Source organism: Engystomops pustulosus, chromosome 2 (genome assembly GCF_040894005.1).
Source record: "Engystomops pustulosus chromosome 2, aEngPut4.maternal, whole genome shotgun sequence".
Taxonomy (NCBI): Eukaryota; Metazoa; Chordata; class Amphibia; order Anura; family Leptodactylidae; genus Engystomops; species Engystomops pustulosus.
Genome location: NC_092412.1, coordinates 252,425,926 through 252,494,114, shown reverse-complemented (window position 1 = coordinate 252,494,114; position 68,189 = coordinate 252,425,926). Strand labels below are relative to the sequence as shown.

The 68,189-nt window shown below is 45.7% G+C and overlaps 4 long non-coding RNA genes across 4 annotated transcripts in view; 3 read left to right on the top strand and 1 right to left on the bottom strand.

The window, feature by feature from the left end:
- LOC140119633 (uncharacterized) overlaps positions 1 to 3,765 on the bottom strand; it is a 149,918-nt gene extending 146,153 nt beyond the window's left edge. Inside the window, exons 1-2 of the long non-coding RNA XR_011853406.1 lie at positions 3,617 to 3,765; positions 677 to 757 (exon numbers count right to left, since the gene is read on the bottom strand). This is a non-coding gene — a long non-coding RNA (uncharacterized lncRNA). The remainder of the gene's footprint in view (positions 1 to 676; positions 758 to 3,616) is intronic.
- Positions 3,766 to 4,420: 655 nt separating this feature from the next.
- LOC140119635 (uncharacterized) lies at positions 4,421 to 13,779 on the top strand. The gene is made up of 3 exons (XR_011853408.1): positions 4,421 to 4,920; positions 9,083 to 9,309; positions 13,078 to 13,779. It is a non-coding gene; the product is annotated as an uncharacterized lncRNA (long non-coding RNA).
- A 13,386-nt stretch (positions 13,780 to 27,165) lies between these two features.
- LOC140119634 (uncharacterized) lies at positions 27,166 to 30,673 on the top strand. The gene is made up of 3 exons (XR_011853407.1): positions 27,166 to 27,261; positions 28,297 to 28,377; positions 30,520 to 30,673. It is a non-coding gene; the product is annotated as an uncharacterized lncRNA (long non-coding RNA).
- Positions 30,674 to 54,401: 23,728 nt separating this feature from the next.
- Positions 54,402 to 61,847, top strand: LOC140116809 (uncharacterized). Its single transcript, XR_011852975.1, has 3 exons — positions 54,402 to 54,507; positions 60,041 to 60,121; positions 61,585 to 61,847. It is a non-coding gene; the product is annotated as an uncharacterized lncRNA (long non-coding RNA).
- Positions 61,848 to 68,189: the final 6,342 nt, after the last annotated feature.

The window sequence follows — 68,189 nt, the reverse complement described above, 5'->3', positions numbered from 1 at the left end:
ATTCAAGTGCAGAGTGTGAACACCGCCTGAGGCCGTATTTTGGGGATGTGGCTGCATTTCAAATGCATCAAGGATCATGCATCCAACACGTATATGTTATGTAAGTAACAACAGGTTTTATCTTTTATCAATAATAATGAAAACGAACCATGTCACACACCGCACGCAAGGGAAACGCATTGGGGCAGATTTACTTACCCGGTCTCGTCATGATCCAGCGGCATGTTCTCCGTCGAGGATTCGGGTTTTCCGGCAATTCACTAAGGTAGTGCGCTGGATGTCCACCAGGTGTCGCTGCTGCGCGGAGTTCACCAACCTATGCTGGGTGCAGGTAAGCCCGTTTCAAGCGACAGTTGTTTTTTTTAAATATGGCGGTTTTATCCAAATCCGTTGGGTTTTCCGACTGCCACGTCCCCCAAAAATGTGTTGCATGCCGGTGCCGATCCACCAGAATCCGAACGTGTGCACCAGTTTATGCCTGAAGCAGTTTATGAATCTAATCCTAGCAGTGGATGATTGGAGAAACTCCTTCTGGGTCCACTCTCCTAGAGTAACATGCTGGGGGTTATGGGCAGAGGCAGTATCCTCATGGCACCAATTGGGGGCGCAAGCACTGAGAGCGCCTAGGAAATCATCAACACTCATTACAGCCCAGTACACATATACAGATACTCACTCATCATCACAGACGGAAAGGGAGACCAATCCAAGGAAAAGTACCAGGAAAAGGGATTTCTTCAGGAAAGTCATGTCTGATCTGTCAGAAATATTAACATGGGTAAGTCATCAAATATTAATTGCTCCTGCTTATAAGATTTTACTCTGTTCTTTCTTTGAAGAATGAATTAATGAATTCTTCATCCTTTTTTAACTGTTTTAATGTGAGTGGAAGATAAAGAATGAAATAAACCCCAGGAATATCCGGGGCTTTTATTCTTTCCTCTTTCCTCCTCCTCTGCTCCAGTGTGGCTCCTCCCATCAGCTCCGGTCCAGAGCAGCTCCTCCCATCAGCTCTGATCCAGTGTGGCTCCTCCTATCAGCTCTGATCCAGTGTGGCTCCTCCCATCAGCTCTGGTCCGGTACTGCACTTTCCACATGACGCCATTGCTGCAGTCTCTGTACATTAACAAAGACCAATGGTGATGGGAGGAGGCGCTGGACCAGAGGGGAGGAAAGAGGAGAATTTTCATATATTATATATACAGATTGATGTCTATCTTTATATAATATATACATTTTTTTCTCTTTGATATGATATAACAGCCTTTGGCAATAAGGATAAGTCTAAAACATATACTGAACATCCTTGAGTATAAACCAAGCACAAAGAATGTGCTGAAAAAAACTAAACTCGGCTCATAATTGAGTCTATAAAAACAATAAAACCTAATACTCACCTTTCTGATGCCCCCCGCAGGTCCTCCTCTTCATTACTGTCAGTGGCCAGTCACAGTTACTTGCACTTTGACCATCGCCCACACTACAACGTCAGCCACTGACTGACATGACTATTTGTGCCTGACAATGACATGTTCCGGCGTGATGGCGGGAGCAGCTGATGTCATAGTGTGTGCGCAGTCAGCGTGCAAGGGCCAGTAACCAGCCACCATCAGCAGTGAAGAAGACCTCCGGCGGGGTGGCAGAAAGGTGATTATTGAGGATTTTGTTTTTGTTTACTAGGCATACTGGGGGCAGGTGCTAGCTATATACTGGGAGCAGGGGGCAAATACATATGCTGGCAGGCTATATACTGGGGTACACGTGCTGGCTATATACTGGGGGGGGGGGCATGAGTAGACTATATGCTGGGGAATGGGCTGGCAGGATTTATACTGGGGGGACTGCCTGGCAGGCTATATACTGGGGGAATGGACTGGCAGACTATATACTGGGGACATAGGCTAGTAGGGTATATACTGGGGGCATGGGCTGGCAGGCTATATACTGGGGAAGCATTGGCAGGCAGGTTATATACTGAGCTCATGGGTTTACTGGCTATATACTAGGGGGCACAGGGCTGTTTTACTTTATTCTTAGGTCATGGGTTGGCTATAAACTGGGGACAGGTGCTGACTGCCTATATATAGCCATATATATATATATATATATATATATATATATATATATATATATATATATTGGGGAACAAAACCTGGCTATATACTGGGGAAATGGGCTGGCAGGCTATATACTGGCGGGCTTGGGCTTGTATTCTATATGCTGGGGGCAGGGGCTGGAGGGCTATATACTTGGGTCCTGTGCTGACTGGCTACATATTAGGGGGCACAGGGCGGGTTAGCTATATACCAAGGGCATGAGCTAGCTATATACTGGGAGCAGGAGCTGGCAGGATATTTACTGGGGGCATGTGCTGGCAGGCGATATATTGGGGCAAGGGGCTGGCAGGCTATATACTGGGGGAAAGGGTTGTCTATACTGGGAGCAGGAACTGGCAGGCTATATACTGGGGGCATGGGCTGGCAGGTTATATTCCAAGGTCATGGGTTGAATGGCTATATACTAGGGGAAACAGGGCTGGTTGCCTATATGCTTGGGCCATGGGTTGGCTATAAACTGGGGGCAGGTGCTGACCGGTTATTTACTGGGGGGCATGTGCTTGCCAGATATATTCTGGGGGGCATGTGCTGGCAGGATATATATATTGGGAAGCAAAAGCTGGCTTTATACTGGAGGAATGGGCTGGCAGGCTGTATACTGGGGGAATGGGCTGCCAGGCTACATACCGGGTACATGGGCTTGTAGTCTATATGCTGGGGGCATTGGCTGGATGGCTATATACTCTGGGGCAGAGTTAGCTGGCTGTATACTGAGGACATGGGCTAGCAGGGTATATACGGGGGGCATGGGCTGGCAGGCTTTATACTTGTGGGCAGGGGCTGGAAAGCTATATACTTGGGTCCTGTGGTGACTGAATACATATTAGGGGGCAGGGTGCTGGTTGGCTATATACTGGGGGCATGAGCTGGCTATATACTGGGAGCTGGAGTGGGCAGGATATTTACTGGGGGCATGTGCTGGCAGGCGATATATTGTGGCATGAGCTGGCTATATACTGGGAGCAGGAACTGGCAGGCTATATACTGGGGGCATAGGTTAGCAGGATATATACTGGAGGCATGGGGTGGCAGGCTATATACAGGGGAAGGGGCTGGCAGGCTATATACTGGAGGCATGGCCTGGCAAAATATAAACTGGAGGCATGGGCTGGCATACTATATACTGGGGCATGGGCTGACAGGCTTTATACTTGGGGGATGGGCCTGCAGGTTATATACTGGGGCAAGGGCTGATATGCTATATACTTGGGACATGGGCTGGCAGGCTATATACTTGGGGGATGGGCTGGCAGGCTATATGCTGGAGTCATGGCTGCCTGGCTATATACTGAGGGCAGGGGGCTGAATAGCTATATACTGGATCAAAACTGTGATCAACACATTTACCACTTATACTCAATTCAATAGCTTTACCCAGTTTTTTGTGCTAAAATTAGGAATTTAGGCTTATACATGAGTATATACGGTAAGTCTAAAAGAAGTGACATCACTTAAAGTACAAGATACATAATAGTAATATAATAAGATACAATTCCCACCTTGTGATAGAGAAAGTGCAGCACACAGGAGGACAGGACACCTCAGTACAGATCACTTCTTGGGATGGGGGTTATTATACCAGTAACTTGGGGGCGGGGCTCAGCTTGGGGGAGGAGCTTCATAAGTCATCATCAGAGACTAATCACCAGACCTGATCCTTGTGATCTCCGCTCTCATGTACATAGATGGTTTGTGCGTCTCATGATGTGCAATTACCTGCAGATTGTAGGAGCTGAGGACATACAAATATTGCTTCGTGTTGATGTTTCCAAATCTCATGACATTTATTAAGTTGATTCATCTATCATAAGATAACTGCTCCTCAGCCAAATCCCACGTTTACCCTCCATCACCTTTCCATCGTTTCACTGCATCCAAATTTATTCTCCCTCTAATCTCCAAGTGTCACCTACCGACCCCCAGACCGTGCCACATGTATTGACCACTTTACCACCGGCTTCTTCACTTTCTCTCCTCAAACATCTGGACATCCCCAAACTGTTTGAGACTCTGCTGTATCCTCATTCTAGGAGTCAGAAATGGCTGCCACCACAATTCCATATGACACCCCCCTTCCATCAGCCCGGTAGCCCTCCTCACACTGAGGACAAGTCAACCGGCCACCCCACCACACAAAATATATGAGACAAAGTGCCAGAAATAATTGATGCCATACAAGCAGAGGGTCTACACCTAGAAATCTGCTTCTACCTCTGCAAACAGGATTATCTTAGTGACGTCTTCTCTATTCTGCCCCCAACCACTTCTCTATCTCTGAGCCTCACACTTCAAAATCAGAATAGATGACATCATGAAAATGCTCAACCATCAATCCCTGCGACCGCTCATCATATCCAATGACAATCTTGCTTAACTAACGTCTCACCCATCCTAAGGAAACCACCTCCAGATCCATCCTCTCTGCTGAACTTTCCGCCTTTCTCACTGATTCCATTTGCTTTTGCTACATCCCCCTCTGGAGCCTGATCTTTTGGGCTTGGGGGCAGCTGGATTCCCCTGGTACCTAAGCACTCAATTGCATCACAGACGCTTGGTACAGGTGGAGCAGACCTCTTCACACCGGACAGGTGGATTATGACAAAGGAGGGAGATGCTGCAGATGGATGGAAACAGTTCTCCCAGGGGCTTTCCCTATGCACATATGTATGAGGATCCCCGGGTACATGGTAGAGGGGAGGCACGTGATGTTAAGCAGCTGCCAGGGATCGCACTGACACAAGGGATGTGAAATATAAACTCATGGTTCCTTTGTTCCAGAACATCAACTTAACAACAGGCCAAGGTAAGAGTCTAACTGGTCCGGGTCCCAGGTCACTGGTTGGATTGTGCAGAGCATAGGGTGCCCACACCCTGGTATATAGGTAGCTTCAGGCTGGAGCGATGATGAGGCTATAGCAGTGCTCCGAGGCAGGCTGTGGGATGTCTCAGAGCTGCTGCCGTCCTGATCTGCAGGCCGTGTGTCTGGACAGCAGGTATCATACACACTCTCATCAGGAAACGCTCAATGGACCGGCCTAGAACTTTTCATCCCTTGTGAGGGGGAAAGTTCCATTATCCACCCAGGGATCTTCTTACAAATATATATACATGACATCCTATTGCTCATAATGTAAACATTTCCTTCCCAGGCAGATGTAATGCAGCTGCAGTACTAGATATGGACAGTAGATGGCGCACAAAGGTGATCACCTGCAATCTAATAGGAGCAGTATTTTGTGATGGCTGCATTGAACAGGCTTTTACACTTTGATACCTCTGGACAGGGCGGGATTAAGGTTGGTGGGGACCCTGGGCGCAAAATCTGGTGGGGTCCCATTAAATGTAGTCCAGACAGGGAGCAGAAATTGCTATACACTGCTCCTCAGCAATAACTATATACAGCCTCCCCAGTAATTACTATATACAACTCCCAAAATTTAATATATACAGCCCCAAGTAATCAATATATACAGCTGCCAGAAATCACTATATACAGCCCCCAGAAAACACTAGATACAGCCCCCAGTAATCACTATATACAGCTCCCAGCAATCACTCTATACTTCTCCCCAGTAATCACTATATACAGCCCCCAGTAATAACTATACACATCCCCCAGTAATCACTATATACAGCTCCCAGGAATCACTATATACAGCCCCCAGAAATCACTATATACAGCTCCCAGGAATCACTATATACAGCCCCCAGAAATCACTATATAAAGCCCCCAGTAATCATTATATACAGCTCCCAGGAATCACTATATACAGCCCCCAGAAATCACTATATACAGCCCCCAGTAAACAATGTATACAGATCCCCAGCAGTAGCTATATACAGCTCCCCTGGCAATCACTATATACAGCCCCACCAGCAATCACTATATACAGCCTCCCAGCAATAGCTATATACTGCTCCCCCAGCAATCACTATATACAGCCGCCAGAAATCACTATATAAAGCCACCAGAAATCACTAGATACAGCCCCCAGTAATCACTATATACAGCTCCCAGCAGCCACTCTATACTTCTCCCCAGTAATCACTATGTACAGCCCCCAGTAATAACTATACACATCCCCCAGTAATCACTATATACAGCACCCAGGAATCACTATATACAGCCCCCAGCAATCACTATATACAGCCCCCAGTAATAACTGTATACAGCCCCCCAGCAATCATTGTATACAGCTCCCCCAGCAATTACTATATACAGCCCCACCAGCAATAGCTATATACAGCTTCCCCAGCAATCACTATATACAGCCCCCCAGCAATAGCTATATACAGCTCCCCCGGCAATCACTATATACAGCCCCCCAGCAATAGCTATATACAGCTCCCCCAGCAATCACTATATACAGCCCCCCAGCAATAGCTATATAAAGCTCCCCCAGCAATTACTGTATACAGCTCCCCCAGCAATCACTATATACAGCCCCCCAGCAATAGCTATATACAGCTCCCCAGCAATCACTATATTCAGCCCCCAGAAATCACTAGATACAGCCCCCAGTAATCACTAGATACAGCTCCCAGCAATCACTATACACATCCCCTAGCAATCACTATATACAGCTCCCAGTAATCACTATATACAGCTTCCCCAGCAATCATTGTATACAGTCCCCCCCCCAGCAATCACTGTATACAGCTCCCCCAAAATCACTATATACAGCCCCTAGCAATCACTATATACAGCTCCCAGTAATCACTATATACAGCTCCCCCAGCAGTAACTATATACAGCCCCCCAGAAATCACGATATATAGCCCCCCAGCATTAACTATATATTGCCCTCCAACATTACATTTATACAGTCCCATAGCATTAACTATGTAAAGCTCTCTATAATAACTATATACAGCCTTCCTATAACTATATACAGCCTCCCTATAATAACTATGTACAGTCCCCCTGTAACTATATATAGCCTCCCATTATAACTATCTACAGCCCCCAATAACTATAAAAAGTCCCCCAATAACTATATACAGCCCCACTATAACTATATACAGCCTCCCATAATGACTATATACAGCCCCCTTATAACTATATACAGCCCCTATAATAACTATATACAGCCCCCAATAATACCTATATACAGGCCCCAGTAATAACTATATACACCCCCTATAATAAATATATACAATCCCCCTTATAACTATATACAGCCTTTCATTATAAATATATGCAGCCCCCAATAAGAACTATATACAGGCCCCTTTATTAACTATATACAGCCTCCCTATGACTATATACAGCCCCCTGTAATAAATATATACAGCCCCCTATAATAACTATACAGAGCCCCATGTAATAACTATATACAGCCCCCTGTACTAACTATATACAGCCCCCTATAATAACTATATGCAGCCTCCCTATAACTATATAAAGCCTTCCTTTAATAACTAACTATATACAGTCCCCTATAACAACTATATACAGCCTCCCCTACTATACACAGACTCCTATTATAACTATATACCCCCTATAAAATATATATACAATCCCCTATAATAACTATATACAGCCTCCCTATAATAACCAACCATATACATTGACCCTATAACAACTATTTACAGCCCCCTATAACTATATACAATCCTCCATTATAACTATATACAACCCCCTATAATAACTATATATAGCCCCCTGTAATAACAATATACAGCCTTACCATAAATATTTATAGCTTCCCAATAAGAACTATATACAACCCTATGTAATATCTTTATACAGCCCCCTTTAATAACTATATATAGCCCCCTCTAATAACTATATACAAACTGCATATAACTATATACATCCTCCCTTTAATAAGTAACTTTATACAGTCATGTATAACAAATATATACAGCCCCCTATAATTATATACAGACTCCTCTTATAGGTCTATACTCTTCCCATAGTAACTATTTACAACTATTTCCAGCCTCCATAACTATGTACAGTCCCTCTATAAAACTATATACAGCCCCCTTATAACTATATACATACTCCTATTTTAACTATATACAGTCCCCTATAACAACTATATACAGCCTCCCTTATAACTATACACTGACTCCTATTATAACCATATGCACCCCCCATAAAAACTATATACAATCCCCCTATAATAGCTTTATACAGCCTCCCATTATAACTATATACAGCCCCGTATAATAACTATATACATCCCCCTGCAATAACTATATACAACCCCCTGTAATAAATATAAACAGCCATCTTTAATAACTATATACAGCCCCCAATAATAACTGTACATTGGCCTCTGTGATAACCATATAACCCCCTATAATAAATATACATCTCCCTGTAATAACTATATACAGTCTCCTGTAATTACTATATACAGCTGCCTGTAATAACTATATACAGCCTTCCTATAACTATATACAGCCCCTTGTAATAATTATATATAGCCTTACCATAACTATATACAACTTCCCTATAATAACTATGTACAACCCCCCTATAATAACTGTATACAGACCCTTGTAATAACTATATACAGCTCCCTGTAATAACAATATACAGCCCTCTATAATAACTATACTATGTTTTGGGAAAATTTAAATATTTGTATTGTAACATTAAAGGGTTGTCAACTTTAGGCACATGTCAGCAAATAATTGATATTGTTTGTATAATGAAAAGTTATTTAATTTTCCAATAGCTTCCTGTTGTATTAAAGCAGGAAGAGATGTGGGACACTGTGAAGAATTGATACAGAAAATATATTGGAAAATTATACAAACAATAACAATTATGAAATCTGCTTAAAGTGGACAACCCCTTTAATAGAAAATGCAATAAAGATGAAGTTAAAGATGGAAAGGTGAGGGAGGATTTGGCTGAAATGGAAGCAATCTAATAAAGGATGAACTAACTTAATAAATGTCATAAGATTTGGAAATTTCACCTTGAAACAATATTTGTATGTCCTCAGCTCCTACAATCTGCAGGTAATTACACATCATGAGACGCACAAACCATCTATGTACATGAGAGCGGAGATCACAAGGATCAGGTCTGGTGATTAGTCTCTGGTGATGACTCATGAAGCTCCTCCCCCCAAGCTGAGCCCCACCCACTGGTATAATAACCCCCATCCCAAGAAGTGATCTGTACTGAGGTGTCCTGTCCTCCTGTGTTCTGCACTTTCTCTATCACAAGGTGGGAATTGTTACTTATTATTCTACTATAATGTATTTGATAATTATAATTCCTATATATATATAGCGCACACTGATTATTCAGCGCTACACAGAGCTTGCTGAGACTGTGTTATACTTATCCTCTCCTCCTCCTCCTCTCTTCCGGTCCAATGCCTCCTTTCCTTCAGTCCAGCGCCTCCTCTCTTCCGGTCCAGAGCCTCCTCCCCTCCGGTCCAGCGCCTCCTCTCCTCTGGTCCAGTGCCTCCTCTCCTCCGGTCCAGTGCCTCCTCTCCTCCGGTCCAGCACCTTTTCTCATTCGGTCCAGCGCCTCCTCTCCTCTGGTCCAGTGCCTCCTCTCCTCCGGTCCAGCACCTTTTCTCATTCGGTCCAGCGCCTCCTCTCCTCCGGTCCAGTGCCTCCTCTCCTCTGGTCCAGCACCTTTTCTCATTCGGTCCAGCGCCTCCTCTCCTCTGGTCCAGTGCCTCCTCACCTCCGGTCCAGCACCTTTTCTCATTCGGTCCAGCGCCTCCTCTCCTCCGGTCCAGCGCCTCCTCTCCTCCGGTCCAGCGCCTCCTCTCCTCCGGTCCAGCGCCTCCTCTCCTCCGGTCCAGCGCCTCCTCTCCTCCGGTCCAGCACCTTTTCTCATTCGGTCCAGCGCCTCCTCTCCTCCGGTCCAGTGCCTCCTCTCCTCTGGTCCAGCACCTTTTCTCATTCGGTCCAGCGCCTCCTCTCCTCTGGTCCAGTGCCTCCTCTCCTCCGGTCCAGCGCCTCCTCTCCTCCGGTCCAGCGCCTCCTCTCCTCCGGTCCAGCGCCTCCTCTCCTCCGGTCCAGCGCCTCCTCTCCTCCGGTCCAGCGCCTCCTCTCCTCTGGTCCACCGCCTCCCGTCACCATTGGTCTTTGTGGATACACAGAGACGGCAGCGATGGCGTCATGTGGAAAGTGCACCGCCTGTAGTGTAATAATGAAGGTCCTGAGCGCTGAGTCCTATCACTCCCAGTATTAGGCTGCAGCGGGCAGGCGCTGGGGATGTGTCCTGACTGCTGCAGACTCTGTATAACAACAGGGACCGGGGCTGATGGGAGGAGCCACACTGGACCAGAGATGATGGGAGGAGCCGCACTGGACCAGAGATGATGGGAGGAGCCACACTGGACCAGAGATGATGGGAGGAGCCAAACTGGACCGGAGCTAACGGGAGGAGCCAAACTGAACCGGAGCTGACGGGAGGAGCCCCACTGGACCGGAGCTGACGGGAGGAGCTGCACTGGAGCAGAGCTGATGGGAGGAGCCACACTGGAGCAGAGGAGGAGGAGAGAAGGAAGAATAAGGATAATCCTGGTGTTTTTTTACATTCTTCATCTTCCACTCACATTAAAACAGTAAAAACAAGGATGAAAAATTCATGAAAAGTAAAATATTATAAGCAGGAGCAACTTATATTTGATGGCTTACCAATATTAATATTTCTGACAGATCAAATGATCAAATCTTCATTTACACTGAAACGCTTGCGACCAGTAACAAGCACCACGTTTTTGAACGTGCACATGTGATCAGCATAATCTATTCACCACTGCTTTAGTTGATATAAAAATATAAAAATATTTTAAGTAAGTACGTCAAAAGATACAAAAAGGGCCCAGTGTTGAGTATTGAGTATAGAGTTGTGAGCTAATGTGAATACGGTAAGTCACACACGTCATCTTTGATCGGAGGAATGTGTCAGCTTCTTCCAGCCAGACCTTGCCTCTGAAGATTTGGCAGCACAAAAAAGTTAGTCAATTCTCACACCTGCCACACGTAGCCTCTGGTTACATCAACTGACCCAAATAGCCACGAGTCATAGCGCCAAAGTAACCACTAGTCACAGCAGCTGCCACCATAGTAGCTGATTGTCACAGTGCTTGCCTCCAGAGGCCAATAGTCACAGACACAGTTCCTGGACTTAGTAGTCACAGCGTCTGCCCGCAGCAGCCAGTGCTGCCCAAGGTATCCACAGAGTTGCCCTCAGTAGTCACAATGCTGTCCCAGTAGCAAGTTCTGTCCCAAGTAAGCAGTGCTCCTACAGTAGTCACAGTAATGCCGCAGTATCCAGTGCCTTCCCTAGTAGTCTTGCCCTTGGTAACCGAAGTTTCCCCACATTGCTTATACCTAGCCGTATACCTAAACTCTCGCTGCTACCCCCAACCTGCATATTACACGTGAGAAAGTACATATATGCTACACAGAACTATAGGTCCAGGAAGTAAGAGTTCTCATTATGGAAACATTGCCAATTAAGGTTTTTTGTAGACATGTGGAGACTTATAGGCATTAACACTCCACTAGGGGATTCTGGGAAAATATCCAGATAAGTTTTTCAGGATGGGATATGGAAAACCGTACCTCTTTTAGCAGCTCTCTTGATATCAAGCATAAGTTTCAAGAAGCCTTATGATGCGGGATTAAAACCAAACTAGTACATCTATTTCAGAAGGAACAGACTGCCAACTGTACACAGTGCTGCTTTGATGAGGTTGTATCTCTTCAGAACAGTGAAGAGAACTGACTTACATATACACACAGCAGCATAATCATGTACCATATGTACTGTTGAGCAGAAGCCTCCCCTCACTAATAAAATGTCCAGCAATCTCCACTCTGTAATTAAATACCCATAATCCTACCCTCAGTGATGAAATACCCAGCATCCTCCCCTCAGTAATGAAATACCCATATTACTCCCCTCAGTAATGAAATAACTTGCACCCTCCTTCAGTAATGAAAAACCCAGCAGCCTCTCCTCAGTAAGGAAATACCCAGCAGTCTCCCCTCAGTAATGAAATACCCATCACCCTCCCCTAATTAATAATATACCCATAATCCTCCCCTTTGTAATGAAATACCCAGCAGTCTCTCCTCAGTAATGAAATACCCAGCAGCCTCTTCTCTGTAATGAAATACCCATAATCCTACCCTCAGTAATGAAATACCCAGCAGCCTCTTCTCTGTAATGAAATACCCAGCAGTCTCCCCTCAGTAATGAAATACCCATCACCCTCCCCTCATTAATAATATACCCATAAACCTCCCCTCAGTAACAAAATACCCAGCAGCCTCTTCTCTGAAATGAAATACCCAGCAGTCTCCCCTCAGTAATGAAATACCCATCACCCTCCCCTCATTAAAAATATAGCCATAATCCTCTCCTCAGTAATGAAATACACATCAGGCTCTCCTAGGTAATGAAATACCCATCACCCTCCCCTCATTAATAATATACCCATAATCCTCTCCTCAGTAATGAAATATCCAGCTGTCTCCGCTTAGTAACAAAATACTCATAAGCCTCCACTCTGTAATTAAAATCCCCAAAAGCCTCTCCTCAGTATTTAACTGTCTCCTCAGTAATTAACATGTCAGCAGCCTCCCCTCTCTAATCAAATATCCCCACAGTGCAACTAGTCCTATTATAACAAAAAGTAAACTCAATTCTCACCTCCAGCGATTCCCTCGACTTCCGAGAGCAGCACAGTAAGAGACAGGTCCATGTGCTCTGTCCACGCACACCACAGACGGCAATGGCGGCCCGGCGGCGGTACGGTGATACACACCTCTGAATGCTCTGTCTCTCCCCATGTGTGTGGCCGTGTGGCACTGTTTTCTATGGAGAGTGGAGGGGTGAGCAGCACTTATTCCTTCCTCCTCTCTATTCCATAGACGAACGGGCATGCATCTGTGTGAATGTATCCTTAGTGAGAAACATTAGTATAATGTGTCATTAACTTTATATTATCTTGTATCACAGCAAAAGAGAGGAAGAAGAAGACAAAGATGAAGGAAATGAGGAAATGGAGACAAGAGAGAATTGAGCCCGGAAAGAATTGAAGTGTCTAAGAGATGTACTTATAGTGCTAAAAGAAATACACCAATAGATTTTAAAAAAATATATGGATTACTTAGTCGATGCCCACCACATGATGTGATTACGGGAAGACTTTGGCCCAAATTCAAAGTTCAGTCTCCTTGAAAACCAGGAACTCTAGGACCCTCACACATGTTGTGACATTGAGACATTAAAGAAAGCCTACCATTTGATGTGATGCATTATGAAGCAAACATACCTTGAGACTGCTGTAGCTACACTGATGCAGGATCATACCTTGGTTAATCCCTGAGCTGAGTGGTTTTGATGATATAACAGATATAACATTATGATAATGAAGCTCTGTCCCTTCTGTGGCTCCTTCTCTTAGCCTGTGAGTTTTTCTCTGCAGGAGAGGATGATGCAATCACTGTTCTCCCTGCCAGACAGAATAATCAATTGCTGCACCATCCCCCAGCTGTTGTGTATGAGTGATCCAGCTCAGGTTTATTAGTCATGCTTGACTAACCGCCATTTATAATTACAAGCTCACTGTCTAATGTGTTGATCTAGGCATCCAGCCTGACCCAGCTTTCCCAAGATCCTGAATGTTAGAATTGTTTTTTTCAGCAAAACCACTTAGCACAGGGATTAACCAAGTTATGATCCTGCATCAGTGTAGCTCCAGCATTCTCAAGGTATGCTTGCTTCATACTGCATCACATCACATGGTAGGTTTCCTTTAAAGCAATTGTTTAAGACCACCATCTCCCTGATTACTGAGCACCAGACAAGTCCGAAATGTCCTTGTAACTACGGATGAGCAATTTGTAAAGATGTTCTATAAAAATATTACAGAATATATAACTTATACAATGTTCTGTCTTCTCTACACATATTCAATTTGCTGCAGCCCTTAGATCTATACCATAGAAATTTCTATAGAACATATCGGGCCAGAATTACTAAAGCCCCTGCGCCCAGTTTTCTGCGAGACTTTGCACAGTCTTTTAAGTGCAAACTGCTTGTACATGTATGTAAGACACAGAGCTGTCGCACATAACAGTTTTGTGGTGCGGCTGCACTATTCTTCACGCACCACCAAAATGCAGCACTGATGGGGGCACCCAGGTGCTCAGTTGGTCCGTGTAACACATTTATCATGTAGGGGCTAATTTACTAAGGGTCCCGCGGCTGCATTTTCGTCAAGTTTTCCGACTTTTCAAAGATCCCACCGGTGATTGTGTCGCACGCGATCGGATTTTGGCGCATTGGCGCTGGCTTTAATGCGTGGCCGTCGGACAACCCAACGGATTCAGACAAACCGCCGAATTTTAAAAAAGAATTGTGTCGCAAGATCAGCACTTACATGCACCGGGAAGAAGAAGGTGAACTCCAGCGGACCTCGGCGCAGCAGCGACACCTGCTGGATATCGGTCGCACAACCTTTGTGAATCCCGGCAGACCCGAATCCTTGTCAGACAACGCACCGCGGGATCGCGACTTGACCGGGTAAGTAAATGTGCCCTAATATCTGGACTGTCAGACGTCAGTGACCTTTCAAAAAAGACATCAATAAACTAAACATCTGCTGCAAGGTTTATACAGTGGTAAATTCCACTTTTGTACATTTGTTACAACACCGCTAGTACAGTTTCATAGTGTATGGCGGCCAATGCTCGTAGCTGTCAAGTTTGTTATTACAGTAGTCCAAGCAGGAGATGATGAGGGCAATTTTTGTTGATTCCGGGTTGAGGAAGACTCTGAAGAGAGATGTTGCTGAGCTGGGGGAGGCAGGTTGTAGTGAGTAAAGATAACTCCAAGGTAGTGGACATTTTGGACAGGGCAGTGGGTGGAAGCATGAATATTTTGTTTATTGATACATAGTGGCTCATATTTATCAGAACAAGTGCAGTCTGTACTATGTGCAGTCGCAAAGAGTTGGAGGAAGGGCACACTGAGTATATTTGATGGTGAGCTTTTGAGAATACTAGTTCCCTGGCAATACGATATAGGATGTCCAGTTGTGGCTGTAGATGGCTACTAGCTGCACTCGTACCTCCTATCGGGTCTCCTTAGAGGTACTATTTTAATAGGACATTTCAAGACACAGAGGGAAGGGTAAGAACGGGAGTATGAATTAATGCAGAGATTTATGAACTTACCAAGTGGTCTTAACTAGAGATGAGCGAACATGCTCGTCCGAGCTTGATGCTCGGTCGAGCATTAGCGTACTCGAAACTGCTCGTTGCTCGGACGAATACTTCGCCCGCTCGAGAAAATGGCAGCTCCCGCCGTTTTGCTTTTTGGCGGCCAGAAACAGAGCCAATCACAAGCCAGGAGACTCTGCACTCCACCCAGCATGACGTGGTACCCTTACACGTCAATAGCAGTGGTTGGCTGGCCAGATCAGGTGACCCTGGGATAGACTAGCCGCTGCCCGCGCTGCTCGGATCATTCTGTGTCTGGATGCCGCTAGGGAGAGAGCTGCTGCTGGTCAGGGAAAGCGTTAGGGTGTTCTATTAGCTTACTGTTAGGCAGGAGTGATTCTCCAAGAACCCAACAGCCCTTCTTAGGGCTACAATAACATTATACTTTTTTTTTTTATTTGCAGCTAGTACCATATTGTGAGGAATTTGCAGGGGGACTTGCTACCGTTGTGTTTAGCTCTTAGTGACGCACATATCCACCTCAAACACCGAAGTGGGAAAATTTATTAGGGGTTTGATTTCAATTAGGCACAGTCTGCCATTTACTTTTTATTTTACGTTTATTTTTTTAATAACTCAGTGTCATCTCATCTGGCATAGTAGTGTGCTTTCATACTTGGCTAGAAAATAGCCATAGGAGAATCCAAACGGCTTACTTACGCCTACAGTAGCGTTATATATATTTGATTTCTGGTTGATCTGCTGGTGGCTGTACTTGCTGCAGTGCATCTACTAGCAAATTGTGAGCAATTTGTAGTGAGACTTGCGACCGCTGTGTTTTGCGCTTAGTGACGCACATATCCATTGCAAAGACCGAAGTGGGAAAATTTATTAGGGGTTGGATTTCAATTAGGCACAGTCTGCCATTTCCTTTTTTATTTTACGTTTATTTTGTTTAATAACTCAGCGTCATCTCATCTGGCATAGTAGTGTGCTTTCATACTTGGCTAGAAAATAGCCATAGCAATAGGATAGCATCGTTTGGTTTTAAAAACTAAAAAACACAAATAAAACCAAAAAAACACAAAAAAAAGTTAAAAAAAAATTAAAGTTATAACTCTCATTTTAAAAATGTTTAACCCGAGGGCTAGGGGTAGAGGACGAGGGCGGGGACGTGGGCGTCCAACTACTGCAGGGGTCAGAGGCCGTGGTCCTGGCCGGGGTGAGACACCACCTGCTTATGAGGGAGCAGGGGAACGCCGCAGAGCTACACTCCCTAGGTTCATGTCTGAAGTTACTGGGACTCGTGGTAGAGCACTGTTGAGGCCAGAACAGTGCGAACAGGTGATGTCGTGGATTGCCGACAATGCTTCGAGCAATTTGTCCACCAGTCAGTCTTCCACGCAGTCCACCCATGTCACCGAAATCGGCACTCCTCCAGCTCCTGCACCTCAGCCTCCTCCCCCCCAGTCTGCCCCCTCCCAGGAAAATTTGCCATTTGAACCGGCATACTCTGAGGAACTGTTTTCTGGACCCTTACCACACTCACAAACCACTTGTCTGGTTGCTGCTGAGCAATTTTCCGATGCCCAGGTTTTCCACCAGTCGCAGTCTGTGGGTGATGATGACCTTCTTGACGTAGTGGAAGAAGTGTCTAAAGAGGTGTCCGACGATGAGGAGACACGGTTGTCAGACAGTGGGGAAGTTGTTGTCAGGGCAGGAAGTCCGAGGGGGGAGCAGACTGAGGGATCGGAGGATGATGAGGTGACAGACCCAAGCTGGGTTGAGAGGCCGGGTGAACAAAGTGCTTCTGAGACGGAGGAGAGTCCTCGACCAGAACAGGTTGGAAGAGGCAGTGGTGGGGCCAGACGGAGAGGCAGGGCCAGAGCTGGTGCATCAGCGCCAAATGTGTCAACTAGTGAAGCTCCCGTGGCGAGGGCTCCTGCGGCGAGGGCTAGATTTTCCGAAGTCTGGAGGTTCTTTAAGGAAACACCGGATGACCGACGGACTGTGGTGTGCAACATTTGCCAAACCAGGATCAGCAGGGGTTCCACCACTACTAGCTTAACTACCACCAGTATGCGCAGGCATATGAATGCTAAACACCCCACTCAGTGGCAACAAGCCCGTTCATCTCCGGCCGTGCACACCACTGCTCCTTCCCCTGTGTCAGCTGATAGTCAGCCCCCTGCCCAGGACCCTGCCACAAAAACCCCATCGTCGCCTCCACGATCCTCCACAGCATCCACCAGCGTTCAGCTCTCCATACCCCAGACGCTGGAGCGGAAACGCAAATATAGTGCAACCCACCCGCACGCCCAAGCCCTTAATGTCCACATCTCCAGATTGCTTAGCCTGGAGATGCTGCCCTATAGGCTAGTAGAGACCGAGGCCTTTCGCAACCTCATGGCGGCGGCCGCCCCTCGGTATTCGGTCCCCAGCCGCCACTACTTTTCCCGATGTGCCGTCCCAGCCCTGCACCAGCACGTGTCAGACAACATCATCCGTGCCCTGACCAACGCCGTTTCTGACAAGGTCCACCTGACCACGGACACGTGGACGAGTGCTGCCGGGCAGGGCCACTATATATCGCTGACGGCACATTGGGTTAACTTGGTGGAGGCTGGGACCGAGTCTGACCCTGCGGCTGGTCATATACTGCCGACGCCGAGGATTGCGGGGCCTACCTCGGTCCAGGTGTTTAAGGCCTACTATGCCTCCTCCTCCTCCCACCCCTCCTCCACCTCCTCCTCCGAACTACCATCCGTGGGCATGGTGCCATCAGTCGGTAGCTCTAGGCACAGCAGCAGTGCCGTCGCTAAGCGACAGCAGGCGGTGCTCAAACTGCTGAGCCTAGGCGATAAAAGGCACACCGCCCAAGAACTATTACAGGGCATCACGGCGCAGACTGATCTGTGGCTGGCACCGCTGAACCTGAAGCCAGGCATGGTTGTGTGTGACAACGGCCGTAACCTGGTGGCGGCTCTGCAACTCGGCAGACTGACACATGTGCCATGCCTGGCCCATGTGTTAAATCTGATAGTTCAGCGTTTCCTCAAGACATACCCCAATCTGTCTGATTTGCTCACGAAGGTGCGCCGCATCTGTGCGCATTTCAGGAAGTCCAGCACAGATGCTGCCACTCTCAGGGCAGCGCAGCGCCGCCTCCAACTGCCCGCTCACCGACTGTTGTGCGACGTGCCCACGAGGTGGAATTCAACACTGACCATGTTATCCAGAGTTTACCAGCAGCGCCGAGCGATTGTAGACTGCCAGATGTCAACTTCCACCAGAACTGGTAGTCAGGTCAGTCAGCTTCCTCAAGTCTACAATGAGGAGTGGACGTGGATGTCTGATATCTGTCAGGTGCTGAGTAACTTTGAGGAGTCAACACAGATGGTCAGTGGTGATGCCGCCATCATCAGCCTCACCATCCCGCTGCTTGGCCTGTTGAAAAACTCTCTGATCAGCATGAAGTCGGAAGCTTTGCGCTCGTCACAAGAGACGGGGGAAGAAGATTCCCTTGTTGATAGCCAAAGCACCCTTAGGTCTGTTTCTCAGCGCATATCGGAGGAGGTGGAGGTGGATGAGGAGGAAGAGGAGGAGAATGTTGGCGAGACACAAGAGGGGACCATTGTTGAGTCCTTCACTGTTCAGCGTGTATGGGCAGAAGAAGAGGAGTTGGAGGAGTTGGAGGAGGAGGAAATGGACAGTCAGGCCAGTGAGGGGAGTGAATTCTTACGCGTTGGTACTCTGGCGCATATGGCAGATTTCATGCTAGGCTGCCTATCCCGTGACCCTCGCGTTCAAAGAATTTATTCCAGCACCGATTACTGGGTGTTCACTCTCCTGGACCCACGGTACAAGCAAAATCTTTCCACTCTCATCCCTGGAGAGGAAAGGAGTGTGAGAATGCATGAATACCAGCAGGCCCTGGTTCACAAGCTGAAACAGTATTTCCCTTCTGACAGCGCTAGCGGCAGAGTGCGTAGTTCTGCGGGACAAGTAGCGAGGGAGAGTAGGCGAGCAGGCAGCTTGTCCAGCACTGGCAAGGGTACGCTTTACAAGGCTTTTGCCAGCTTTATGTCACCCCAGCAAGACACTGTCACCTGTCCCCAGTCTCGGCAGAGTAGGGCTGATCTTTACAGAAAGATGGTGAGGGAGTACGTAGCTGACCATACCATCGTCCTAAATGATCACACAGCTCCCTACAACTACTGGGTTTCAAAGCTGGACATGTGGCACGAACTGGCGCTGTACGCCTTGGAGGTTCTTGCCTGCCCTGCCGCTAGCGTCTTGTCCGAGCGGGTTTTCAGTGCAGCTGGTGGCATCATCACCGATAAGCGTACACGCCTGTCGACTGACAGCGCTGACAGGCTGACGCTTATTAAGATGAATAAAGCCTGGATTTCTCATAATTTCCAATCTCCACCAGGTGAAGGAAGCTCAACCTGAATAATTTATCCACTCCTCCTCCTCCTCATTTTCCTCCTTCTCCTCCTCTTTGTACAGTAAAGCAGAGGAAACTGGCTATTTTTTGACAGGGCCCACTGGCTCTAGCTATAGTACTTTATGCATTTAATTTTTCTGGAGGGCCACCTACCCGGTCCTCTGTTTTAAACAATTTTTGGGAGTGCCACATACAGGCACTCAATCTATTCCATTTTACTGGAGGGCCACCTACCTGCTCCTCTGGTTTGAAAACTTTTTTGGACTGCCAGATACAGGCACTCAATCTATTTCATTTTTCTGGAGGGCCACCTACCTGCTCCTCTGGTTTGAAAACTTTTTTGGACTGCCACATACAGGCACTCAATCTATTTCATTTTTCTGGAGGGCCACCTACCTGCTCCTCTGGTTTGAAAACTTTTTTGGACTGCCACATACAGGCACTCAATCTATTTCATTTTTCTGGAGGGCCACCTACCTGCTCCTCTGGTTTGAAAACTTTTTTGGACTGCCACATACAGGCACTATCCAAATTAAATTGTCTCCATAGCAGCCTCCACACGTTGTCTCCATTGCTACCTCCAAACGTCGTCCATATAGCTGCCTCCATACATCGTCCCCTTATCAAACGAGGTGTGTCAGGCAGAAATTTGGGTTGTTTTCATGGATTCCACATCAAAGTTGTTAACTTTGTCGCCACCCTGCTGTGTTATCCACAAAATATACTGGCAAACTTTTATGATTAACCGATATTATTTCAGCGCTTCTTGCGCATCTGTTTACATTCCCCTCACCCGCCATATCCTAAACTTATAAGAACGCTACTACACTTGATCTTATACAAAAGGTTCTTAGAAGTGCTGTTTGGGGAGTAGCCTAGAGACAGGGGCTTGGATTGGCGAAAGCTCGCCTGGCAGCGGAGCGCCAGCTCCATGCGCATCATGCGCTTCTTGCGCATCTGTTTACATTCCCCTCACCCCAAACTTATAAGAACGCTACTACACTTAACTTGGTGCAGGCTGGGACCGAGTCTGACCCTGGGGCTGGTCATATACTGCCGACGCAGAGAATTGCGGGGCCTACCTCAGTCCAGGTCTCAAAGGTCTAGTATACCTCCTCCTCCTCCCACCCCTCCTCCACCTCCTCCTCCTCCGAATTACCATCCGTGGCCATGGCGCCATCAGTCGGTAGCTCTAGGCACAGCAGCAGTGCCGTCGCTAAGCGACAGCAGGCGGTGCTCAAACTGCTGAGCCTAGGCGATAAAAGGCACACCACCCAAGAGCTATTACAGGGCATTCCACATCAAACTTGTTAACTTTGTCGCCACCCTGCTGTGTAATCCACAAAATATACTTGCAAACTTTTATCATTTACCGATATTATTTCAGCGCTTCTTGCGCATCTGTTTACATTCCCCTCACCCGCCATATTCTAAACTTATAAGAACGCTACTACACTTGATCTTATACAAAAGGTTCTTAGAAGTGCTGTTTGGGGAGTAGCCTAGAGACAGGGGCTTGGATTGGCGAAAGCTCGCCTGGCAGCGGAGCGCCAGCTCCATGCCAAGATCCAACTAACATAGTTTTAACTGCAGCACCTTTAATCTACTGCTAGTTCACTGCCTCCATACATGGTCCCCTTATCAAACGAGCTGTGTCAGGCAGAATTTTGGGTTGTTTTCATGGCTTCCATGTTAACTTTGTCGCCACCCTGCTGTGTAATCCACAAAATATACTGGCAAACTTTTATCATGTACCGATATTATTTGAGCGCTTCTTGCTCACCTCCTTTGGTTCCTCTCTGCCACCCATTGGTTTGAAGCCTGAGTCCATTTAGGGTATGTCGCCATGACACTCTCTAGCCTGCTGCCGCTGCCTCTGCATGCCGTCCCCTATAGTGTCAGGGTCAATTATTGGATGTTTTAGATGCTATCTAGCTTCATTCTGTCACTCTGTCATGGCCATGCTGTTGCCCATAATTTTGGCATAATGGTGCGATTAAGCAGCCTCAGAGGCATCCATGCATGCTGCCCCTGCTGTTTCCTGTCCATTTCCGTGGTGTTTCCATCCTTTTCTGAGGTTCCCAGGTGTTTGGCCAAGCTTCCCTGTGCAGAGCCTTGGTCCCCTTGAAAAATGCTCGAGTCTCCCATTGACTTCAATGGGGCTCGTTATTCGAGACAAGCACTCGAGCATCGGGAAAAGTTCGTCTCGAATAACGAGTACCCGAGCATTTTAGTGCTCGCTCATCTCTAGTCTTAACCCCTTCACGCTCAGTGACAGATATATCCGCCGCAGAGCTATGAAGGGTGTATGCAGGGGGCTCACGGACTGAGCCCTCTTCATATAGAGATGGGCTTTGCTGCATATTGCAGCGAAGACCCATCGCTAACACCCTCGGTCAGTGCTTGCACCGATTGCGGGTGTCAAACTTCTTCTTTGCCGCCGGCCATGGTCATGGGCGCTGCCATGTTACCCCCGATCGTCGCTCAGGGGTCATGACAGCCTTAGGTCTTCGTCAGACCAGAGGCTGAATGGTTTATGCAGATACGTTACAATGAGCCAGTGGCAGCGAAGCTCCAGAAATAGACATAGTACTGTCCCAAGGAGCTGGGTCTAAGGATAAATAGCCCCCTATGGGGGGGAATTTATCATTACAATGGGGTTAATTCACTACGGGTCCGCGGATCACATTTCCCATAGTATTTGGGATTTGCATAGCCGGGACAGGGATTTAGAAGGGGATTGTGTCGCACGCGATCGGATTTTTGCATGTGACAGAAATCTGTGGGCGGGCTGTCGGACGATCCAACTGTTTTGGACTGAGCGCAGAATTTAAGAATAAAATTGTGTCGCAACCAAAGCACTTACATGCACTGGAAAGAAGAAGGTGAACTCCGGGGACCTGAGCAGGGAAGCAACACATGCAGGATATTAGACGCACGATCTTAGTGAATCGCGGCATAGTGCACGATCGTCGGACAATGCACTTTCGGGAAACTCCTCTGGACGGATAAGTAAATGTGCCCCAATAGGGCACATGTATTATCGAATCTGCGCCAAAAAAATGACGGGATTTTAATGTTTTTTTGGTGCAGAACTGTTGCGGATCATTTATAATGAGTTTGCACCAGAAAGAACAGATATTTCCGACTATCCCGACACCTCTTTTTATTTTTGCGCAAGTGGGCGTGGCCTAACGTTTCCACATTATCCTCCACAATTATATGTATTTTGTCGGCATTTTTAGGCGCAATTTTTGGCGCACGATAGACCAGGAAAAATTGGCCAGATAGCAAAAGTAAGGCGCAGTCCATGTAAGATTTTGGCGCACATCTCATTGATGTTGGCATTTTTATGGCGCCCGACTGATCAGTTCCGTCTACCCATTAATTACTAACAGCCTTGCCCCACGTAAATACATCGGACTTTGCTTTCCAGAGACTGATGTCCGATGCCGACAGATGTGCTTGCGCCACAATTAGTAAATCCCCCCCAATGTGTCTTTGACTTAGTTGCCTACTTTCAATTCCATTTTTGTTCTTCCTGAATTCATTTGGTTTGTCCAAAAAATGTTGTTGTTTTTTTGGTGCACATGTCCCTCTAAGGAGCAATCGGTCTTGATAAATTTAGCTGTGGATTTTGTCCTATTTCTATGCCAGGGACTGACTGGGTGTCATTTTGTACCAAATCGAAAATCATGAATTTAGTTCAGTATTGTAAAAACTAGTCTAAGCAAAAAATGAATTTGGAACAAGCAGCGTCTTTTTTAAAGTCCATTATAGTCCATTTAAAGGGATTTGCTAATAAATACTTTACCTGTTGGGTTTGTTATTCTGCACTTGTTACATGTCAATCATTGTACATTTCTGGATCCTCCTTCTTCCATCACATGACATGTGCCTTGTGTTTGTGGGTTCGGGAAGCGTTTCAGTGTGGGTGTGTTTCCCCGATTACGGAAATGATGTGACCAGATTGGATCAATGCAGGTGCCACTAATGTGCTTTTATATAAATAGGTGTGTGAAGTAAAAGGTGAGCAGACCATGAGTAAGGGCCTTATTAGAAGGTTGGAAACGCGTAGGTCCACGGTCCCCCTACTTTTTATCCTACAGTTGGATTTAATTTTTGTAACAGTATGGATTAAATAAAGGAACTGTTTTTTTTTGACCGTTGGCAAGTGTTTTTTCTTCCTCCCTCGGTTCCTTCGTGCATCAGTTTGAAGGACTTCTTAGGTGGTTCAAATGAACTGTTTCAGCTACAAGGTGATCTGACCACATGCTTATTGTCCTCTATGTGAACACAATTTATCTTTTGTCTATTTTAAAGTGACTTTTCTCTGTCCTATGTTCGTTTGGTGCAATGGAAAGTTGCAAAACAGCATTCGTACCACAACTGCACCAAAACAATGGCGAACATAGACAAAAAAAAAACAATTATATATACATTACTAGCTGTAGATCCCAGTGTTGCACTCACTGGCTGTCTTCTGTCACGGACGCACTCTCCCTGTCTGTCTCTCTGTCACTCACTCTCCCTGTCTGTCTCTCTGTCACTCACTCTCCCTGTCTGTCTCTCTGTCACTCACTCTCCCCGCCTGTCTCTCTGTCACGGACGTACTCTCCCTGTCTGTCTCTCTGTCACTCACTCTCCCCGCCTGTCTCTCTGTCACGGACGCACTCTCCCTGTCTGTCTCTCTGTCACTCACTCTCCCCGCCTGTCTCTGTGTCACGGACGCACTCTCCCTGTCTGTCTCTCTGTCACTCACTCTCCCCGCCTGTCTCTCTGTCACGGACGCACTCTCCCTGTCTGTCTCTCTGTCACTCACTGTCCCTGTCTGTCTCTCTGTCACTCACTCTCCCTGTCTGTCTCTCTGTCACTCACTCACACTCACTGACTGTATCATTCTCCCCGCCTGTCTCTCTGTCACTCATTCTTCTCCCCGTCTGTCTCTCCTTTATTCACTATCACCATCTGTCTCTCTGTCACTCACTCTCCCTGTCTGTCTCTCTGTCACTCACTCTCCCTGTCTGTCTCTCTGTCACTCAATCTTCCTGTCTATCTATCTGTACCTGACTGTCTCTATCCCTATCCATCTTACCTCACACCTAAGCTGTATTATACTCATTGCCTATAGTAACCAATCAAAGCTCAGAGCTCACATTTATGACCTATGTCAAAATAGAAGCTGAGCTGTGATTGGTTGATTATTGCCACACCAGACAATGGCTCCTGTATATGGTGGTTATCATATTACCTCACATATTACTTCACATCTTACCTCACACATAAGCATCTTATACTCATTGCCTCTAGTAACCAATCACAGCTCAGAGCTCATATTAATGACCTGTGGCAGAACAGCAGCCAATCACGGCTCAGCTTCTAACTGCCCCAGCAGCAGCAGACACTGGCTCCTGTATATGGGGGGGGGGGTAATAAGTGGATTTTGGAAAGCGCAGGGTGAAAATTTTGGCTCAAAACCGAGTCACCGAGACATTTATACATACACACATATAAAACACAGATACATACACATACTCAGCTTTATGTATATATATATATATATGTAAATGTGTGTATATGAGTGCATACATGTATGTGTGTAAAAGTGTTTAAAATGTGTGTATGGGTTTAGAGGAGGAGGAGAGAAAGTGAAGAAGCCGGTGGTAAACTGGTCAATACATGTGTCAGGGTCTGGGGGTCGGTAGATGACACTTGGAGATTAGAGGGAGAATAAATTTGGATGAAGTGAACTTGTGAAACGATGGAAAGGTGATGGAGGGTAAACGTGGGATTTGGCTGAGGAGTAGAGATGAGCGAGTATACTCGTCCGAGCTTGATGCTCGTTCGAGTATTAAGGTACTCGAAACGGCTCGTTGCTCGGACGAGTATTTCCCCTGCTCGAGATCGAGAATTTAATTTAAAAAACACAGTGAAGAACAATGAAGAATAGAATAAAAACAGTGAACACAGGATCATTTAAGTGAAAAACACAGTGAAAAACACAGTGAAGAATAGATTACAGATGTTCGGCACATCTGCTTACTTGTCGGGAGATACGCACGGAACGGTGCGAACAAAATAGCATGTGAAGAACACATTGAAGAACACGGTGAGCAGGACAGACACACCAGGGAGCAGCACAGAGACACCGGGGAGCAGCACAGAGACACCGGGGAGCAGCACAGAGACACCTGGGCAGCGGCAGGCACGGAGACTTCGGGCAGCGGCAGGCACGGAGACATCTGGCAGCGGCAGGCACGGAGACACTGGGGCAGCGGCAGGCACGGAGACACTGGGGCAGCGGCAGGCACGGAGACATCGGGCAGCGGCAGGCACGGAGACATCGGGCAGCGGCAGGCACGGAGACATCGGGCAGCGGCAGGCACGGAGACATCGGGCAGCGGCAGGCACGGAGACACTGGGGCAGCGGCAGGCATGGAGACACTGGGGCAGCGGCAGGCACGGAGACACTGGGGCAGCGGCAGGCACGGAGACACTGGGGCAGCGGCAGGCACGGAGACACCGGGGCAGCGGCAGGCACGGAGACACCGGGGCAGCGGCAGGCACGGAGGCACCGGGGCAGCGGCACGCACGGAGGCACCGGGGCAGCGGCACGCACGGAGGCACCGGGGCAGCGGCACGCACGGAGGCACCGGGGCAGCGGCACGCACGGAGGCACCGGGGCAGCGGCACGCACGGAGACATTGGGGTAGCGGCACAGAGACATCGGGAAGGGCAGAGAGACAGAGAGATCGGGGAGACTTCAGTGGAAGAAGAGGAGCGGATCCCGGGACAGCGTATCTCCCGACAAGTAAGCAGATGTGCCGAACATCTGCAATCTATTCTTCACTGTGTTCTTTACTGTGTTTTTCACTTAAATGATCCTGTGTTCACTGTGTTCAATGTTTTTATTCTATTCTTCACTGTTCTTCACATCTGATAACTTGTCGGGAGATAATATACACGCGGAACAGTGAAGAATAGATTGCAGATGTTTGCATACATCTGCTAACTTATCAGAAGACTTTCTTTTTCAGTTAATTAACACATTTTATTTCCGAACCATGGTCCCTTTGAAAAATGCTCGAGTCTCCCATTGACTTCAATGGGGCTCGTTATTCGAGACGAGCACTCGAGCATCGGGAAAAGTTTGTCTCGAATAACGAGCACCCGAGCATTTTAGTGCTCGCTCATCTCTACTGAGGAGCAGTTATTATATGATAGATGAATCAACTTAATAAATGTCATAAGATTTGGAAACATCAACATGAAACAATATTTGTATGTCCTCAGCTCCTACAATCTGCAGGTAATTATACATCATGAGACGCACAAACCATCTATGTACATGAGAGCGGAGATCACAAGGATCAGGTCTGGTGATTAGTCTCTGGTGATGACTTATGAAGCTCCTCCCCCCAAGCTGAGCCCCGCCCCCAAGTTACTGGTATAATAACCCCCATCCCAAGAAGTGATCTGTACTGAGGTGTCCTGTCCTCCTGTGTCCTGCACTTTCTCTATCACAAGGTGGGAATTGTTACTTATTATATTACTGTTATGTATATTGTATGTTATGTGATGTCACTTCTATTAGACTTATATCCTTATGGTCAGATACTTTGTTATAACAAATATAAAAACATACATATTTTATGTAAGGATAAACATAAACATATATGCGCATAGATAAAAAAAAAATCAATTTATCTAGAAACAGCAGAGATTGTTACAATATGACAAATATCTTCTCCTCTCTCCTCTCCTTCGCTCCAGCGCCTCCTCTCCTCCGGTCCAGCGCCTCCTCTTAAGCCACACTTAACCAGAGCTGAGGGGAGGAGCCACAATGGATCAAAGAAGATTGAAGGTGTTGCACTGGACCAGAGCTGATGGGAGGAGCCACACCAGAGGGGGAGGAGGAGGAGAAAGGGAAGAGTAGGAGCCCAGGGTAATCCTGGAGATTATTACTTTCTCCATCTTCCATATTGAAACAGTAAAAATTACATTGTATATAAAATACAATTTTATATCTTATTTACCGAGAGTCGATGTCCCAAACTTACTTGCTCTCCTGTCTGCCAGCATTTGATCTCTTTGTTATAAAGTCCTGGGACATTGGCATTCTTTTAAAAAATATTTTATAAAGATTTTTGAGCCGGAGGTGCTCAGGTCTATATCAACTGAGTGCCTCTCGACTCCTGCTAAAGTATGCACGCCCCTCCATGTACGTGGTGCATGGTCCCACCCACTGATCTGCTGACATGACAATCGGTGAGCAGTGGCAAGTGCCAGGAACATGGAGGGGGCAGTGCATATTTTAGCAGGAGATGGAGCTGAGAGACACCCGAGTGACATAGCCCTAAGTGCCTACGGGGCATCTGTATATCTTGAAAAGTATTTTGTAGAACAATGCCGATTGTCTTCATAAAGACAAGATCATGCAGTGACAGACGGGACGAGCAAGTAAGTTTGGGACATCTACTATCAGTAAATGTGATGGTAGACGTCATTTAAGCAGAACTAAGTAATATTCTGTTCATTGACCAAGATTAATTTATTTAACAGGCCAGACATGACTTTCTTGAAGAAATCACTCTTCCTTGTACTTCTTATTGGATTGGTGGCCCTTTCCATCTGTGATGATGAGTAAGTAGATGTATATGTTGTATATATGATAGGAGAGTAAGTGGTATATGTATATATGTAATAGAAGGGGATGTGGTGTATGTGTAGAGGTGTACAGAGAGCTCAGAAGCAGAGCACAGCAGGAACAGAACAGGGCTCAGAAGCAGAGCACAGCAGGAACAGCACAGGGCTCAGAAGCAGAGCACAGCAGGAACAGCACAGGGCTCAGAAGCAGAGCACAGCAGGAACAGCACAGGGCTCAGAAGCAGAGCACAGCAGGAACAGCACAGGGCTCAGAAGCAGAGCACAGCAGGAACAGCACAGGGCTCAGAAGCAGAGCACAGCAGGAACAGCACAGGGCTCAGAAGCAGAGCACAGCAGGAACAGCACAGGGCTCAGAGGCAGAGCACAGCAGAGACTGCACAGAGCTCAGATGAAGAGCACAGCAGGGAAAGAACAGAGTTCAGGAGTAGAAAACAGCAAGGACAGCAGAGAGCTTTGGAACAGAGCACAGCAGTAGGCGTAATACAAGCTGTGTAGTGTAATACAGTGTGTGGTGGATTTGGAGTAGTAGTACAAGCTTTGTAATGCAATACAGTCTATGGAGGATGAGAGTTATACAGGCCATGCAGTTGAGGAGCAGAGCACAGCAGGGACAGCAGAGAGCTCAGGAACAGAGCACAGCAGGGGCACCAGAGAGCTCAGGAGCAGAGCACAGCAGGAACAGCTGAGAGCTCAGGAACAGAGCACAGTAGGGACTGCAGAGAGCTCAGGAAGAGAACATAGCAGGGACAGCAGAGAGCTCAGGAACAGAGCACAGCAGGGAAAGCAGAGAGCTCAGGAGCAGAGCACAGCAGGGGCAGCTGAGAGCACAGGAGCAGAGCACAGCAGGGACAGCAGAGAGCTCAGGAACAGATTACAGCAGGGACAGCCGAGGGCTCAGGAACAGAGCACAGCAGGGAAAGCTGAGAACTCAGGAGCAGAACACAGTAAGGAGAGCTGAGAGCTTAGGAACAGAGCACAGCAAGGACAGCAGAGAGCCCAGGAACAGTGCACAGCAGGGACAGCAGATAACTAAGGAGCAGAACACAGTAGGAACAGCAGAGAGCTCAGGAACAGAGCACAGCAAGGAAAGCAGAGAACTCAGGAGCAGAACATAGCAAGGAGAGCTGAGAGCTGAGAAACAGAGCACCATAGGGAAAGCAGAGAGCTCAGGAGCAGAGCACAGCAGAGGCAACAGAAAGCTTAGAAGCAGAACACAGAAGGGCCAACAGAGAGATAAGGGGCAGAGCACAGCAGAAAGCTTTAAGAATGGTCTAGATTCCTTTTTTACGTCAAAATAAGACTGATATTTATAATAATAATTATAATAATAATTACCAATAATAATTGGGTTTATAATTTTTTGTACTTTTTACTATAAAAACATTTTTATTGTGACACTCACCACTTTTCCTTAATAATTTCATAGATCGGCATTTATGATTATGTTTATTTCTGTTCTGGTAAAAATTATAATAAAAATTATTCTGGTAATAATTTTTTTTGGCACTTGAACCCTAGGGAGTCTGATTGCTTATATAATATACTGCATTATTACTATATCACTGTATATTGTGGATTAGCCAACAGCAGGATCTACTTCGGATCGCCATGAGCCGTTTCCATACATCCCTGATGGCTCCATGACCATAAGGGGTAATAAACGGGTAACAGTGTCACTGGATAGATGGTGGAGCAGACACTCTCCACATGTAACTACAGACCAGTAAGTCCATCAATGCTCCAGTGCTGGGTCACAGGGGAAGAAGAGACAACTGAATATTTTTGGTTTCCAGTGCTATTTGTATGTGGAGTTGGATAATAATGAGTGAAGTGCAGTAACATCTATGACCTGTCGTCCATGTGATCCATCTATCCCCCCATAATCCTACACAGTGGGGAGGTCCCTATGAGGTTTCCTCTGCAGGACTATAGTATATTCCCCCAGTGACTGTCACCTGTAATATTATCTCTGCTGACACCAGATCAGGCTCCAGAGATCTCTGCCTTCCCATCAGCAGCCGGAGAAGAGGACGGAGAGAAATGACTATTTATTACTGATTAGAAGGGAGAAACTATTAGTATAATGTGTCACTAACTTTATATTATCTTCTATCACAGGAAAAGAGAGGAAGAAGAAGAGAAGAGGGAACTGAGCCCTGAAAGAATGGAAGTGTCTAAGAGATGTGCACTAACTGGAAAATGCAGAACTAAACAAGGGTTTTTGGGATCATCTGCATAATGTTCTAGAAACATATTAAATATAAAGAAACTTATACAATGGTCTTTTTTACCTACACTTTATATATGTTGTAGGAAATTGTGAATATAGTATATAGGAGAGCCTGCGCCCCCTCATACGCCAACCTCTTCCTCGGACTTTGGGAGAGGGGAGTCTTTGGCGACGACGGGGTGCGGCTCGCCCACCATGTGCAGTGCTGGCTGCGTTACATCGACGACGTCCTATTTATCTGGCAGGGAAGAGAGGAGGAATTGATATGGTTCATGCAGCAGCTGAATTTATATAAATTCAATATAAAACTCACGTACAAGTACAGTCAAAGTATGATTGACTTTTTGGACATTCAGATTGTGGTGGGACCGCAGGGCCTATTGCAGACTGATATGTACAGAAAGTCTACTTCTGTAAATTCGTTATTACATGCCTCCTCGGCTCACCCCCCGTCTACCATCAGGGCCATACCCATAGGCCAATTTTTACGTGCCCGTCGCCTATGTTCATCAGAAACAAGCTTCAGACATCAATGCGAAGATCTAAGAGGGAGATTCCAAGATAGGGGGTACAGCAACAGAAGCATAAAAAGAGGCTCGGATAGGGCTAGAAATGATTTGCTGATTACCGGAACCACTCTCAAAAAGAGAGCAGCTGAGGACAATTGTGTCAGATTCATTGCGACGTACAATGATAAATGGCCTGAAATGAGAGCGATCCTAACGAAGTACTGGCCTTTATTACAGACAGACAGCGTACTGAAGATAGACCAGCTGGTGAAGGAAGTAAGAAGCAGGGATGTTTCCCATGCGGGGATTGTGTAGCCTGCCAAAACATCTTGTGGACGCAAGAATTTGACACTACCGACGGAAGTAGGACATTTAAAATAATGGAATACATCTCCTGTAACAGTAGCAATGTTATATATTATGCAGCCTGTGGTTGCCCTTTGGTGTACATAGGGATGACAATCAGAGAACTACGGGTTCGCACAAGGGAACACGTAAGGGACATAATGAAGGCCCAACAAGCGAGGACGCCACTAGAACTGAGCCAACTGAAAACAATCCCCAGACATTTTAGAACACATCATAAGTGTGATCCCAAGACCTTTAGGGTCCGCGGAATTGAGAGACTCCATCTGGGTATCAGAGGGGGGTAACAAAAAGAAATTATTGGCACAGAGGGAGTGCAAGTGGATTGTACTTTTGGATACAAAGGTTCCAAAAGGCCTCAATGAAGCATTAACCTTCTCCCCGTTCTTATGAGACCCATATGAATGCTTTTCCTGGAATTGCCCTGTTTCAACTGCACTCTCTATAGCCTCTGAATATATGTACAGACCACAGTGGCATAAGAAATCTCTACTTTTCTCACGTTTCCATACCTTCCCTTCTACCTCTCTATATGATGTTTTATTGTAGAATATACAAACACGATTCTTGACATATCTTCCTGTGCTGCGTTGTCTGATGGCCTCGGATATGGAGATTGACGCGAGGACAATGCTTGACGTCATGAAAATAAGGAGACATAAGAAAGATGATGCAAGAGATGGAGACATACATACATCATCTAACAAAATTTGGAAGTTGGATCCTTTTGGGTCTTTCCCTTCAGGATTTCGACGGGACTTTACACATGCTTGGAGTTTGAGTAAGATCTGAGGCCCAACCGGCCCAATCTTACCATCTTTGGTTTTTCTGTGTGGTGGTGGGGGGCGGAGGGTATGGGGGAGGGATTGGGAAGGGTGGGGGGAGGGTGGAGTGTGGGTTTTTTCTGTGCGTGTGGGGTGGGGGGGGTTGGGGGTGGGTGGGCACTTATGGGGTGGTGGTGCGTTTTTTATTTGTATTTTTTGTGGGGGGATTAGCTTGGTATAGAAGTGGGGGGGGGGGGGGTATTAGGGTGCACAGATATTCACAAAATCACAACCATAATTTATTTCTTTGTTTGAAGGAGAGGAAAAAAAATTGTGCACATGCAATAATTACACCTCGGTCTAAATACAACACGAGTATTATAATTCTCACGTAATAATATAACACATCATATCGATGCGCAGCATGCTTATACATTTAGGATGCACAACTTTGAATATTTATCCTTATTTCGCACAATTCAACATCACTATTTCCGCTTCACCTATACACTCACATTCAATTTCCCACTTTATTCACAACCTAGTATATAAGTAATAACTATTATCCAAATTTTCCCCATATATAAGTACAGTCTCTTTACATCATTATAAATTATGATGTTGTCTCCATTTAACACCTTCCAGATATTTCTCTTATCAGACATCTTCTCCATCTCTTTTCACACAGCCTGCCCGAAAACTGCTCCCCCTGGATACCGGCTTTCCCGTGCGGCGGAGACTTGCCGCAGTCTTTGGGTAACATATTCCCAGATCCAGCGGTGCGCTCTCCGTCTGACACTGGGGGGCTGGGACCAGGGGGGCAGCGGGGAGATAGAGGTGACGTCAGCACTTGGACGGATCACATGACACGGCACGGGCCGCTCCCGCGATGACGCGGTCGTGGGCGTGGCTTCCTGCTGTGTCTGTTCCCGGCCCTAGTGTGGGCGTATTCCCCTGCTCCCCACGTGACACGCTGCTGTGCTTAAATATGAAGAGACCACACAAACACACACAGGCCCCCTGAGGGGCGCGTCGGGGTACTGGCGTCCTCGCTACAAACAGCATGGGTAAACTGACTCTGCCATTATATTTTTAGGAAAGGCACACAGCACTTTACCGTGATGTTACAATTACATGTTGGGTTGGATTATTAACTTTTTTGCACAGGCACTTTATAGGATTTTCCATTAACCTACACATGACAATATACCTGGGTTTACATTGCTCAACTGCTGATCTGTGTTGCGTGGATGCATTAGTGGAATCCCGAGGACAATTTATTGTGTTTCAATAGTCATACTGTTACATTGATATTTTTAGATGGTATTGATTAATAAAAGAAGTTTCAAATTTTAAATGGTGTAATGAAGTATCTATGGACCAAATATCACTCATGTGCTCTTTAAGGTTTTGTTCAGTTAGGAATGGAGTGTAAGAGAACTTATAGACAAATGTTTTTTCATGTTTTTTTGGTGCTAATTTCTTGGTTTAGTGTACTTTATATATGTTGTAGGAAATTTAGAGGAATATAGAGGAGGAATGGGGGTTATAGTATATAGGAGAGGATGGATGGGGGTTATAGTATATAGGAGAGGAGGAATGGGGGTTATAGTATATAGGAGAGGAGGAATGGGGGTTATAGTATATAGGAGAAGAGGAATGGGGGTTATAGTATATAGGAGAGGAGGAATGGGGGTTATAGTATATAGGAGAGGAGGAATGGGGGTTATAGTATATAGGAGAGGATGGGGGTTATAGTATATAGGAGAGGAGGAATGGGGGTTATAGTATATAGGAGAGGAGGAATGGGGGTTATAGTATATAGGAGAAGAGGAATGGGGGTTATAGTATATAGGAGAGGAGGAATGGGGGTTATAGTATATAGGAGAGGAGGAATGGGGGTTATAGTATATAGGAGAGGATGGGGGTTATAGTATATAGGAGAGGAGGAATGGGGGTTATAGTATATAGGAGAGGAGGAATGGGGGTTATAGTATATAGGAGAGGAGGGATGGGGGTTATAGTATATAGGAGAGGAGGAATGGGGGTTATAGTATATAGGAGAGGAGGAATGGGGTTATAGTATATAGGAGAGGAGGAATGGGGGTTATAGTATATAGGAGAGGAGGAATGGGGGTTATAGTATACAGGAGAGGAGGAATGGGGGTTATAGTATATAGGAGAGGAGGAATGGGAGTTATAGTATATGGGAGAGGAGGAATGGGGGTTATAGTATATAGGAGAGGAGGAATGGGGGTTATAGTATATGGGAGAGGAGGAATGGGGGTTATAGTATATAGGAGAGGAGGGATTGGGGTTATAGTATATAGGAGAGGAGGAATGGGGGTTATAGTATATAGGAGAGTAGGAATAGGGGTTATAGTATATAGGAGAGGAGGAATGCGGGTTATAGTATATAGGAGAGTAGGAATGGGGGTTATAGTATATAAGAGAGGAGGGATGGGGGTTATAGTATATCAGAGAGGAGGAATAGGGGTTATAGTATATAGGAGAGGAGGAATGGGGGTTATAGTATATAGGAGAGGAGGAATGGGGGTTATAGTATATAGGAGAGGAGGAATGGGGGTATAGTATATAGGAGAGGAGGAATGGGGGTTATAGTATATAGGAGAGGGGGAATGGGGGTTATAGTATATAGGAGAGGAGGAATGGGGGTTATAGTATATAGGAGAGGAGGAATGGGGGTTATAGTATATAGGAGAGGGGGAATGCGGGCTATAGTATATAGGAGAGTAGGAATGGGGGTTATAGTATATAGAAGAGGAGGAATGGGGGTTATAGTATATAGGAGAGGAGGAATGGGGGTTATAGTATATAGGAGAGGAGGAATGGGGGTTATAGTATATAGGGGAGGAGGAATGGGGGTTATAGTATATAGGAGAGGAGGAATGGGGGTTATAGTATATAGGAGAGGAGGGATTGGGGTTATAGTATATAGGAGAGGAGGGATTGGGGGTTATAGTATATAGGAGAGGAGGAATGGGGGTTATAGTATATAGGAGAGGAGGAATGAGGGTTATAGTATACAGGAGAGGAGGAATGGGGGTATAGTATATAGGAGAGGAGGAATGGGAGTTATAGTATATGGGAGAGGAGGAATGGGGGTTATAGTATATAGGAGAGGAGGAATGGGGGTTATAGTATATAGGAGAGGAGGAATGGGGGTTATAGTATATGGGAGAGGAGGAATGGGGGTTATAGTATATAGGAGAGGAGGGATTGGGGTTATAGTATATAGGAGAGGAGGAATGGGGGTTATAGTATATAAGAGAGGAGGAATGGGGGTTATAGTATATAGAAGAGGAGGAATGGGGGTTATAGTATATAGGAGAGGAGGGATGGGGGTTATAGTATATAGGAGAGGAGGAATGGGGGTTATAGTATATAGAAGAGGAGGAATGGGGGTTATAGTATATAGAAGAGGAGGAAAGGGGGTTATAGTATATAGAAGAGGAGGGATGGGGGTTATAGTATATAGGAGAGGAGGGAATGGGGGTTATAGTATATAGGAGAGGGGGAATGGGGGTTATAGTATATAGGAGAGGAGGAATGGGAGTTATAGTATATAGGAGAGGAGGAATGGGGGTTATAGTATATAGGAGAGGAGGAATGGGAGTTATAGTATATAGGAGAGGAGGAATGGGGGTTATAGTATATAGGAGAGGAGGAATGGGGGTTATAGTATATAGGAGAAGAGGGATGGGGGTTATAGTATATAGGAGAGGAGGGATGGGGGTTATAGTATATAGGAGAGGGGGAATGGGGGTTATAGTATATAGGAGAGGAGGAATGGGGGTTATAGTATATAGGAGAGGAGGAATGGGGGTTATAGTATATAGGAGAAGAGGGATGGGGGTTATAGTATATAGGAGAGGAGGAATGGGGGTTATAGTATATAGGAGAGGGGGAATGGGGGTTATAGTATATAGGAGGGGAGGAATGGGGTTATAGTATATAGGAGAGGAGGAATGGGGGTTATAGTATATAGGAGAGGAGGAATGGGGGTTATAGTATATAGGAGAGGAGGATTGGGGGTTATAGTATATAGGAGAGGAGGAATGGGGGTTATAGTATATAGGAGGGGAGGAATGGGGGTTATAGTATATAGGAGAGGAGGATTGGGGGTTATAGTATATAGGAGAGGAGCAATGGGGTTATAGGATATAGGAGAGGAGGATTGGGGGTTATAGTATATAGGAGAGGAGGATTGGGGGTTATAGTATATAGGAGAGGAGGAATGGGGGTTATAGTATATAGGAGAGGAGGGATGGGGGTTATAGTATATAGGAGAGGAGGAATGGGGGTTATAGTATATAGGAGAGGAGGAATGGGGGTTATAGTATATAGGAGAGGAGGAATGGGGGTTATAGTATATAGGAGAGGAGGAATGGGGGTTATAGTATATAGGAGAGGAGGATTGGGGGTTATAGTATATAGGAGAGGAGGGATGGGGGTTATAGTATATAGGAGAGGAGGAATGGGGGTTATAGTATATAGGAGAGGAGGAGTGGGGGTTATAGTATATAGGAGAGGAGGGGTGGGGGTTATAGTATATAGGAGAGGAGGAATGGGGGTTATAGTATATAGGAGAGGAGGAATGGGGGTTATAGTATATAGGAGAGGGGGAATGGGGGTTATAGTATAAAGGAGGGGAGGAATGGGGGTTATAGTATATAGGAGAGGAGGGATGGGGGTTATAGTATATAGGAGAGGAGGGGTGGGGGTTATAGTATATAGGAGAGGAGGAATGGGGGTTATAGTATATAGGAGAGGAGGGATGGGGGTTATAGTATATAGGAGAGGAGGGGTGGGGGTTATAGTATATAGGAGAGGAGGAATGGGGGTTATAGTATATAGGAGAGGGGGAATGGGGGTTAAAGTATATAGGAGAGGGGGAATGGGGGTTATAGTATATAGGAGAGGAGGAATGGGGGTTATAGTATATAGGAGAGGAGGAATGGAGGTTATAGTATATAGGAGAGGAGGAATGGGGGTTATAGTATATAGAAGAGGAGGAATGGGGGTTATAGTATATAGGAGAGGAGGAATGGTGGTTATAGTATATAGGAGAGGAGAAAGGGGGTTATTTTATATAGGAGAGGAGGAATGGGGGTTATAGTATATAGGAGAGGAGGAATGGGGGTTATAGTATATAGGAGAGGAGGAATGGGGGTTATAGTATATAGGAGAGGAGGAATGGGGGTTATAGTATATAGGAGAGGAGGAATGGGGGTTATAGTATATAGGAGAGGAGGAATGGGGGTTATAGTATATAGGAGAGGGGGAATGGGGGTTATAGTATATAGAAGAGGAGGAATGGGGGTTATAGTATATAGGAGAGGAGGAATGGGGGTTATAGTATATAGGAGAGGGGGAATGGGGTTATAGTATATAGGAGAGGAGGAAAGGGGGTTATTTTATATTGGAGAGGAGGAATGGGGGTTATAGTATATAGGAGAGGAGGAATGGGGGTTATAGTATATAGGAGAGGAGGAATGGGGGTTATAGTATATAGGAGAGGAGGAATGGGGGTTATAGTATAAAGGAGAGGAGGAATGGCGGTTATAGTATATAGGAGAGGAGGAATGGGGGTTATAGTATAAAGGAGAGGAGGGATGGGGGTTATAGTATATAGGAGAGGAGGGGTGGGGGTTGTAGTATATAGGAGAGGAGGAATGGGGGTTATAGTATATAGGAGAGGGGGAATGGGGGTTATAGTATATAGGAGAGGAGGAATGGGGGTTATAGTATATAGGAGAGGAGGAATGGGGGTTATAGTATATAGGAGAGGAGGAATGGGGGTTATAGTATATAGGAGAGGAGGAATGGGGGTTATAGTATATAGGAGAGGAGGAATGGGGGTTATAGTATATAGGAGAGGAGGAATGGGGGTTATAGTATATAGGAGAGGAGGAATGGGGGTTATAGTATATAGGAGAGGGGGAATGGGGGTTCTAGTATAGAGGAGAGGAGGGATGGGGGTTATAGTATATAGGAGAGGAGGAATGGGGGTTATAGTATATAGGAGAGGAGGAATGGGGGTTATAGTGTATAGGAGAGGAGGAACGGGGGTTATAGTATATAGCAGAGGAGGAATGGGGGTAATAGTATATAGGAGAGGAGGGATGGGGGTTATAGTATATAGGAGAGGAGGAATGGGGGTTATAGTATATAGGAGAGGAGGAATGGAGGTTATAGTATACAGGAGAGGAGGAATGGGTTATAGTATATAGGAGAGGGGAATGGGGGTTATAGTATATAGGAGAGGAGGAATGGGGGTTATAGTATATAGGAGAGGAGGAATGGGGGTTATAGTATATAGGAGAGGAGGAATGGGGGTTATAGTGTATAGGAGAGGAGGAATGGGGGTTATAGTATATAGGAGAGGAGGAATGGGGGTTATAGTATATAGGAGAGGGGGAATGGGGGTTCTAGTATAGAGGAGAGGAGGGATGGGGGTTATAGTATATAGGAGAGGAGGAATGGGGGTTATAGTATATAGGAGAGGAGGAATGGGGGTTATAGTGTATAGGAGAGGAGGAATGGGGGTTATAGTGTATAGGAGAGGAGGAATGGGGGTTATAGTATATAGGAGAGGAAGAATGGGGGTTATAGTATATAGGAGAGGAGGAATGGGGGTTATAGTATATAGGAGAGGAGGGATGGGGGTTATAGTATATAGGAGAGGAGGGATAGGGGTTATAGTATATAGGAGAGGAGGAATGGGGGTTATAGTATATAGGAGAGGAGGAATGGGGGTTATAGTATATAGGAGAGGAGGAATGGGGATTATAGTATATAGGAGAGGAGGAATAAGGGTTATAGTATATAGGAGAGGAGGAATGGGGGTTACAGTATATAGAAGAGGAGGAATGGGGGTTATAGTATATAGGAGAGGAGGAATGGGGGTTATAGTATATAGGAGAGGGGGAATGAGGGTGATAGTATATAGGAGAGGAGGAATGGGGGTTATAGTATATAGGAGAGGAGGATGGGGGTTATAGTATATAGGAGAGGAGGAATAGGGGTGATAGTATATAGGAGAGGAGGAATGGGGGTTATAGTATATAGGAGAGGAGGATGGGGGTTATAGTAAATAGCAAAGATAGATAAGATGCATTACCTCTTTGACCTCCCCCCCCCCCCTCCCTTCAGCAGTTGACCTCCGCATAACAGATTTTTCCAAACTCAATAGAAAAAGCTTAGCAAATTTTGGGTTGTATTTTCATCTCTAACACCCTTTTATTGTCTACATTTTAGGGTTAAATTACAATATTCTTATGAAAAATTGAAATGTTAAAATTTCCAATACATTTTCCGTTGATTACTGTGAAGCAATTACAGGGCTAACAGACTTCCCGAATCTTGATTTGAATAGTTTGAGACATTGGGGCTCATTTACTAAGAGTCAGTGGATCGCATTTACGTCAGGTTTCTCAACGATTTCCGTTTTGCGCCGCATTTAACAGTGGATTTTGGTGCACGCAGTCGGATTTTGGCGCAACGCGGAAGATCCAACATTTAGAATTGTGTCGCAAGACATGCACTTACATGCACCAGGAAGAAGATGGTGGACTCCGACGGACCTCGGCGCAGAAGCAATGGATGCAGGAACTCGGGCGCACAATCATCATGATTCTTGCCGGACTTCATAAAATGGTGTTACTATTGTAGTGAATAGTACATAAGCCTCTATAGGACACTTTGAAACGAAATTGGTGACTATAAACATAGTTTTTTTCATTTCTCTTGAAAATCAGAGAAATTGCTATTGAAACAATAAATATTCAAACATCCGTAATAAAAAGTAACCAAAAGTAATAATATTATAGACAGAAAATGACAATAAGTACATTACACAAGTTTACTACAATTTTGTCTAAAAAGTAGAAAGTTGTAAGGGGGGTGGCTGTCTGGCTGGCAGTATACTACTGGGGGCCGGCAGGCTATATACTACTGGGGATGTCTGGCTGTATACTACATGAGGGCTGGCTACCTGTATACTACTGGGGGCCGGCAGGCTATATACTACTGGGGGCTGGCTGGCTGTATACTACTGGGGTCTGGCTGGCTGTATACTACTGGGGGCTGGCTGGCTGTATAGTACACGGGGGCTGGCTGGATGTACGCTACATGGGGCTGGCTGTATGCTACGAGGTGCTGGGTTGCTGTATAGTACATGGTGGCTGGCTGTATAGTACATGGAGGCTGGTTGCCTGTATTCCACATGGGGGCTGGCTGGCTGCATAGTACATGGAGGCTGGCTAGATACTACTGGGGGCTGGCTGGCTGTATAGTACATGGGGGCTGGCAGCCTGTATACTACATGGGGCTGGCTGTATGCTACACGGGGCTGGCTGTATACTACTAGGTGCTGGCTGGCTATATAATACTGGGGGCTGGCTGTATTCCACATGGGGGCTGGCTGTATACTACATGGGAGCTGGATGGCTGTATACTAGTTGGGGTGGCTGTATACTACTGGGGGCTGACTGGCTGTATGGTACTAGGGGTTTGCTGTATAATACATGGGGCTGGCTGGCTGTATACTAATGGGGGCTGGCTGGCTGTATACTACTCGGGGCTGGCTGTATACTACTCGGGGCTGGCTGGCTGTACACTTCTGGGAGCTGGCTGGCTGTATTCTATTGGGGGCTGGCTGGCTGTATACTACTGGGGGCTGGCAGGCTGTATAGTACATGGGGGCTGGCTGGATGTACACTACATGGGGCTGGCTGTATGCTACAAGGTGCTGGGTGGCTGTATAGTACATGGTGGCTGGCTGGCTGTATAGTACATGGGGGCTGGTTGGCTGTATACTACATGGGGCTGGCTGTATGCTACACGGGGCTGGCTGTATACTACTAGGTGCTGGCTGGCTATATTATACTGGGGGCTGGCTGTATTCCACATGGGGGCTGGCTGTATACTACATGGGAGCTGGATGGCTGTATACTAGTGGGGGTGGCTGTATACTACTGGGGGCTGACTGGCTGTATGGTACTAGGGGTTTGCTGTATACTACATGGGGCTTGCTGGCTGTATACTAATGGGGGCTGGCTTGCCTTATACTACTCGGGGCTGGCTGTACACTTCTGGGAGCTGGCTGGCTGTATCCTATTGGGGGCTGGCTGGCTGTATACTACTGGGGGCTTGCTGGCTGTTTACTACTGGGGCTGGCTGGCTGTATTCTACTGGGGGCTGGCTGGCTGTATACTACTGGGTGCTGGCTGGCTATATACTAAGTATTCTACTGCTGGCTGGCTATATACTAAGTATTCTACTGCTGGCTGGCTGGCTGTATACTACTGGGGGCTGGTTATACCTACTGGGGGCTGGCTATATACTACTGGGGCTGGCTATATACTAATGGGGGCTGGCTATATACTAAAGGGGGCTGACTGGCTATATACTGGGAGGCTGTGACCAACGCATTTCCCACCCTCGGCTTATACTCGAGTCAATAGGTTTTCCCAGTTCTTGGTGGTAAAATGAGGCATCTCGGCTTATACTCGGGTCGGCTTATACTTGAGTACTTGAGTTTTTAATAATTTTATTACCATCTGGGTTTTTTTCTTCTACCTATCTGCTCAAATAACGGAAGGTCTAATGGAAGACAAATACCAATGGGAACCATTACAAGTCCATAATAATCAATGGGGAAAAAAGGATTCCGATTTTTATAAACAGAAATTGAAAAATATAAGACAAAACACAGATGGGAACTGACGCTTAGTGACAGAAAAGATAGAATTGTCTTGTCTTCTTTAGGGGTAGGCCATAAGTTCTAATGAGGAAAAAAAATGTTTAACCTTAACCCTTTCACAACCAAGAGTCGTTGGAGCCTGAATGTCAATGTCATATTTTGTCATCTGTGTACAAAAAAAAAAAAAAATGGAACATAAAAAAACACACTAAGGCCAAATTCACACAGACGTATGGGGGACGTGTACAGGGTCGGTCTGGCCCGCCGGGGAACCGGTGAATCCCCCGGTGGGCCCCGACTCCTGTCACTATGGCATGGGCCTTTAATCGAGGCTGCTCCTCTACTACTAACAATAGTACTTGTATCATTCAGATGCAAGTACTATTGCTTACAGCGCCGCGCAGGACGTCCTGTGCGGCGCTGCTGTGCCACAGAAAGCCCTTGCTAGCGCTTCCTGTGTCACTACCACAGAAGCAGCCAGAGGAGCGAACAGGAGGAGGAGTCAGGGGGAGGAGGCACGGGAGCACCACATTCAAATCTGTGGCTGCTCTCCCTGGAGGTGCAGCCCGGGCAGAGCTGACAGGAGAAGCCCCGCCCACCAGCCCGGGCCTGCTGCACAGAGGAGACAGCTCCATCCACTGCCTGACCTGGACCTGCTGCTGGATATCAGGTAAGTGTAATGTGTATATGTATGTGTCTTCCCTGTGTATGTGTGTTTTGTCATGTGTGTGTGTATGTATATATATATATATATATATGTACAACATGTCATGTGCTTGTATATAGACTGATAACATGTAATAGCTGCATATATAGGTGTAATGTGTTCTATATGTGTGTGTATATAATGGTATAACATGTATTAGGTGTGTATATATAGGTGTCATGTATGTGTATATACAGGTTTTACATGTCATATATGTATATGTGTGTGTATATACAGGTATAACATGAAATAGGTTTATATATAGGTGTAATGTGTGTGTATATTTATATATAGTGATTGCTGGGGGAGCAGTATACAGTGATTGCTGGGGGAGCTGTATACAGTGATTGCTGGGGGAGCTGTATACAGTGATTGCTGGGGGAGCTGTATACAGTGATTGCTGGGGGAGCTGTATACAGTGATTGCTGGAGGAGCTGTATACGGTGGTTCATGGGGGAGCTGTATACAGTGATTTCTGGGGAAGCTGTATACAGTGATTGCTGGGGGAGCTGTATACGGTGATTGCTGGGGGAGCTGTATACAGTGATTGCTGGGGGAGCTGTATATAGTGATTGCTGGGAGCTGTATATAGTGATTGCTGGGGAGCTGTATACGGTGGTTGATGGGGGAGCTGTATACAGTGATTGTTGGGGGGCTGTATACAGTGATTGCTGGGGGAGCTGTATATAGTGATGCTGGGGGAGCTGTTTACAGTGATTGCTGGGGGAGCTGTATATAGTGATTGCTGGGGAGCTGTATACAGTGATTGCTGGGGGAGCTGTATACACTGATTTCTGGGGAAGCTGTATACACTGATTGCTGGGTGAGCTGTATACGGTGGTTGATGGGGGAGCTGTATACAGTGATTGCTGGGGGAGCTGTATATAGTGATTGCTGGGGGAGCTGTATATGGTGATTGCTGGGGGAGCTGTATACACTGATTTCTGGGGAAGCTGTATACACTGATTTCTGGGGAAGCTGTATACACTGATTGCTGGGTGAGCTGTATACAGTGGTTGATGGGGGAGCTGTATACAATGATTGCTGGGGGAGCTCTATACAGTGATTGCTGGGGGAGCTCTATACAGTGATTGCTGGGGGAGCTGTATATAGTGATTGCTGGGGGAGCTGTATACAGTGATTGCTGGGGGAGCTGTATACAGTGATTGCTGGGGGAGCTGTATACAGTGATTGCTGGGGGAGCTGTATATAGTGATTGCTGGGGGAGCTGTATATAGTGATTGCTGGGGGAGCTGTATACAATGATTGCTGGGGGAGCTCTATACAGTGATTGCTGGGGGAGCTGTATATAGTGATTGCTGGGGGAGCTGTATATAGTGATTGCTGGGGGAGCTGTATATAGTGATTGCTGGGGGAGCTGTGTATAGTGATTGCTGGGGGAGCTGTATACAGTGATTGCTGGGGGAGCTGTATACGGTGATTGCTGGGGGAGCTGTATATAGTGATTGCTGGGGGAGCTGTATATAGTGATTGCTGGGGGAGCTGTATACAGTGATTGCTGGGGGAGCTGTATACGGTGATTGCTGGGGGAGCTGTATACGGTGATTGCTGGGGGAGCTGTATACGGTGATTGCTGGGGGAGCTCTATACAGTGATTGCTGGGGGAGCTGTATATAGTGATTGCTGGGGGAGCTGTATATAGTGATTGCTGGGGGAGCTGTATATAGTGATTGCTGGGGTAGCTGTATACAATGATTGCTGGGGGAGCTCTATACAGTGATTGCTGGGGGAGCTGTGTATAGTGATTGCTGGGGGAGCTGTATACGGTGATTGCTGGGGGAGCTGTATATAGTGATTGCTGGGGGAGCTGTATATAGTGATTGCTGGGGGAGCTGTATACAGTGATTGCTGGGGGAGCTGTATACGGTGATTGCTGGGGGAGCTGTATACGGTGATTGCTGGGGGAGCTGTATACGGTGATTGCTGGGGGAGCTGTATACGGTGATTGCTGGGGGAGCTGTATACGGTGATTGCTGGGGAAGCTGTATATAGTGATTGCTGGGAGCTGTATATAGTGATTGCTGGGGAGCTGTATACGGTGGTTGATGGGGGAGCTGTATACAGTGATTGTTGGGGGGCTGTATACAGTGATTGCTGGGGGAGCTGTATATAGTGATGCTGGGGGAGCTGTATACAGTGATTGCTGGGGGAGCTGTATATAGTGATTGCTGGGGGAGCTGTATACAGTGATTGCTGGGGGAGCTGTATACACTGATTGCTGGGTGAGCTGTATACGGTGGTTGATGGGGGAGCTGTATATAGTGATTGCTGGGGGAGCTGTATATGGTGATTGCTGGGGGAGCTGTATACACTGATTTCTGGGGAAGCTGTATACACTGATTGCTGGGTGAGCTGTATACAGTGGTTGATGGGGTAGCTGTATACAGTGATTGCTGGGGGAGCTGTATACAATGATTGCTGGGGGAGCTGTATATAGTGATTGCTGGGGGAGCTGTATTTAGTGATTGCTGGGGGAGCTGTATACAGTGATTGCTGGGGGAGCAGTATATAGTGATTGCTGGGGGAGCTGTATATAGTGATTGCTGTGGGAGCTGTATATAGTGATTGCTGTGGGAGCTGTATATAGTGATTGCTGGGGGAGCTGTATACAGTGATTGCTGTGGGAGCTGTACATAGTGATTGCTGGGGGAGCTGTATATAGTGATTGCTGGGGGAGCTGTATATAGTGATTGCTGTGGGAGCTGTATATAGTGATTGCTGTGGGAGCTGTATATAGTGATTGCTGGGGGAGCTGTATACAGTGATTGCTGGGGGAGCTGTATATAGTGATTGCTGGGGGAGCTGTATATAGTGATTGCTGGGGGAGCTGTATATAGTGATTGCTGGGGTAGCTGTGTATAGTGATTGCTGGGAGCTGTATATAGTGATTGCTGGGGGAGCTGTATATAGTGATTGCTGGGGGAGCTGTATACAGTGATTGCTGGGGGAGCTGTATACGGTGATTGCTGGGGGAGCTGTATATAGTGATTGCTGGGGGAGCTGTATATAGTGATTGCTGGGGGAGCTGTATACAGTGATTGCTGGGGGAGCTGTATATAGTGATTGCTGGGGGAGCTGTATACGGTGATTGCTGGGGGAGCTGTATACGGTGATTGCTGGGGGAGCTGTATACGGTGATTGCTGGGGGAGCTGTATACGGTGATTGCTGGGGAAGCTGTATACGCTGGTTGCTGGGGGAGCTGTATACGCTGGTTGCTGGGGAAGCAACTCAAACCTTAGATGCCGGATGGAATGGCAGCATGTATGGGGCGGGGGCATTAATAAAATATGGAGGGGGGGGGGGTGTCAGTGTGTATCAGGGGCCTTAATAAAATATGGAGGGGGGGGATGGCAGTGTGTATGACATTGTTTTATCCAGGTGACATTATACTGTAAGTAACTGTGGTATTTTTAGGGGTGCAGTGAGGGGGATCTGCTTCCCTCATCCCAGAATATTTCTATGTGGTAGTAGGTGGGCCACCAAAATCAATTTCACTGGTGGGCCCCAGGCACCTCAGTCCGACCCTGGACGTGTATATATACGGCTGATATACGTCCCCCATAAATCGCTATGACTCATGGTGTCCAACGGGAACGGTACGGTGCAGCACACATGCACACATTCCTTTGCAAGCCGTTTAAGCCCAGAAAATGGTGCAGAGTCCGACAAAAGAGTGGAGGCGACTCTTAGTAAATAAGCCCCATTGTGTGATCACTTGATTTTTTTCAGACATAATGGAGTACATTTACTTACCTGTACCGTCGCGATCCCTGCTGTGCATTGCCTGACGAGGATTCGGGTCTTCTGCAATTCACTAAGATTGTTGGGCAGATTTACTTACCCGGTCCGTTCGCGATCCAGCGGCGCGTTCTCTGCGCTGGATTCGGGTCCGGCTGGGATTCATCAAAGCAGTTCCTCCGCCGTCCACCAGGTGGCGCTGCTGCGCTGAAGTCCGCTGGAATGCCTCGAAATACACCGGCCTATCCTGGATGAAGGTGAGTGAAATTTTCGCGACACAATTTTATTTTTAAATGCGGCAGTTTTTCCGAATCCGTCGGGTTTTCGTTCGGTCACGCCCCCCGATTTCCGTCGCGTGCATACCGGTGCCGATGCGCCAAATTCCGATCGCGTGCGCCAAAAACCCGGGGCAATTCAGGTGCAATCAGCGCAAATCGGAAATATTCGGGTAACACGTCGGGAAAACGTGAATCGGGCCCTTAGTAAATGACCCCCAGTGTGTCCAATTTCCTGCATGTGTTGCTTCCCCGATGTGGTTTCAAGATAAAAAAATAAAGAAATTTGTCTACTTCATCCCCCATGTCTACCTCCCTAACCTATTAGACCACACTAGAACACTTCCAGCAGGATCCTATACAGATCTATCTGAAGGCAGCACCATATGCTACACTACAAAGACGTGTTACAGTGTTGTGCCTATCCATATCACAGCCCAAAATGGTGAACTTATTTCCCCTTTCCCACTTTGTTATTGGTATTACCCTATTAGCACTCTCTCTCCTTTTTTTTTCTCTCCTACCACTCTATATTCTATTTTTGGCATCACTGTGCAAATAACAGCTCAAGACATTGGATAATGAAGACAAACTCAACCCGAAACGCACACAGCCTCATCCCTTGTGTCAACAGAAAGGGGGTAATGAAAAGTGAACTAACAGACACTTTTCAGTGAGATTAGTCGAGTATTCATGTTCATTAGAACAATGGACTCCATCATTAGAACAATGGACTCCATAAGTGGCATTGCTACACGGTGTACATCCTGTGCCATGTATGCTTTCCTTGAACAGCCGTTCGAGGGGGAATACTGCTGTGTGGGATGTGTGAAAATTGCTCACCTGGAAGCCCAGATTCTGGATCTAAATGAGCAAGTTTCAAGGCTGCGGGCAATTGATAATATGGAACGAAGTTTGCTGCTCCTGGAGCACAAACTCTCTGGGGAAGATGGTTGTGGGGAGGGAAGTATGGAGGTGCAGAGTGAGGGGGCAGCTAGTTGGGTAACATGTAGAAGGCGGGGTAGAGGGAAGAGTTGTAGAGAGTCTAGTCCTGATCTGGTGCACCCCAATAAGTTTGCCAGGCTGGCGGATGAGGGGGATATCAGCTCTGGGGTAGCAATGCTGCAGAAAGATGTGGCCGCTAGCAACCAGGGGAATGTGTGCTCCAGTAAGAAGGGTAATGGGAGCACAGGCAAGGTCAGACAGGTGCTGGTAGTGGGAGATTCGATTATTAGGGAAACACACAGGGCAATCTGTCACAAAGACCGTGCATACCGAACAGTGTGTTGTTTGCCGGGTGCTCGGGTTCGGCATGTTGCGGATCGGGTTGATGGATTACTGGGAGGGGCTGGTGAGGAACCAGCGGTCATGGTCCACATTGGCACTAATGACAAAGTAACAGGTAGGTGGAAGGTCCTTAAAAATGATTTCAGAGATTTAGGCCATAAGCTCAGGGCAAGGACCTCAAAGGTAATTTTCTCCGAGATACTGCCTGTACCACGTGCCACACCAGAAAGGCAGCGGGAGATCAAGGAGGTAAATAAGTGGCTCAAAAGTTGGTGTAGGAAGGAGGGGTTTGGGTTCATGGAGAACTGGGCTGACTTTTCTGTGGGCTACAGGCTCTACAGTAGGGATGGGCTGCACCTCAATGGGGAGGGGGCTGCTGTTTTAGGGGAAAAAATGGCTAGAAGGTTGGAGGAGTGTTTAAACTAGAGACCTGGGGGGAGGGCAACTACACTTGTGCAGGGCAAATAGACAGTGTACATAGAGAGCTGGGAAGGGTCATAGTCCATGGGGGAGGAAGGGGGGCTGGAATGAGATTGGAGAATAAGGACAAAAGGAATACGGACAGGGAAAACCATATAAAGTGCATGTACACAAATGCCAGAAGCCTCACAAACAAAATGGAGGAACTGGAACTCTTGATGTTGGAACGGAAATATGATATAGTGGGTATCAGCGAGACATGGCTGGACAGTAGCTATGACTGGGCTGTTACTATAGATGGTTATAGTCTTTTTAGAAAGGATCGTATAAATAAAAAAGGGGGAGGGGTTTGTTTATATGTGAATTCTTGCCTCAAGCCCGTCCTGCGAGATGACATCAGTAACACAAATGTGGAGTCCCTATGGGTGGAGATAAGAGGAGGGAAAAATAATAATAAAATATTACTAGGGGTTTGTTATAAGGCTCCAAATATAATGGAGGCAGCAGAGGAAATGCTGATAAGTGAAATGGATGCGGCTTCAAAGCGCAGGGAAGTACTTATCATGGGGGACTTCAATTACCCAGATATTGACTGGGGGGCAGAAACCTGCAGGTCCTTCAAAGGCAGCAGGTTCTTGTCAACAACAAAAGACAATTACCTGTCGCAACTAGTCCTGGAGCCAACAAGAGGGGGGGCGCTGCTGGACCTTATCCTTACCAACAGACCTGATAGGGTATCAAAACTACAGGTTGGGGGGAACCTGGGGAATAGTGATCATAATATCATTGATTTTGTATTACGCTTTACTAAGCACGTTAGTGAAGGGGCAACCAACACTCTAAACTTCAGGAGGGCAAATTTTCATCAACTAAGGGAAGACCTTAAAGGCATAGACTGGGATAATGCTCTCAAAGACAAAAGCCCCCCCAGAAAAAAAAATGGGACTACTTCTCATATATTCTAAAAAAGTCCTGTGAGAAACACATACCTTATGGGAAAAAGCATAAAAGGAACAAGAAAAAGCCTATGTGGCTAACTAGTCTTGTAAGGAAAGCAATAAGCGAGAAAGATAAAGCGTTTAAGGTGCTAAAACATGAAGGTAGTGATGAGGCATTACAGGATTATAGAGAGAAAAATAAATCCTGTAAAAAGCAGATAAAGGCCGCAAAAATAGAGACTGAGAGAAATATTGCCAGGGAGAGCAAAAATAATCCCAAATTATTTTTCAAGTATATAAATGATAAGAAACTAAAAACAGAGAGTAGGCCCCCTTAGAAATAACATGGGGGTCATGGTGGAAGGGGATGAGGAAAGGGCCAATCTACTGAATGTCGCCTTCTCAACTGTCTTTACCCAGGAAAATCCCCTGGTGGAAGACACAATGAGGAATAATGTAAATTCTTTTTATAATGTCAACAGTTTAACCCAGGAAGAGGTACGGCGCCGCCTCGCATCCACTAAGATAGATAAATCACCTGGGCCAGATGGCATACACCCCCGGGTTCTGCATGAATTATGTACGGTGATAGACAGACCGTTATTTTTAATATTTGAAGATTCACTGAGGACTGGTTATGTTCCACAGGACTGGCGCATAGCAAATGTGGTACCAATATACAAAAAAAAGATCAAAAAGCGATCCTGGAAACTACAGACCCGTGAGTCTAACTGCTGTGGTGGGGAAAATATTTGAGGGGTTTATTAGAGATGCTATCCTGGAGTATCTCACTGTGCACAACCTTATAACCCAGCGTCAGCATGGGTTTATGAGAGATCGGTCCTGTCAGACTAATCTGATTGGTTTCTACGAGGAGGTAAGTTCAAGACTGGATCTGGGGGACGCTGTGGATGTTGTATATCTGGACTTTTCAAAGGCATTTGACACCGTGCCACATAAAAGGTTGGTATATAAAATGAGACTGCTGGGAGTAGGAGAAAATCTGTGTATCTGGGTAAGTAATTGACTTAGTGATAGAAAACAGAGGGTGGTCATTAATGGCACATTCTCAGATTGGGTTGATGTTACCAGTGGAGTGCCACAGGGGTCAGTATTGGGGCCACTTCTTTTTAATATTTTTATTAATGACCTTGTAGTGGGTTTACACAGTCAAGTTTCAATATTTGCAGATGATACTAAGCTGTGTAAAGTAATAAATACTGAGGTCGATAGTTTAGCATTACAGAGGGATTTGTGGAAGCTTGAGGGATGGGCAGAGAAATGGTTGATGAGGTTTAATGTAGATAAATGTAAAGTTATGCACTTGGGCCATGGAAACAAAAAGTATAATTATGTTCTAAACGGTCAATTACTTAGTAAAACTGAAGCTGAAAAGGACTTGGGCGTATTGGTGGATGGTAAACTTAATTTTAGTGACCAGAGCCAGGCGGCTGCTGCTAAAGCAAATAAAATAATGGGATGTATCAAGAGAGGAATAGATTCTCATGATAAAGACATAGTTCTGCCCTTATACAAATCCCTGGTCAGACCACACATGGAATATTGTGTACAGTTTTGGGCACCAGTATATAAAAAGGATATAGTAGAGCTGGAACGGGTGCAGAGGAGAGCAACCAGGATTATTAGGGGAATGGGAGGACTAGAATACACTGACAGATTAAAAAATTTGGGCTTATTCAGTTTAGAAAAAAGACGACTGAGGGGAGACCTCATTACAATGTACAAATACCTGAACGGACAGTACAAGGATCTCTCCAAAGATCTTTTTATACCTAGGCCTGTGACCAGGACAAGGGGGCATCCTCTACGCCTAGAGGAGAGGCGATTCTACCATCACCATAGACAGGGGGAATCCTCTACACCTAGAGGAGAGGAGGTACTACCATCACCATAGACAGGGGGCATCCTCTACACCTAGAGGAGAGGCAGTTCTACCATCACCATAGACAGGGGACATCCTCTACACCTAGAGGAGAGGCGATTCTACCATCACCTTAGACAAAGGTTCTTTACTGTAAGAGCAGTGAGACTGTGGAACTCTCTGCCGCAGGAGGTTGTTATGGCGGACTCTATGTACATGTTCAAGAGAGGCCTGGATGACTTTCTGGAGAGAAAAAATATCACAGGTTATGGGGATAAAACATTTATTTAATTCTTGAAGGTTGGACTTGATGGACTTGCGTCTCCTTCCAGCCTTATATACTATGATACTATGATACTATGTTATCTGCCTTCTCACAATGCCGGTTCAGCTCTGATCAGGAAGCATGGGGTGTCAGCTTTAATCTACTGAAAACATCTCCCCGTAACCCTTTAAATGCTTTGGTCAATTTAAATGCACAATTGTTATCATCAAAACACTTTAGGGGGCTCTGATCAATATTATGGCAACCATGGAGTCTGAGCTTAGACCCCAGGGCTGTCTATTGTAAATGCCTGTAAGATCTTGTCTTTGACAGGAGCTTACAGGCAGTGAGTAAGCCAATGGATTAGCCTAGGCTGACAGTGATAATACACTGCAATAAATCAGTATTTCATGTTATTAGCAGGGACAAGCAATGAAATGAATGCTTGTTCATGTCCCATAGTGGGGCAAGTAATAAAGTTATAAAAAAATGATTAGAAATTAAATTAAAAATAAACTAATACATTAAAAATAAACTAATAAATTAACAAAAATCCCTGTTATATATAAAAGTGTTTTTTGTTTGTTTTCCTGCATTTGCGCTTATTATTGAGTAGTCTACTCCTGCTGCCTCAGAACATCTTTCCAGTATATGTTTCTAATATACAATGTTATTTGGAGTCTATAGATTACTTTGCCGTGGATCTATATTTACACCATATTCTGAATGGGTTTTTGTATTGTTTTGTCCTGCCTTTTTTTTGGCTTTTTTAGATGTTTTTAACTATTGCTGTACTTAATAAAATAATTTTTGTCCACTATACACATTCCATCTTTTTTGCTTTTTGTTCAATGTGCATCTTTAAAGAGGACCTGTCACCTGTAAAAACTGCTCAGCTCCTAGTGCTACAACAGACGCAGCAGTGTTATCAGAAACCTCGGATAACGCTAGCAAACACTGTCTCATTGTTCAATAGAATACGCCGGACCGCGCTGTAAGTGGTCAGGCGTATTCATGAGGGGGCCAGCCGATGGAGTGGGAAAGGCGGTCCGGGGGAGAAGCAGCACCTTGGACCACCCCCTCATGAATAAGCCTGACCGCTTACAGTTTAGTCCGGTGTTTTCTATTGTACATCGCGGCCGTGTTTGCTAGCGTGATTGGAGGTTTCTGATAACGCTATCATTGTAACACTGCGGCGTCTGTTGTAGCACTAGGAGCTGCTTACTTTAGTAACTTGTGTCGCATGGAAGCCGGAGCCGCTGAGCCTCAAAACGGTCGCGTACGCCAGAATTCAAGTGCACACACTTCTTAAATATCTGTGCAAGCCGTTTAAGCCCTAAAAATGATGCATAGTCTGACAAAAGCGTGCGGGCGACCCTTAGTAAATGAGCCCCAATTTGTGATCACTTGATTTTTTTTCAGACATATTGGGGCAGATTTACTTACCTGGTCCATCGCGATCCAGCGGTGCGTTCTCTGTGCTGGATTCGGGTCCGGCCGGGATTCATTAAGGCAGTTCCTCCGACGTCCACCAGGTGGCGAAGCTCCGCTGAAGTTCCCCGGAATGCACTGATCTTCACCAAGCCGGACCGAGTGAAGGTAAGCGCGAGTCCCGCAACACTTAAATGTGGCGGTTTTTCCGAATCCGTCGGGTTTTCGTCCGGCCACGCCCCCCGATTTCCGTTGCGTGCATGCCAGCGCCGATGCGCCACAATCCGATCGCATGCGCCAAAATCCCAGGGCAATACAGGGAAAATTGGCGCAAATCGGAAATATTCGGGTAACACGTCGGGAAAACGCGAAAACATGACCCCCAATGTACTCTCCACTGATTAACATTTGAATGATTTTTTTGTAAGGGTCACACCCTACCACAAGGACCAGGATTTACAAAATTTATTAGGAGCATCATATTTGCAAAATAAAGGTTTTCTGTTGATATTCTTTGATAGAGAACAATAATGACAATAATGACAAAGGAAAATGGTTTTAGATCAGGACTCCAGGCTGAATGTCAACGTTTCCATGTTTTATACTTTCCCCGTTTTGTTATGTGACAGGGGCATTGTCCTCCATGGTCTTGTTGCAGGAGGTTCTGATACACACATGCTTTCACTCTGCAGGTGCAACTCCCGCTGCAGAAAACATTCCCCAAACCATGACACTTCCTCCCCCACTGACTACTTTACACACTTTGTTCTCAGTCTTTCCCCAGTTTGTCAGAAAAACAGAATATTTCCCATCTTATCCAAATAAATTAAACTTGCCTACATCACTAAAATGAATTGTGGACACTTCTATACCCCCTATGTTTAAGCTCTTAACAACCAGTCTATTTTATGCATTCATGTCCAAGTACTTTTTGGCCACAAGATGCCTCTATCACAGCCTTAGAAAACATATAGTTGGCTGGTTGACTTTTTAAAATTTATTTAGTTTAATCCTCCACAGTTACCTTACATCCAGATACTATTTTCCGTGCAGGATTTATTACTATGTTGCCGTTTCTGGTGGTGCAGAGCTCCATTAGTTTGGGGCAGTGTAAGGATGTTGGGTTCTATGTGAGCAGCTGTATACTGTGCGTTATGCCCCCTTTGTCGGGTACAAATAATCTGAAAGCTTTAACATATGGTTCAGAAAGCATTTTTTGCCAAAAATTACGCCTAAAGTCTGCCTAAAAAAAATCTCCCGAGTATAATATGATGGTGAGCAGATACCTGGTAAGACTTGGCAAATAACAACCTGTAGCAATAGTTGTATGTACTCAGCTACTAATATAAGTCATGAGATGCACAAGACATTATGTACATGAGAGCGGAGAACAGGTCTGGTTCTTAGTCTCTGATGATGTCATATGAAGCTCCTCCCCCAAGCTGAGCCCCGCCCCCAAGTTACTGGTATAATAACCCTCATCCCTAGAAGTGATCTGTACTGAGGTGTCCTGTCCTCCTGGAGTCTCCACATTCTCTATCACAAGGTGGGAATTGTTACTTATTATTCTTATACTTTTATGTATTTTGTACGTTATGTGATGTCACTTCTATTTGTTTTATGTCCTTAGTGTTACTGAAAGCCACTAAGGGATCAACAAGTTTTTGGCATCAGCTGATTGCTCTGGGCTCATGCACACACTTACACTCGGCATTAGTCTTTTATACCCCTAAACGCATTGTGGTTTCAAGAAAAAAAATTAAAATTTGTCTACTTCATCCCCCGTGCCTACCTCCCTAACCTATTAGACCACACTAGAACACTTCCAGCAGGATCCTATACAGTTCGGCAACTGACTACAGACGATCCGTCCTATCTGAAGGCAGCACCATATGCTACACTACAAAGACGTGTTACAGTGTTGTGCCTATCCATATCACAGCCCAAATGGGTGAACTTATTTCCCCTTTCCCACTTTGTTATTGGTATTACCCTACCAGCACTTTTTTTTTTCTCTCCTACCACTCTATATTCTATATTTGGCATCACTGTGCAAATAACAGCTTAAGACATTGGATAATGAAGACAAACTCAACCTGAAAAGCACACAGCCTCATCCCTTGTGTCAACAGAAAGGGGGTAATGACTGAATAAAATGGATAACAGCCTGGAAAGTGAGCTAGCAGACACAATTCAGTGAGATTAGTCCAGTATTCATGTTCATGTTATCCGCCTTCTCACAATGCCGGTTCAGCTCTGATCAGGAAGAATGGGGTGTCAGCTGTAATCTACTGAAAACATCTCCCTGTAAATCTTTAAATGCATTGGTCAATTTAAATGCACAATTGTTATCATCAAAACACTTTAGAGGGCTCTGATCAATACTATGGCAACCATGGGGTCTGAACTTAGACCCCAGGGCTGTCCATAGTAAATGCCTGTAAGGTCTTGTCACTGACAGGAGCTTACAGGCAGTGGGGCAGATTTAGTTACCCGGTCCATTCGCGATCCAGCGGCGCGTTCTCTGCGGTGGATTCGGGTTTGCCCGGGATTCACTAAGGTAGTTCCTCCGACGTCCACCAGGTGGCGCTGCTGCACTGAAGTCCGCCGAAATGCACTCAAGTGCACCGGCTTATTCCTAGTGAAGGTAAGTGCAAGTTTCGCGACACTTTTTTTTTTTTTAATGCACCGTTTTTTCCGAATCCGCAGGGTTTTCGTTCGGCCACGCCCCCCGATTTCCGTCGCGTGCATGCCAGCGCCTATGCACCACAATCCCGGGCCAATTCAGGGGAAATCTGCGCAAATCGGAAATATTAGGGTAACACTTCGGGAAAACGCGAATCGGGCCCTTAGTAAATGACCCCCAGTGTGTAAGCCAGTGCATCAGCCTAGGCTGACAGTGATAATACACTGCAATAAATCAGTATTGCATACTATTAGTGTGAACAAGCAATGAAATGAATGCTTGTTCATGTCCCATAGTGGGGCAATTAATAAAGTTATAAAAAATAATTAGAAATAAAAATAAACTAATAAATTAATAAAAATCCCCGTTACATATAACACTTACATATAAAATAAAAAAAGTAAAAATGACTATACAAGCCCCACATATAAGGTATCACCATGTCTGTATAACCTGTACAATAAAAGAAAATAGTGAATAATCCACATGAATGGCATGAAAAAATGTTTAAAAATATTTGAATATACTTAATATATTTAAATATTTTATTATTAAAAACCCAGCAACAATTAGGATTTCTACCTTCATCCTTATAATCAGGTGCACCTTATAATCCGCTGTATATACCTTCTACTGTTCTATCTTGTCCCACATAATATGCAATAAAAAAACTTAGATTAAAAAACTTGTATCAATTAAAAATGTTCCCGTTGTACAGGACAACATGTTCTGCAAATAAAAGCTCTCAACCAGCCATATAGACCATTAATTAAAAGAGTTATGCTACCTGGAAAACGGCGATCCAACATTAGGATTTATTCCACAAATCTAGTAAGCAAAAAACACAAAATTTTGGTATTGCCTTAATCGTACTGACTCGTAGAAAAAATCTAATATGTAACTTAGGGTGTAATTGAACACCATAAAAAAAGTAAAAAAATGAATAAGAGAATTGGTGTTTTTTTTTACAACCCCATCACAAAAAAGGTAACACATTTTCGGCAATAGGACATAGCAAGCCAAAAATCGTACCAATGAGAAATGCATCTCATCCCGCAAAATATAAGCCTTCACATGGCAACATCAAAGGAAAAACTAATATTTTAAAGCTTACAAAATGTGCCCATGAACCAACTAAATTCTATGGGGCAGTGTCAGGGTTTGGGGTCAGTGGATGCTCTGGACCACCCTGGGAGATGGTACTAGCCGACAACTGGGACCGGAGTCTAAGTGGAGTCTAAGCGGAGAACAGCACAGGAGAGAACACGAGAACTCACCTCAGGAGCACGGGAGCTGGTACAGGAGCAGGACCTCGCGAACACAGGAGGAGGAACTGGAACGCAGGAGACATGGGAACACACAGGAACGCTGGAGTCACTGGAAACACAAGAACGCTGGAGACACGGGAACACACAGGAACGCTGGAGACACGGGAACACACATGAACGCTGGAGACACAGGAACACACAGGAACACTGGAGACACTGGAAACACAAGAACGCTGGAGACACGGGAACACACAGGAACGCTGGAGACACGGGAACACACAGGAACGCTGGAGACACGGGAACACACAGGAACGCTGGAGACACTGGAAACACAAGAACGCTGGAGACACGGGAACACACAGGAACGCTGGAGTCACTGGAAACACAAGAACGCTTGAGACACGGGAACACACAGGAACGCTGGAGACACTGGAAACACAAGAACGCTGGAGACACGGGAACACACAGGAACGCTGGAGTCACTGGAAACACAAGAACGCTGGAGACACGGGAACACACAGGAACGCTGGAGACACTGGAAACACAAGAACGCTGGAGACACGGGAACACACAGGAACGCTGGAGACACTGGAAACACAAGAATGCTGGAGACACGGGAAACACAAGAACGCTGGAGACACTGGAAACACAAGAACGCTGGAGACACGGGAACACACAGGAACGCTGGAGACACTGGAAACACAGGAACGCTGCAGACACTGGAAACACAAGAACGCTGGAGACACGGGAACACACAGGAACGCTGGAGACACTGGAAACACAGGAACGCTGGAGACAAGGGAACACACAGGAACGCTGGAGACACTGGAAACACAAGAACGCTGGAGACACGGGAACACACAGGAACGCTGGAGACACTGGAAACACAGGAACGCTGGAGACAAGGGAACACACAGGAACGCTGGAGACACTGGAAACACAGGAACGCTGGAGACACGGGAACACACAGGAATGCTGGAGACACTGGAAACACAAGAATGCTGGAGACACTGGAAACACAAGAACGCTGGAGACACTGGAAACACAAGAACGCTGGAGACACGGGAACACACAGGAACGCTGGAGACACTGGAAACACAAGAACGCTGGAGACACTAGAAACACAAGAACACTGGAGACACGGGAACACACAGGAACGCTGGAGACACTGGAAACACAGGAACGCTGCAGACACTGGAAACACAAGAACGCTGGAGACACGGGAACACACAGGAACGCTGGAGACACTGGAAACACAGGAACGCTGCAGACACTGGAAACACAAGAACGCTGGAGACACGGGAACACACAGGAACGCTGGAGACACTGGAAACACAGGAACGCTGCAGACACTGGAAACACAAGAACGCTGGAGACACGGGAACACACAGGAACGCTGGAGACACTGGAAACACAGGAACGCTGGAGACAAGGGAACACACAGGAACGCTGGAGACACTGGAAACACAAGAACGCTGGAGACACGGGAACACACAGGAACGCTGGAGACACTGGAAACACAGGAACGCTGGAGACAAGGGAACACACAGGAACGCTGGAGACACTGGAAACACAGGAACGCTGGAGACACGGGAACACACAGGAATGCTGGAGACACTGGAAACACAAGAATGCTGGAGACACGGGAAACACAAGAACGCTGGAGACACTGGAAACACAAGAACGCTGGAGACACTGGAAACACAAGAACGCTGGAGACACGGGAACACACAGGAACGCTGGAGACACTGGAAACACAAGAACGCTGGAGACACTAGAAACACAAGAACACTGGAGACACGGGAAACACAGGAACGCTGGAGACACTGGAAACACAAGAACGCTGGAGACACGGGAACACACAGGAACGCTGGAGACACTGGAAACACAAGAACGCTGGAGACACTGGAAACACAAGAACGCTGGAGACACTGGAAACACAAGAACGCTGGAGACACGGGAACACACAGGAACGCTGGAGACACTGGAAACACAAGAACGCTGGAGACACTAGAAACACAAGAACACTGGAGACACGGGAAACACAGGAACGCTGGAGACACGGGAACACACAGGAACGCTGGAGACACTGGAGGGCTTACTCTTCACAGGAATGGCTTGAAGATCCGTTGGGGAATCTCCGTACTTGGGAGGAATTGGAAACAAATTTTAAGATGAGTTTCTCATTTTATCTTTTGTCAATGCATTAATCTAAGGACTAAATGAACGTGACAAAAATCGGACCTTTTCAAAATTTCACCTCCATGTTGTTTTATTTATTTTGAAGATCTCAAAGCGCTAACAATCTTCCCTACCGCGGTTTCTGATAGTTTGAGGTTTGAAAATGGAGCGACATATAGCGGGTATTAATGTTATATATTTCAAACATTAATGATCCCAAAGAAAATTCTGAAATCTCCTTGAAAATACAGAAAAACAATGTTCAATTTGTAAGCCGCGTGACATCAAAATAAAATATCCAGTTATTTTAAAAATTATGAAAACATAAAGAAATTTAGCTATTTAGTAACTAATTTGGGTGGTAAAACTATCCGTCTGAAAATTTCGAATTCAGAACAATGGGGCAGATTGACTTACCCGGTTCAGTCGCGATCTACCAGCGCGTTGTTTGTGGAGGATTCGGGTCTTCCGGCGATTCACTAAGGTCGTGCGCCCAATGCCCACCAGGTGTCGCTGCTGCGCCGAGGTCCGCCGGAGTTCACCAACCTATCCTGGGTGCATGTAAGTGCGTGTCAAGCGACTCTTTTTAAAAAAATACCGTTGTTTTTCCGAATCCGTTGGCTTTTCTGTCGGCCACGCCCCCCATTTCCGCCAATGCGCCACAATCTAATCGCGTGCGCCATAAACCCGGGGCAATTCGGCACAAATCGGTAATTTTTGGGAAACCCGACGAAAAAGAGCGATTCGGACCCTTAGTAAATGTGCCCCAATTTCTCAAAAAATTCACAATTTTTTTACTAATAAAAGCAAAACTCAACAGCGAAAAAAAAATATCAAAATCACTTAAGGAACTTAAAGTGTAGAAAAGTTATAACCATATGAAACTTAACGTACAAACTGGCAAATAATATTCTATGATTCCCCAATATTCATATTCTAGGCAGATCAGACATGACTTTCCTGAAGAAATCCCTTTTCCTTGTACTTTTCCTTGGATTGGTCTCCCTTTCCATCGGTGATGATGTGTAAGTATATGGGGGGTATATGTGTATATGTGTATATGTTATAACAGTTACTTAAAGGCATATTACTATGCATGGATAAGCCTCACATCAGGACCAGAGGTGGATTAAAATGGGCTCTGGACTATATGGAAGTGTTGGGCCCTTTAGATAAAACAATTTAACCCCTTACTGACATTTGACGTAATACCACGTCACATGTCGGGTGCGGGAGTATGAAGAGGGTTCACGGGCCGAGCCCTGTCCATAGCCGGTAAGTCTTTGCTTCATATTGCAGTAAAGGCTTACCCGTAACACCGGCGGTTGGGCGCCGCCATCTTGCCGAGGATCGCCGCTCCCAGTGACGTCATCGGGGAGCGGTGATCCATCGCCATGACAGCCTCGGGTCCTCCGAATGACCCGAAGCTGTCTCGTTTTAACCCTTTCATTACAATGTGTGGTGAAAACTGAAAATGCAAAAATGAAAAAGGCCTGTGGCGGGATTTAGAGATTGATGGAGCAGAACGGTCATGGGCAGCCGTCTGCTTCATTAATCTGATCCCATAGATATGGCCTAACTTTTCTTTGTGGGAAAACCCCTTTAATGCAATAAAATCTAAAATTTAGCTCGTGTTGCTCTTTTATCTCGATCCACAAACCCCAAAGTCCGCAACTCGTTTATATACATGCTACCATATTGGTTCCTCACCCTATAGAATCTCCTATGGACCGGACTTATATTAAAGGAGAACTGGTGGCTGCTTAATTGGGTTGATTAGGTTCTGTTTCCCTGAGGCTAGTGAAAGGGGTGTTTTAGCAATTCAGGGTTGGGATTTATTGTTGTGCCATATCAGGGGGTTGTGTGAACAACTATAAATCACTTCCTGCGCCTCTCCGTGCATTCTGTGAGTCTCTAAAAAGGATAACTAAGTGACCTTGCGGTTTCCTTTACAATAATATAGATTTTTTTTCCATTATATCACCTCTTCCCTACTTTCACTTCTCTGTTACTGATTATAAGAGAGAAACTATTAGTATAATTTGTCATGAACTGTAAGGGGGCAGCACGGTGGCTTAGTGGTCAGCACTACAGCCTTGCAGCACGGTGGCTCAGTGGTCAGCACTACAGCCTTGCAGCACGGTGGCTCAGTGGTCAGCACTACAGCCGTGCAGCACGGTGGCTCAGTGGTCAGCACTACAGCCTTGCAGCACGGTGACTCAGTGGTTAGTACTACAGTCTTGCAGCGCTGGGGTCCTGGGTTCAAGTCCCAGGGTCAACATCTGCAAAGAGTTTGTATGTTCTCTCCGTGTTTGTGTGGGTTTCCTCTGGGTCCACCGGTTTCCTCCCACACTCCAAAACATAATGGTGGGTTGATTAGATTGTGAACCCCATTAGGGACGAGGACTGATTTGGCAAACTCTGTGCAGCGCTGCGGGATTTGTGTGCACTATATAAATAAAGAATTATTATTATTATTTTATCACAGGAAAAGAGAGGAAGAATATAAAGTGGAAAGTGAAGATAGTAGAGAATGGAGCCCTGATGTGTCTAAGAAGTGTAATACGAATAATTCCTACTGTATATTCGGCTCAGGAACTAATTTAACAATTAAAGAATAAATCAACCACTAACTTAAAGCAAAATGAAACTCAACATAACAATCTTATGTCCACTTCATCTTGATCAAGACGCTTATATTCTTTAAGCTTGACATACGGGATCACCTGGAAATAAATCGTATAAAAAGCAGCAATGTCCTGCTCTAGAATTATTATTCATAACTCCTGCGTAACATCACCTCCGGCAGCCAAGGAGGAAGAATGGGGGTTATAGTATATAGGAGAGGAGGAATGGGGGTTATAGTATATAGGAGAGGAGGAATGGGGGTTATAGTATATAGGAAAGGAGGAATGGGGGTTATAGTATATAGGAGAGGAGGAATGGGGGTTATAGTATATAGGAGAGGAGGAATGGGGGTTATAGTATATAGGAAAGGAGGAATGGGGGTTATAGTATATAGGAGAGGAGGAATGGGGGTTATAGTATATAGGAGAGGAGGAATGGGGGTTATAGTATATAGGAAAGGAGGAATGGGGGTTATAGTATATAGGAGAGGAGGAATGGGGGTTATAGTATATAGGAGAGGAGGGGTGGGGGTTATAGTATATAGGAGAGGAGGAATGGGGGTTATAGTATATAGGAGAGGAGGAATGGGGGTTATAGTATATAGGAGAGGAGGAATGGGCGTTATAGTATATAGGAGAGGAGGAATGGGGGTTATAGTATATAGCAGAGGGGGAATGGGGGTTATAGTATATAGGAGAGGAGGAATGGGGGTTATAGTATATAGGAGAGGAGGAATGGGGGTTATAGTATATAGGGGAGGAGGAATGGGGGTTATAGTATATAGGGGAGGAGGAATGGGGGTTATAGTATATAGGAGAGGAGGAATGGGGGTTATAGTGTATAGGAGAGGAGGAATGGGGGTTATAGTATATAGGAGAGGAGGAATGGGGGTTATAGTATATAGGAGAGGAGGAATGGGGATTATAGTATATAGCAGGGGAGGAATGGGGGTTATAGTATATAGGAGAGGAGGAATGGGGGTTATAGTATATAGAAGAGGAGGAATGAGGGTTATAGTATATAGGAGAGGGGGAATGGGGGTTATAGTATATAGGAGAGGGGGAATGGGGGTTATAGTATATAGGAGAGGAGGAATGGGGGTTATAGTATATAGAAGAGGAGAATGAGGGTTATAGTATATAGGAGAGGGGGAATGGGGGTTATAGTATATAGGAGAGGGGGAATGGGGGTTATAGTATATAGGAGAGGAGGAATGGGGGTTATAGTATATAGGAGAGGAGGAATGGGGGTTATAGTATATAGTAGAGGAGGGATGGGGGTTATAGTATATAGGAGAGGAGGAATGGGGGGTTATAGTATATAGGAGAGGAGGAATGGGGGTTATAGTATATAGGAGAGGAGGAATGGGGGTTATAGTATATAGGAGAGGAGGAATGGGGGTTATAGTATATAGGAGAGAATGGAATGGGCGTTATAGTATATAGGAGAGGAGGAATGGGGGTTATAGTATATAGCAGAGGGGGAATGGGGGTTATAGTATATAGGAGAGGAGGAATGGGGGTTATAGTATATAGGAGAGGAGGAATGGGGGTTATAGTATATAGGAGAGGAGGAATGGGGGTATAGTATATAGGAGAGGAGGAATGGGGGTTATAGTATATAGAAGAGGAGGGATGGGGGTTATAGTATATAGGAGAGGAGGAATGGGGGTTATAGTATATAGGAGAGGAGGAATGGGGGTTATAGTATATAGGAGAGGAGGAATGGGGGTTATAGTATATAGGAGAGGAGGAATGGGGGTTATAGTATATAGGAGAGGAGGAATGGGGGTTATAGTATATAGGAGAGGAGGAATGGGGGTTATAGTATATAGGAGAGGAGGAATGGGGGTTATAGTATATAGGAGAGGAGGAATGGGGGTTATAGTATATAGGAGAGGAGGAATGGCTGTTATAGTATATAGGAGAGGAGGAATGGGGGTTATAGTATATGGAGAGGAGGAATGGGGGTTATAGTATATAGGAGAGGAGGAATGGGGGTTATAGTATATAGGAGAGGAGGAATGGGGGTTATAGTATATAGGAGAGGAGGAATGGGGGTTATAGTATATAGGAGAGGAGGAATGGGGGTTATAGTATATAGGAGAGGAGGAATGGGGATTATAGTATATAGCAGGGGAGAATGGGGGTTATAGTATATAGGAGAGGAGGAATGGGGTTATAGTATATAGAGAGGAGGAATGAGGGTTATAGTACATAGGAGAGGGGAATGGGGGTTACAGTATATAGGAGAGGGGGAATGGGGTTATAGTATATAGGAGAGGAGGAATGGGGGTTATAGTATATAGAAGAGGAGGAATGAGGGTTATAGTATATAGGAGAGGGGGAATGGGGGTTATAGTATATAGGAGAGGGGGAATGGGGGTTATAGTATATAGGAAAGGAGGAATGGGGGTTATAGTATATAGGAGAGGAGGAATGGGGGTTATAGTATATAGGAGAGGAGGAATGGGGGTTATGTATATAGGAGAGGAGGAATGGGGGTTATAGTATATAGGAGAGGAGGAATGGGGGTTATAGTATATAGGAGAGGAGGAATGGGGGTTATAGTATATAGGAGAGATGGGGGTTATAGTCTATAGGAGAGGAGGGATGGGGGTTATAGTCTATAGGAGAGGAGGGATGGGGGTTATAGTATATAGGAGAGGAGGAATGGGGGTTATAGTCTATAGGAGAGGAGGAATGGGGGTTATAGTATATAGGAGAGGAGGAATGGGGGTTATAGTATATAGGAGAGATGGGGGTTATAGTATAGAGGAGAGGAGGAATGGGGGTTATAGTATATAGGAGGGGAGGAATGGGGGTTATAGTATATATGAGAGGAGGAATGGGGGTTATAGTATATAGGAGAGGAGGAATGGGGGTTATAGTATATAGGAGAGATGGGGGTTATAGTCTATAGGAGAGGAGGGATGGGGGTTATAGTATATAGGAGAGGAGGAATGGCGGTTATAGTCTATAGGAGAGGAGGAATGGGGGTTATAGTATATAGGAGAGGAGGACTGGGGGTTATAGTATATAGGAGAGATGGGGGTTATAGTATAGAGGAGAGGAGGAATGGGGGTTATAGTATATAGGAGGGGAGGAATGGGAGTTATAGTATATAGGAGAGGAGGAATGGGAGTTATAGTATATAGGAGAGGAGGAATGGGGTTATAGTATATAGGAAAGGAGGAATGGGGGTTATAGTATATAGGAGAGATGGGGTTATAGTATATAGGAGAGGAGGAATGGGGGTTATAGTATATAGGAGAGGGGGAATGGGGGATATAGTATTAGGATAGAATGGGGGTTATAGTATATAAGAGAGGAGGAATGGGGGTTATAGTATATAGGAGAGGAGGATGGGGGTTATAGTATATAGGAGAGGAGGAATGGGGGTTATAGTATATAGTAGGGGAGGAATGGGGTTTATAGTATATAGGAGAGGAATGGGGGTTATAGTATATAGGAGAGGAGGGATGGGGGTTATAGTATATAGGAGAGGAGGAATGGGGGTTATAGTATATAGGAGAGGAGGAATGGGGGTTATAGTATATAGGAGAGGAGGAATGGGGTTATAGTATATAGGAGAAGAGGAATGGGGTTATAGTATATAGGAGAGGAGGAATGGGGGTTATAGTATATAGGAGAGGAGGAATGGGGGTTATAGTATATAGGAGAGGAGGAATGGGGTTATAGTATATAGGAGAGGAGGATGGGGGTTATAGTATATAGGAGAGGAGGAATGGGGGTTATAGTATATAGGAGAGGAGGAATGGGGTTATAGTATATAGGAGAGGAGGAATGGGGGTTATAGTATATAGGAGAGAGGAATGGGGGTTATAGTATATAGGAGAGGAGGAATGGGGTTATAGTATATAGGAGAGGAGGAATGGGGGTTATAGTATATAGGAGAGGAGGAATGGGGGTTATAGTATATAGGAGAGGAGGAATGGGGGTTATAGTATATAGTAGGGGAGGAATGGGGTTTATAGTATATAGGAGAGGGGATGGGGGTTATAGTATAGGAGAGGAGGAATGGGGGTTATAGTATATAGGAGAAGAGGAATGGGGGTTTATAGTATATAGGAGAGGAGGAATGGGGGTTATAGTATATAGGAGAGGAGGAATGGGGGTTATAGTATATAGGAGAGGAGGAATGGGGTTATAGTATATAGGAGGGGAGGAATGGGGGTTATAGTATATAGGAGAGGAGGAATGGGGTTATAGTATATAGGAGAGGAGGAATGGGGGTTATAATATATAGGAGAGGAGGAATGGGGGTTATAGTATATAGGAGAGGAGGAATGGGGGTTATAGTATATAGGAGAGGAGGAATGGGGGTTATACTATATAGGAGAGGAGGATGGGGGTTATACTATATAGGAGAGGAGGAATGGGGGTTATAGTATATAGGAGAGGAGGAATGGGGGTTATAGTATATAAGAGAGGAGGAATGGGGGTTATAGTATATAGGAGAGGAGGGATGGGGGGTATAGTATACAGGAGAGGAGGAATGGGGTTTAGTATATAGGAGAGGAGGAATGGGGGTTATAGTGTATAGGAGAGGAGGGATGAGGGTTATAGTATATAGGAGAGGAGGAAAAGTCAAAGACGTAAAGAGTTAGAGCGTTTAGTACCACAATATTAAAATTTAAAGCTTGAGACACATGGCGAAGTGAGAAGTATGGACGAGAAGAGAGAAATCATATCCATGAAGATGTCAACTGATGTACATTCTTGGGGAAGTTTGAGACCAGGGTGGAGCCTCCATGCGGAAAGATGATTAACAAGGTATCGAGGAAGTCGAAGGTTGAGGATCAGATGGAGTAATAAATTCATAACGTACAGGGTCATAACCATCTTTCATGAGGTCACTTTTTTCAGCCCTAGGGTATTTTAGGGCTTATAATGCTTTCGGTGCTTGCTCACTTATTGCTATACCACTTATGCGCATGCACCTTATACCTGTATGAATGTGTTGATTTTGTGGCGCAGTAGCGCCTAATTTGTCGCGGCAGCGCCTAATTTGTCGCAGCAGCGCCTAATTTGTCGCAGCAGCGCCTAAATATCGTGGATTGCAAACCCCGGAAGTGACACCTTACTGACCGGCTGGAACGCATTGCGTCACATCCGGCCAACTGAAACGCATGCCACACGCAGGCACTCACTGGACACAGCTGTTGAATGTTAGACTCTGGGGGTGAGTACCCTATATATTCCTTGAACTTCCTTTCTGCACATTACCCCTGAGGAAGCCTGCCCAGACAGGCGGAACGTGTGGGGACTGTTTCCTGCCCCTTCTATCCCCAAGCTGGGAGGATCTAGACATTGAGGTAAATTGTGACTTTCTACAGACTATATGCCTGTTGCTCACTTTGGTTTTTCATTTCTACTTATGTCCATTTTAACTTCAGCCTCAATGACCTATATCTCCATTTACCTACTATATCCTTAGCAGATTTATCTACCATTTGTGATAGTGGGGCATGTGCAGCACAGAATTGTGCTTTTTAAAATGTTTTTAAATGTATTTGTCTTCTATAACTAAATAAAATTGTTATTTTGCATTGAAAAATTTCATAGACATCCGCTTTTCTTCTTTAAATTCAAGCTATATACTATAACCCCCATTCCTCCTCTCCTATATACTATAACCCCATTCCTCCTCTCCTATATACTATAACCCCCATTCCTCCTCTCCTATATACTATAACCCCCATTCCTCCTCTCCTATATACTATAACCCCCATTCCTCCTCTCCTATATACTATAACCCCCATTCCTCCTCTCCTATATACTATAACCCCCATTCCTCCTCTCCTATATACTATAACCCCCATTCCTCCTCTCCTATATACTATAACCCCCATTCCTCCTCTCCTATATACTATAACCCCCATTCCTCCTCTCCTATATACTATAACCCCCATTCCTCCTCTCCTATATACTATAACCCCCATTCCTCCTCTCCTATATACTATAACCCCCATTCCTCCTCTCCTATATACTATAACCCCCATTCCTCCTCTCCTATATACTATAACCTCCATTCCTTCTGTCCTATATACTATAACCCCCATTCCTCCACTCCTATATACTATAACCCCCATCCCCCCTCTCCTATATACTATAACCACCATTCCTCCTCTCCTATATACTATAACCCCCATCCCTCCTCTCCTATATACTATAACCCCCATTCCTCCTCTCCTATATACTATAACCCCCATTCCTCCTCTCCTATATACTATAACCCTCATTCCTCCTCTCCTATATACTATAACTCCCATTCCTCCTCTCCTATATACTATAACCCCCATTCCTCCTCTCCTATATACTATAACCTCCATTCCTTCTGTCCTATATACTATAACCCCCATTCCTCCCTCCTATATACTATAACCCCCATTCCTCAGCTCCTATATACTATAACCCCCATTCCTCCTCTCCTATATACTAT